This window comes from Salvelinus namaycush, chromosome 38 (assembly GCF_016432855.1).
Source record: "Salvelinus namaycush isolate Seneca chromosome 38, SaNama_1.0, whole genome shotgun sequence".
In the NCBI taxonomy this organism is placed as follows: domain Eukaryota; kingdom Metazoa; phylum Chordata; class Actinopteri; order Salmoniformes; family Salmonidae; genus Salvelinus; species Salvelinus namaycush.
Genome location: NC_052344.1, coordinates 19,398,445 through 19,470,533, shown reverse-complemented (window position 1 = coordinate 19,470,533; position 72,089 = coordinate 19,398,445). Strand labels below are relative to the sequence as shown.

At 42.8% G+C, this 72,089-nt stretch overlaps 1 protein-coding gene across 1 annotated transcript; it reads right to left on the bottom strand.

The window, feature by feature from the left end:
* Positions 1-39,829: 39,829 nt before the first annotated feature.
* Positions 39,830-55,415, bottom strand: LOC120032083 (chemokine-like protein TAFA-2). The gene is made up of 4 exons (XM_038978028.1): positions 55,313-55,415; positions 50,729-50,881; positions 45,948-46,072; positions 39,830-39,835 (listed from the first exon to the last, which is right to left on the bottom strand). Exons 1-4 carry the CDS (start codon positions 55,413-55,415, stop codon positions 39,830-39,832), a joined length of 387 nt encoding a protein of 128 aa, XP_038833956.1.
* Positions 55,416-72,089: the final 16,674 nt, after the last annotated feature.

Here is a 72,089-nt window from a genome sequence, read left to right as displayed (position 1 = left end):
AGTTAGCCTTGATCCACCTTGAAAATAGAAATGAACGATGGATTAAAAATACTTCATATGAATCAACATACAAGGCCCAAACGTTCAAGTGTTTACCTTGAATAGACTTACTTTGAAATGTTGCACTCCATTGTATTCCTAAAGCAGATAGTGCAAACAGAGCAGCAGTGGTGTTGTGCAGTCCTCACACACCTAAATCAGCCTCCCTGCTCTAAAAACAGGAGTAAATGTGATTTTAGAATGTCTCTGTGTCATCTACACCACAGCAGGATGTAAGACAGCTCTCAGACAAACACTAGTAAATAGTAAATCATCGCATAAAAGCGAATGTCTTTGGAGGAGGCGGGTGAGTTAAAACTCTGTTGGTGGAAGATAGAGGATGAGAGGCTTGAGGGTTGCTCATCTTTAAATAATCCCTTCCTTGTGTCCTCTTGTTTCATACAGCAGTGCATTTATTTTCTGTATGCAAATTACTTCAAGAGTTCAATCAATTATTAATATATGTGAATGTTTCATGAATCATAGTGTTGGCAAACTGCAGATGAATTAGAGTTGTCTGGGCTATTGTGTAGCATGTCCTTTATAACTCAGTATTTCAAGGTAATACACACACGAGGGGGATGTGACTGAGGTCGATTTTCACCTTCCCAGACATTGGGAAGACAGACACATGAGACAGCCCTGAGTCTCTGTGCTTGTAGGCAGAGAAAGCATTAAGTCACTTTTTTCCAGGTAAGACTGCCAAATATCAATCATCAATCAATATGACGCTCTCCAAACGGGAACAAGTGCTTTCTCCGCTCAGAACTAATCTATTTGTCACAAATGGTGGATGCAGATGTCTACCCAGAATATTGGGAACATATATGCGTCTGTAAATGAAGTTCCATTGTCATTATTTTACAGCAACACTGCCATTATTACTGTCATAAGTCGAAGTTATGGACTCATAAAAATCAATTTCTGTCTGGAAATAGCTGGGTTTAATTTATATGTAAATGTGCTCTGTGTACATTATTTGTCAGCAAATTATTTGTTGAATTGTGACATGGGGGGAAAAGAGCTGGATTGGAGGCCTGCTCTCAAAATAAAGGGGAAGGATAAAAAAAAATCCCAACATAAACATTTAGACTCAAACCCCAAAGGAATTCATCACTGCTTTGAAGTATAAAACCAATCTATCCAACCTATATTAAACAACCAAATTCTGCTGCTTTTCAATGGATGCAAAAATACAGATTACTCAAACTCTTTGCTTTGTGTGTTTTTAAGAGAAGACAATGAGATCATTATGGAAACTAATATAGGGGCACGGGATTGGAAACAAATTTAGTTAAGAAGAAAATAAACAATATTGCAGTAGAGCTCACTGCAGCGTTTAGTCAATTCTCCATTCTAGCTCTGGGAATAGGGATAAGCTCCACGTCAAGTATTACAATATTGCCCTGTGTTAGTCTGTAATGACCATCACCACTAGTCACAAACACACTCATAGTAGAGCTGTGGAAACATTGCAGTTAGAGGATCAGGGGGCCTTTGGCTTGTGGATCTATACTCTGTGGAATCACAAACGGAATAGTTTTATGGTTCAGATTGTGTTATCTTATTGTCTATCTAGTGCTCTGGAACAACAGTGTCAGGCTCGGCCTGTAACAGTCAAACTGAGTGTGTTTTGGGTGTAGGAACCATTTTAGATACTGAGGTGTAGGATGTTAGTCATGTGAAGGAGTGCAATTTGTTCAGTGAGCTGATCTAGCTGATTGACTATCGAGCACAAAGGAAATTGAACTCAGCTTGAACTAATGTTCTTTCAAGACTCTTAACAAGTCTCGGATGTTGTGTCCTACCTAGCAGACTGCAATCTAAGGAGGATATTCTTTGAGGATCCGACTATCTGTTCAACCAGAGAAATTTGTCTCTTGCACGGATCACTACATTTCCTTTCTTCTCTGCACATTTCAATCCGATCTAACCTGTAAACCGAATAAGGACACGCAGATTTAGAGTTAATGTAACGGAACTCTAATTCCTCCTCCTCCTCGGACGAGGAGAGGAGAGAGGGATCGGAAGACCAATTTGCAGCGAGGTAGGATGACATAATGATTTATTTACAAGACGAAACTAAACACACGAAGAACACTAGATAATTACAAAACAACAAACGAACGTAGACTGACCTAAAACATGTGAACTCACATATAACGAAGAACGCACGAAACAGGTACAGACTACAAACCAACGCTACAGTCCCGTGTGGCACGAACATACATACAGACACAGGAGACAACCACCCACAAACAAACAGTGAGAACAACCTACCTTAATATGACTCTCAATCAGAGGAAACGTCAACCACCTGCCTCTGATTGAGAGTCATACCAGGCAACCCAAAACCAACATAGAAACAGAAAACATAGACTGCCCACCCAAAACTCACGCCCTGACCAATAAACACATACAAAACAAGAGAAAACAGGTCAGGAACGTGACATAACCCCCCCCTTAAGGTGCGAACTCCGGGCGCACCAGCACAAAGTCTAGGGGAGGGTCTGGGTGGGCATCTGACCACGGTGGTGGCTCAGGCTCCGGACGCTGTCCCCACACCACCATAGTCACTCCCCGCTTCTGTATCCCCCTCCCAATGACCACCCTCCAACTAAACCCACCTAAATGAAGGGGCAGCATCGGGATAAGGGGCAGCACCGGGATAAGGGGCAGCACCGGGCTGAGGGACGGCAGCTCCGGGCTGAGGGACGGCAGCTCCGGGCTGAGGGACTCTGGCAGGTCCTGGCTGGACGGCTCTGGCAGGTCCTGGCTGGACGGCTCTGGCAGGTCCTGGCTGGACGGCTCTGGCAGGTCCTGGCTGGACGGCTCTGGCAGGTCCTGGCTGGACGGCTCTGGCAGGTCCTGGCTGGACGGCTCTGGCAGGTCCTGGCTGGACGGCTCTGGCAGGTCCTCGCTGGACGGCTCTGGCAGGTCCTCGCTGGACGGCTCTGGCAGGTCCTGGCTGGACGGCTCTGGCTGGTCCTGGCTGGACGGCTCTGGCTGGTCCTGGCTGGACGGCTCTGGCTGGTCCTGGCTGGACGGCTCTGGTTGGTCCTGGCTGGACGGCTCTGGCTGGTCCTGGCTGGACGGCTCTGGCTGGTCCTGGCTGGACGACGGCTCAGTCCAGACGAGCAGTTCATGCGGCGTTGGGCAGACGGGCAGTTCAGGCGCCGCTGGGCAGACTGGCAGACCTGTAGGGAGGAGACGGAGAGACAGCCTGGTGCGTGGTATAGGCACTGGCTGCGCTGGAGAGGAGGAAAGCTCTGACAGCGCTGGACAGGTGGGAGCAGCTGGAGAGAGAACCCGGAGAGACAGCCTGGTGCGGGGGGCTGCCACCGGTGGACTGGTACTTGGAGGTGGCACCGGGTATACCAGACCGTGAAGGAGGACACGTGCTCTTGAGCACCAAGCCTCCCCAACCTTACCAGGTTGAATGGTCCCCGTAGCCCTGCCAGTGTGGCGAGGTGGAATAACCCGCACTGGGCTATGCAGGCGAACCGGGGACACCACCTGTAAGGCTGGTGCCATGTACGCCGGCCCGAGGAGACGTACTGGAGGCCAGATACGTTGGGCCGGCTTCATGACATCCGGCTCGATGCCCAACCTAGCCCTCCCAGTGCGGCAAGGTGGAATAGCCCGCACTGGGCTAAGCACGCGTACTGGGGACACCGTGCGCTTTACCGCATAACACGGTGTCTGACCAGTACGACGCCCTCTCACTCCACGGTAAGCACGGGGAGTTGGCTCAGGTATCCTACCCGGCTTTGCCACACTCCTCGTGTGCCCCCCCCCCAAGAAATTTTTGGGTCTGACTCTCGGGCTCCCAACCGCGTCGCCGCGCTGCCTCCTCATACCAGCGCCTCTCAGCCTTCGCTGCCTCCAGCTCCGCCTTGGGACGGCGATATTCCCCTGGCTGAGCCCAGGGTCCTTTGCCGTCCAGGATCTCCTCCCATGTCCATGAATCCTGGGATTTCTGCGGTTGCTGTCGCTGCCCTTTTCCCCGCTGCTTGGTTCTGGTAATTTGGTGGGTGGTTCTGTAACGGAACTCTAATTCCTCCTCCTCCTCGGACGAGGAGAGGAGAGAGGGATCGGAAGACCAATTTGCAGCGAGGTAGGATGACATAATGATTTATTTACAAGACGAAACTAAACACACGAAGAACACTAGATAATTACAAAACAACAAACGAACGTAGACTGACCTAAAACATGTGAACTCACATATAACGAAGAACGCACGAAACAGGTACAGACTACAAACCAACGCTACAGTCCCGTGTGGCACGAACATACATACAGACACAGGAGACAACCACCCACAAACAAACAGTGAGAACAACCTACCTTAATATGACTCTCAATCAGAGGAAACGTCAACCACCTGCCTCTGATTGAGAGCCATACCAGGCAACCCAAAACCAACATAGAAACAGAAAACATAGACTGCCCACCCAAAACTCACGCCCTGACCAATAAACACATACAAAACAAGAGAAAACAGGTCAGGAACGTGACAGTTAAAACACCTTTTAGTGACAGTGTCAATGTCCTCAACCACTCAGATGAACTACAAAACAAACCATTATACACTTAGACATGACCTCCTGATTGGGCTCATGTTAATTGACTCTATGCATTTCACAAAGGACAAAGGATAAGTGTCTGTATTCAATCAAATCTATTGAGAGCCTGGAGGATGGTTGGGGTAGAATATGCAAGGTAAACATGGAATTATGAGGAGTTGATTCTATTTTCAGGCTTGGGGGTCGCCGGTGATGCTATCTCATATCTGGACTCAGTGATCTGCACAGCGCTCTGATTCCAGGGTTAATCAGATTAGTTTAGCGCCGAGACCCAGATTATTTGATTGAGATTAGTTTAAATGTCAGCTTCTATAAATGGTCTCAAATGTCAGTGCTCTCTGAGGTGAGATTCCATTTCATTTAAATATTTTTTTTAATTCACACAGACCTAAAACAATCTTTCAGCTTTAATTACATTAGGATCCTTTCATTGGTGTGTGTGTGTGTGTGTGTGTGTGTGTGTGTGTGTGTGTGTGTGTGTGTGTGTGAGAGAGAGAGAGAGAGAGAGAGAGAGAGAGAGAGAGAGAGAGAGAGAGAGAGAGAGAGAGAGAGAGAGAGAGAGAGAGAGAGAGAGAGAGAGAGAGAGAGAGAGAGAGAGAGAGAGAGAGAGAGAGAGAGAGAGAGAGAGAAAGAGAGAGAGAGAGAGAGAGAGAGAGAAAGAGAGAGAGAGAGAGAGAGAGAGAGAGAGAGAGAGAGAGAGAGAGAGAGAGAGAGAGAGAGAGAGAGAGAGAGAGAGAGAGAGAGGCACCTAAGAAAGGCAGTATGTACCTTGGGTTTATCATCCTCTTTGAAGTGTGTAATCACAGGGTTTCCGGTCAGACCTAATGAAATAACATCCCTTGGCCAAGACCAAAGCTACTTCTCGTCAGAACAGAGCAGTGGGTACATGAACTTAAAGGAGGATCATGCATGGGTGAAGATAATCTCGGCACCCATAACAAACACGAGAGACTAGGGCCAAGATAACTTGGAACAATCAAATTAAATAAAATTGTATTTGTCACATCCACGTGTTTAGCAGATGTTATTAAGGGTGGAGTGAAATGCTTGTGTTTCTAGATCCAACAGTGCAGTAATATCTAACAAGTAATATCTAACAATTTTCCAACACTACACACAATACACACAAATCAAAAGTAAAGGAATGGAATTAAGAATATATAAATATTTGGGCGAGCAATAGCAGAGCAGCATAGACTAAGATACAGAAAAAATGGATAGAATACAGTATATACATACAATGGGGAGAACAAGTATTTGATACACTGCCGATTTTGCCGGTTTTCCTACTTACAAAGCATGTAGAGGTCTATAATTTTTATCCTAGGTACACTTCAACTGTGAGAGACGGAAACTAAAACAAAAATCCAGAAAATCACATTGTATGATTTTTAAGTAATTCATTTGCATTTTATTGCATGACATAAGTATTTGATCACCTACCAACCAGTAAGAATTCCGGCTCTCACAGACCTGTTAGTTTTTCTTTAAGAAGCCCTCCTGTTCTCCACTCATTACCTGTATTAACTGCACCTGTTTGAACTCGTTACCTGTATAAAAGACACCTGTCCACACACTCAATCAAACAGACTCCAGCCTCTCCACAATGGCCAAGACCAGAGAGCTGTGTAAGGACATCAGGGATTGTAGACCTGCACAAGGCTGGGATGGGCTACAGGACAATAGGCAAGCAGCTTGGTGAGAAGGCAACAACTGTTGGCGCAATTATTAGAAGATGGAAGAAGTTCAAGATGACGGTCAACCACCCTCGGTCTGGGGCTCCATGCAAGATCTCACCTCGTGGGGCATCAATGATCATGAGGAAGGTGAGGGATCAGCCCAGAACTACACGGCAGGACCTGGTCAATGACCTGAAGAGAGCTGGGACCACAGTCTCAAAGAAAACCATTAGTAACACATTACGACGTCATGGATTAAAATCCTGCAGCACACGCAAGGTCCCCCTGCTCAAGCCAGCGCATGTCCAGGCCCGTCTGAAGTTTGCCAATGACCATCTGGATGATCCAGAGGAGGAATGGAAGAAGGTCATGTGGTCTGATGAGACAAAAATAGAGCTTTTTGGTCTAATCTCCACTCGCCGTGTTTGGAGGAAGAAGAAGGATGAGTACAACCCCAAGAACACCATCCCAACCGTGAAGCATGGAGGTGGAAACATCATTCTTTGGGGATGCTTTTCTGCAAAGGGGACAGGACGACTGCACCGTATTGAGGGGAGGATGGATGGGGCCATGTATCACGAGATCTTGGCCAACAACCTCCTTCCCTCAGTAAGAGCATTGAAGATGGGTCGTGGCTGGGTCTTCCAGCATGACAACGACCCGAAACACACAGCCAGGGCAACTAAGGAGTGGCTCCGTAAGAAGCATCTCAAGGTCCTGGAGTGGCCTAGCCAGTCTCCAGACCTGAACCCAATAGAAAATCTTTGGAGGGAGCTGAAAGTCCGTATTGCCCAGCGACAGCCCCGAAACCTGAAGGATCTGGAGAAGGTCTGTATGGAGGAGTGGGCCAAAATCCCTGCGGCAGTGTGTGCAAACCTGGTCAAGAACTACAGGAAACATATGATCTCTGTAATTGCAAACAAAGGTTTCTGTACCAAATATTAAGTTCTGCTTTTCTGATGTATCAAATACTTATGTCATGCAATACAATGCAAATTAATTACTTTAAAATCATACAATGTGATTTTCTGGATTATTGTTGAAGTGTACCTATGATACAAATTACAGACCTCTACATGCTTTGTAAGTAGGAAAACCTGCAAAATCAGCAGTGTATCAAATACTTGTTCTCCCCACTGTATATGAGATGAGTACTGCAAAATATGTAAACATTATTAAAGTTGTCAGTGATTTCAAGTCTATGTATATAGGGCAGCAGCCTCTAATGTGCTAGTGATGGCTGTTTAACAGTCTGATGGCCTTGAGATACAAGCTGTTTTTCAGTCTCTCGGTCTCACCTTTAATGCACCTGTACTGACCTCGCCTTCTGGATGATAGCAGGGTGCAAAGCAATGTGAAGGGTTGTGAAGAAAGGGCCAATATAACAAAAGATTTCCCCAAAAAGCACAGACATTTTTTTGGTGAAACGCCAGAAATGTTCTCATTGTTTCCATTGAGCATTAGTGCAATTATGCATTATACTAAAGCTCTGTAGGAAGTATAATTTGCATGATTTACGATAAGTGATAAGTGTTGCATTGTTTGAGTCTGGAAGCAGTCTCCAAAAAAGTATATATTGGAACTGAAATCAAATGAGGTCATGTGGGCTTGGCATGCAGACACACAATCACTCCACATGAATCCCTTTAGATAATGGCATTTACACAGTTGCTTTTTCTTTTTCATTGTTCTTACAGTTTGTTTTCTGTTCCATGAAGGACTTACAACCCTCTACCCCCGAGTAGCTTTTTACCTCTAAAGGACCACTTAAAGCTTCCCAGCAGTCCACAAGTGCTGATGTGGAAGTAGCTACAGCAAAGTGTACACAGGAAGAATAATTGAGGGGCAAAATGGAGGTAAAGGGCAGTTTGGCTGAAGACTAATGGGAATGATTATGAATATGGACTGGCTGTGATTTACCATAAGGGAAAGCACTCTACACTGTAGTCTGAAGGAACTCACTGTCACTGCAGTGGTACCACTATATGCACTCAAGTACTCTGCTGGCCAAGTCCCAAGGTTGGCAAGCCAGGGCAATCTCCAATATCTCTCGTATAGCACCTCAAATCCACATTGATCTTAGTCACGTCTTTCCCTCTGAGAAGTGCCTAATGCAAATGCTTTGGCTACGGTGGCTAGAATCAGTTATGGTAGCTAACTTTAAGGCAGTTGCACACTTACACTGATATGAGTCTAAATGTGTTACTAAGGTGTGGTGAAGTCTGTTTAATGTTATGTTGTTGGCATGCAGTGTTAACTCAACACTGCCTCATCACTGCCCTACGAGGTCCAATGTGAAGCGCTGGAGTGTAACCTCTTTAGCCGTCAATAAGTATTGATGGTGTAGAGTGGTCAGGTGAGGACAAAAACAGGAGTTGATCTGTTCACAACTCATTATGTCCTGTCAGCACTCTGGTTGTGTCAACTCCATCTGACAGACTGGGAACTGATCTGGTGCCATTTATGTTAACCTTTTATTGCAGTTGGCTAAATCAGGGTCAAACAGAGGGATTCTTGGTAGAATCAAATCTACTTTGAAACAGAAGTTTACACCTCACACACATGGTTATGGTCTTAAAAAAAGAAGACACCTGTACCATATCAGATATAGAGTTGAAATGTATACCATTTTGAGTTTGCATCCCAATATTACACTTTATATACATCACAGAAGACTGAAACATAACAAAACTGTTTGACAAAGAAACACCGGATTTTCATCAGTTTTTTTCTAAGAATCTTTATTAAGTTATGAAAATGATTAATAATAACATTCCACCCATGAGACCAAAGACGGCGCTTTTGGTCATTGACTGCAGGACAGGTCACACAAATGTCCAGTACCGTGTTAGTCACCATCGTTATTTTGTCTTATCACTATCTCAAACAGCGATTATTACAGTTTTTTTGATATGACGGTTAGCTATATCAAACAACATTTGGTACTTTATTACACTGTACCTATACTCTGAAATCAAATATATTCAGTGTCTTCAGAAAGTATTCATATCACTTGACTTTGTCCACATTTTGTTGTGTTACAGCCTGAATTCAAAATGTATTAAATAGATTTCCCCCACCCATCTACATACAATATCCCATAATGAAAAAGTGAAAACATGATTTTAGACATTTTAGCAAATTTATTGACAACGAAATACAGAAATATCTAATTTACGTAAATAACCACACACCTTTGCTATAACACTCCAAATTGAGCTCAGGTGCATCCAATTTCCTTTGACCATCCACCTGTGGCCAATTCAATTGTTTGGACATAATTTAGAAAGAAACACACCTGTCTATATAAGATCCCACAGCTGACAGTGCATGTCAGTCAGAAACTATACCATGAAGTCCAAGGAACTGTCCGTAGAGCACAGAGATTGTGATTGTGATTGTGATTGTGATTGTGATGAGGTATATATCTGGAGAAGGGTATAAAACAATTTCTAGTGTTGAATGTTTCCAAGGACACAGTGGTCTCCAGCATTGGGAAATTGAAAAAATATGGAACTACCCACACTCTGCCTAGAGCTGGTTGTCTGACCAACCTGAGCAACTGGGCAAGAAGGACCTTGGTCAGGGAGGTGACCAAGAACCACTCTGACAGAATTACAGAGTTCCTTGGCTGAGAAGGGATAACCTGCCAGAAGGACAACAGTCTCTACAGCACTTCACCAATCTGTGCTTTATGGGAGAGTGGCCAGACAGAAGCCACTCCAGAGAAAAAGGCAAGTGAAAAACCTAACAGCATAAGGCAAAATATTCTGTGGTCTGATGAGACAAAAATGTAACTGTTTGGCCTGAATGCAAATACGTAACTATGGTAAAGCGGCAGGGAATGGGAGACTGATAATGATAGAAGGAACAATGAATAGAGCCAAATACAGGAAAATCATTGATGAGAACCTGCTTTAGAGTGTATAATGACCTTAGACTGGGAGCGAAGATTTACGTTTTACATTCTTACAGGACAATGACAAGCATATATCCAAAGCAACGCTGGAATGGCTTCAGAACAAGAATGTGAAAGTCCTTGAGTGGCCCAGCAGAAGCCCAGACTTGAATCCCATTGAAAATCTCTGGAAAGATTGGAAGATTGCTGTTCACCACCGGTTTCCATCTAACTTAGCAGAGCTTGAGAAAATCAGCAAGGAAGAATGGGAGACAATCCCCACATCCAGATGTGCAAAGATGATACAGATATACCCAAGATGACTCCATGCTGTAATGTGTGAATACTTATGTTGTGTGAATACGTATGTAAATGAGATATTTCTGTATTTCATTTTCAATAAATTAGCAAAAAATTATAATAATGTCAATTTGACATTATGGGGTTTTCTGTGTATAAGGGTGAGAAATCAATTTTTAATTCAGACTTTAACACAACAAAATGTGGACTAAGTCAATGGGTATGAGTACTTTCTGCCATGAGATTACGGGTATGGTAATGTCAGTGTATGACACACAGAACCACATTGCTCATTATTTAATGATTAAAGGAGCTCTAAATGACATTTTGACCTAAAGGCTGACATCTGTCCATCTTAACATCCATATTTCATAACCCTTCTAACCAGGTCATTTTAAAAACCAAATTTGAGATTAGATGTGATCCTGCAAGCATTTATTCATACTTGACGCAAGCTCGCCCAGTTACCATGACATAATAAACGTTCACTGATCTTTGAGTCTATTTAAACTATAAAATGAGAAATACATGGGCACAACATGCTATTGACTTTTTAGTCCCTGGAGTTGAGATCCCCACTAACCTGTTCAGGACATGGTGGTTCATAGCACATCGCTTCCTCAGCCATATCTGACTGGGGCCAGACGGGCTGCCTGGACAGCTAGTCCCTGACTGTCCCTGACCTGCATAAGGCAGTTGTCACGTCTCTCTTTCTGCAGTGAGAAATTGAGTTTGACTCTGCCTGTTTGTGCCCTGAATCCTCTGGGGGCTGTATTAAAAACGCATCGCAGCAATGTTGACAGGAATACATTTATCGGAATTGTGTCGCCTTTCAAGAGCCGGCTGGGGGTAGCGGGTAGCACATGCTGCCGCGGGTCGGCTTGGCTGGCTGGTATGGTGTTTGATCTCCATATCGTCTGGATTGGACAGCCCTGTTCTTGCTGGTTTGGTGCCAATGTTGGAATTTCAGTCAATGAAGAATTTTGAGAAATACAGTATAAGGCTACTTTTTGTGTAATGCATGGAGACAAAACTTAGAAAAACATTGTGATCATTGTTCATGTACTGCATGTTCCCTGTATTGAATGTATGTCCTGGTTCAACCTAGTCCAGTAATCAACAGTTACTGTACAATTATTTCTCATAAATGTCTATCAATAACAAGAACTGAGGAACAGTAGCTGGTGATGAACGCCACACAATTCCTATTCATTTTGAACGCTAATGCAGGGTTGTCTTTGGTCTGAATAAATTCACATAAACAAACACACAACTGCATACACACTCAACACAGGACATGTACAGGTCATGGTAGGCCATGGTATGAATCATAAACGCAATAACGTTTGTTGTTGAAGGTAATATTTTCCTTTTACTTACACTTAACAGGGCATGAGCAATAGGTTCTAGTGTAGTTAGGTAAAATGACAAGTATGGCAGGGCAGAAGGCTCGAATAGTATTGAACCAAGGGCTTGACCTTGCTAGTATTTCCATGTAATGTATTCATTGATTTTAGCTTATCCAATATGTCTGTATGACGTCATGTGCTTCATCTTTAAAGAAATGAATCTGCACCACACTACGTACTGTATGTAGGATGTTAATTTGAGCCAGTTTGCTACAGAAGGAAAATAATCCTGGATACGTGAATTATTATTTGGATTACAATTAATGGACATCTTTGTAGGCGTTGATACATTTTTCATACAGGAAGATCAAGTCTGAAATTTCAAAGTGGAAATTACAAACTTCAGAAGCCTTTTTAATCCTCAAATAGACTACAATTTAAAAAGGTCCTGGATTGCAGTAAAGTACTCCTGCAACAGGGTGATCCAATTAAGATCCTACATCTGTACTAATTTATTTGAGGCATGGTGCCATGGAGAGGCTTGGGTTGCTTATTGCAGTCTCCTTGACGTCTCCTGTCAGGTAGCTGCACCGCAGCTGAAAAACTCATAAGCAGTGAAATCTGACAACATTGTGTGGGTTGACGATTTGGAACTTGTCACACAGTTAATGACTGTCACAGGAGGAGGCCCTTGGAGCTACGGTGAAATATGGGTGTCGGCTATGAGGAAAGTGTTTGTGTGTGTGTCTGTGTATGTCTCAGTCCCTGTGTGTGTGAGAGAGGCGACGAGAAAGATAAATAAAATATGCCTGTTTGTGCACCATGCATGTCATATCTGTCTGTGTGTGTGCCAAAGTCTACATGCATGGAAGAGTCTACCTGTGTGTGTGCCAAAGTCTACATGCATGGAAGAGTCTACCTGTGTGTGTGCCAAAGTCTACATGCATGGAAGAGTCTACCTGTGTGTGTAGGCTAATATGCCTGCAATTTGAGGACATAGGGAAATGAAACTGAAAGTCATTCCTTAAACGGTGTGATTTCATAATAGCCTTTATAGGTGGTTGTCATTTCCTCTTACCCGTAAGCCATCGCGTGGTACATAGGAACACCCCTCCAGGCTTTGATAGGATATCATCTGAACAAGGTACGGATTAAATCTGACTCTGACGCAATTCCTTTTTGACGGGAAAGTCATTACCAGGCGATTATGAATGAAACATTTAGTACAAAATCAGGTTTATGAGATGGATTGCTCGGGAACCCAGGCCTCTTTGCATTTAAATCACCTCTCGTGGCCCACTCAAACACTCTGTTTTATTCATGTTCACCGAGACTAATGATGTTGAACGCCCTATTAATTGCTGGAGATGCAGGCTCGGGAATGTCATGTCACTCTTTCTACCTTTGCTAGTGAGAGTGAGAGATGTATCTTTTGACACAATGACCCAAGCCTAGAGACGATAGCATGACTCTGCTACGAGCCAATGAGGAAGGTTCGGCTCACGAGGATAAAGAGCCTTATCAGGAAGTAAGCCGTCGGAATTCCAAGTAAGCAGGCCTGTACAATACATGCTTTAGCGCTACCTCTTGTCTATGCAGTCTAACCAGTGCTCTCCATCAAATAAAACGATTGCCTGTTTTTTGGCCAGGTTTTGCCTTGAAAACTACAGTACTGACAATCACTGGTGTACTACCGGAGGCCCCTGCAACCCCAATGAGGCGAGGGGGGCCCCAAGCAATTAAGGGCCTCCACCCAAACATTCACCTATAGCATTCACTAGAGTATTGCACATTTGGATATGTCGGTTGAGCATATGTCTCAATCGTTGATTACAGTGCACTTAACCCATTCATAGATGCTAATTACCTTTAGCGCCTATTGGTGATAGTATCTTCTGGCCTGGGGGATTTTTTAAGAGCCCTGACACTCATTCTGAATGTTAAAATGCAATTCTTGCGGTATGGTTTTGGAAACATAAGGAACATATCTTTCACAACAGCGAGAAATAATAAAAAAATGACTACATACCTTTAAAGGGTAGGCTTCACACACAGTCCTATTTGTTACAGCGCTCGTTTACGGAAACCGACAGAAGACATGAAAGTAGAGCACTTTATGTTTCTAGAACCGTACAACAATTGAGAAACTATTCTCGTTTAGATAGTATTTGGCTGTTTTGGATGCCTGAGTCAATTCACCTCTTAACAGAACATGTAAGGTCCTTGGACTATAAGGAGTAACATTAGGCTCCTTTAGTCTATTATTGGGCTAGGTCTTTGTAGAATGGAGGTGTTGCCCTGGTAACATAGTCCTTTGTAGCTTAGTTGGTAGAGCGTGGCGCTTGTATTTGCCAGGTTAGTTGTTTCAATTCCTGGGACCACCCAAATGTATGCATGAATGTAAGTTGCTTTGGATAAAAGTGTCTGCTAAATGGCATATATTATATTACTAGGGCTAGCTATCAAAATAAACATTTTGAAAGAAATGTTTTTATCATCACCGTGAACATTTTATTGTAAGCGTATGATAAACACATGCAGGCTAGATTGCATTGCCAGTGTTTGTTATTCCTGTTCTGTTCTGCCTTTGACAATCAATGTGACTGTAAAATAAAATGCTAGTGAGGTACTGCATGATCTCAGTCAGCCTGCATCCCAATCAATATTACATCCTCGTTAGAGAGACAAATTACCCCTTGTCTCAGTATACAGATGTCACCCCGTCCTCATCGCTGTAATCCTGGCTCTCCCATCTCCCCGTGTTGAGATCATTTCTAATTACACCTAAAAGGAGCATTTTGATAGAGATTAATTGCATCCCTTGACACCCCCTCTCCCATACCCATTGATCCCTTACCCTCCCGTTTCTCCCTGGGGTATCAATTTAACCCTGGTAAAACAGCCCATACTAAGACAGGGTACAGTATCTGCAAGGAAGCAATCTCATCCCTGGGATCAAACTGAGTCACCAGGGAGGTTTGAGGCAGTTATGGAGAGGTGGATGCGGATTTTTGATAGTGTGTGTGTGTGTGTGTGTGTGTGTGTGTGTGTGTGTGTGTGTGTGTGTGTGTGTGTGTGTGTGTGTGTGTGTGTGTGTGTGTGTGTGTGTGTGTGTGGAGCACTAGTTTCTACAGTGTGTGCGCTGGTCTTTTTCTCCCCCCGGTTCATACTCCACGCCTGAGTGGCTGCCAGATCTGACAGTTGAGCTTCCCAGAATTCCCGGGTGACCGACCTCTAGAGGTTAGAGGGTCCCGTTGCTATGTGAACCGCACAAAGCAAGATGCACCGCACCAAGGGCTATTTTTCCTCTCCCAGCGGCGTCTCAGGGCAGCGAATGGAATATGTAAACCACTGGAGCCTTAGACAGGGGGCAACGTCGGACTAAGCAAAACAAAAGGACTTGCTGATGCTCGATAAACACATGCATAGTCCCTCAGGCAAAGAGAAGGAATGCATCAGGAACATTACCTTCTGTCTGCTCATCTTTCTGTCTATTTATCTCTTTTGGAATCATCTGTCTTTGTGTCGGCCGATATCTCGGAATATCCAAAGTTCTACTTCTCCTCAATGCCAGCAGCACCCACTGTGTCTGTTTACCAGACGCAGCACGTATCTGACTATCTTTCCAACTGCAGGTCAGACCCCAGGGGGTTCGTCAGACAGGGAGATGGTCAGATGTGAGAGAACAGGTGTGAGACGACTGTTGTCACTACAGAGAATACCTCCTGAAGTCTTCATCATCTGCCTCATTTCATTACAGGAAATAAAATGTATCTCTCAGAGACACCAGAAAGGAATATTGAGCTCTGGGTATCAACAAATGTCCTACTTCTGACTTTATTACAAATCAACCATTTATTGTTGGATAGGATATTATTTTATACCTTTCTCTTACTTCATCTTTGTAAATGGTGATTTTACAGTTGTTTTTTTATATTGTTTGCAAGTAGAGGACTCCTGAATGAGCGTAGTCATTTTGGTAATACTGTATAGCTAGGCTATCCTTTAAAGACGATCATATCACTGGACTAGGTCTTGCTCAGGCTAGGAAATATGTAGTGTTTGGGAGGAAATGGGTTCTACAGAATTTCAAGAGAAGGTCAAATACAAAAGGCCAAATTCAAAAGAAACCATAGTACAACAACATGACTATAGTAATGTCTGCTGCATTGCATACTAGATTATTCCTTCCAGTATGTAACTTTTTTAAGAGATTTATTCAGCTACTCTGTGGGTTGTCCTTTGTCCATTTAATTATTGACTTGAGCAAACTTAACCAGACAGTCTTAGTGGTATCCTCAGTATATTGTATTGACTTACATACCCTGCATTTTGTTGGAAAACCCTGCATTTACCCACAGAAAGTAATTTGCACATATTTTCCGACTGTTGATGCTTCTATACCCTTCAGGTATGCAATCAAACCAACCAATGGGATTGTGGTGGCACTTAAAAATCTGGAATCACAAACCCAGAGGTATCACAGACAGAGATGAATGAAATTAGTGGCAAATTTAAATTCATGATTAATGCTTGGTCCACATTTCTGTCTGAGCTTCAGCGAGTGTCTATAAAAAGAGCAGTGTGTGACTCGCTGGCCACTCTCCCAGTTGTGGCCAGGTGCTTGGGCTTATACAGGCCAGGGGGAAAGGGGTGGAGGGGGTAGAGGGCAGGGAGGCTTAGGTGGAGACTTTGGATGTCGTGAGAGGGACATCCTGTCTCTGACATGGTCACTTTGCTTTCAAGTCATCTCCCAGGAAATGGGGGGCTTGAGGTCGCCCCTATCATTGGTTACCCACGCCTAGTCTCTGAAGGTATTTAATCCTGCCTCTTTGCTCCCTTAGTGAGCTGGGGTGAACGTGGTGTCAGTGTGCGTGGGCAGGGCAGAGAGATAGCTCTGTGAGGGATTGAGATGGGAAGCCTCAGTGGTAAAACTGACTCTGTAAAAAGTATATTTTTAGATTTAACAGGCTAGGTAAAGTCCAAGTCATCTGGTGGCTGTCATAGATATGGAGATGAGGAATAGATGTGGTAGAGTGGTATTCAAATCACTTTTGCATTCAGCCTGCGTCTATATTGTGCCATTCGATCACCATTTAATAACAAGGTGTATTTGTAGTGCTTATTGGATTTGAAATGAGAAACAGAATGGAACCAGTCCAGGTCTTTGGCAATCTGACTTGCTAATGTCTACACTACTCTACGTCTCATTACTGAAAAGCAAACAGTTAAATGTAACACTGCCTTGTACTTACTGCCATAGATGCTTCACACAGCTAAACAACACATCGGCAAAAAGTACATTTTATCAATAGGGCTGCTTTGCCAGGAAATCATTCCCCTATATAATTACAATTCGACAAAAGGTAATTTGCGCAGTATCTGATTGCAGGTGAGAAATGCATGTGTGCAGGGTAAATATTGTTTACCTCAAAAAGATCAATATCCACCTCAGTCCCTCTTGATGAATTCTGTACTCATGGGGATGTGTCTGTGTTTGGGTCCTAACACATAGGCCTAACCGTTTTCTCACCTCAGAGAATCAGCTCTCTTTCACCCGTATACTCAGCTGTTGCTCTCACTATCTTCTTCCCTTCAGTGTTTTCATATTTTATTTTCCTTCGCATTCCATCTCCCTCTTTAAATCTACCTGCCATTCTTTCTCCTTCCTTTCATTCTCCTTCCTCTCTCCTTCTTACATCGTCTTTCGTTACCCCAATCTCCCCAGCTGTACCATCTCTCCATTCTTCTCTCATCCTTTCTCTGCTTGATTCTACTGAACACCCGCCTATCTTTCACGTCCCCCCTCCCACTCCTCTACCTCTAACCCTCTCTTCCTTTGTCTCCCCCTCTTTCTCTCTTTCTGTCTTCCACCCGCCGTACCTGGGATGGAATGTGTGTCTCAGAATAATAACGTGTCTATCTGGCTCGCCGCTGCTCTTGATGATAAGAGTTATTGTGCTACCTGAGTCGGGCTGCGTCCAGCCTCCTGCCTGACAGGGCCACTGGGCGATACAGGCGTGGATGAAGGTGACTGGGTATGACAGCCAGCCAAATGCCTTTTTACCTGCGGCTGATTGCTAAACGCACACGTCCTGATTTAGACAAATGGGAGCGGGGGCCAGCCATAACGGCGTGGCCGACCTTCAGCCTGTGTCTGGGAGTCGGTGTTTGTCCCTCTTTGATGAAGCTGTCAGATGCTTCATACCCGACCCTTTGCCTTACTCTCTCCACAGACAAACGTACGCACACACACACAAACACACAAACACACACACACAAACACAAACGCAGATGCACATCGAATCACAGACATACTCAGACGCACACACTCCTCACCTTTTCACCTGGAAATACTTTTACTTCCCTGATTTCTTAGGTATTAGATGTGCTTGTATATTTAGAAATGTTTCAAATGAAATTGATTTGCCAGCTATTCAGACATTTTCTAATTTGATGGATTCAACATTTTCACAATAAGCACTTGGTTTTATGACTCATTTTCTTGATGAATCTTCTATTGTGTTCATTTATTATGTAACGACAGGTTCTTCATCACTCTCCAAAGTTTCTCAGGAAATGAGAAAGAGACAAGGGAAAAAATGCCCCTAAATTCACATTCACATTTAAATACAGAGGTCAAGAGCCCTCATTATTTGCACTGAAATATTAAAATACTGTTAATATTTAATTGGCCCAAATATGCAGCCAGGGGTGTAATGCACCTATTATTTTAGATGGGGCACGGAGTACAGGAAGATGGAGAGGAAAGTCAGAGAATGTAGTATTTTTCAAACACCTGAAACAGTTTTTTTCTGCAATCTAGAGCTATAATCATTATGCCTAATTCTATGTATAAAAAATATGTAAATTCTTCTGCATAGGCTATCTACGCATACCTCTTTACCTGTTCAATTGTTAATGAGGGTGTCATTCTGCCTGTTGGAAATCACACATCTCAATATACTGCACTAACATGTCTAGGATATTACATCATAGTGCAAAATTACAGCATAGTACATGGGTACATGGGATCATGACACACATCATTCATAAAGGCACATCATGGCATCATCATGAATACATATATATCATGATATTCTCATAGGGTGCCAGATTACATTTAAACCAAGTATTTGTCTGCATATCTAAGCATACCTCTTGAGCTGTCTGTATCCTCCTGACTGGTGAGTCTTTTTAAAATAAACTAGAATGCTTCTCTGTGTAACGGATGTGAAATGGCTAGCTAGTTAGCGGGTACGCGCTACTAGCGTTTCAATCAGTTACGTCACTTGCTCTGAAACCTAGAAGTAATGTTGCCCCTTGCTCTGCAAGGGCCGCGGCTTTTGTGGAGCGATGGGTAACGACGCTTCGTGGGTGACTGTTGTTGATGTGTGCAGAGGGTCCCTGGTTCGCGCCCGGGTCGGGGCGAGGGGACGGTTTAAAGTTATACTGTTACATTGATGCTGTTGACCCGGATCACTGGTTGCTGCGGAAAAGGAGGAGGTTGAAAGGGGGGTGAGTGTAACGGATGTGAAATGGCTAGCTAGTTAGCGGGTACGCGCTACTAGCGTTTCAATCAGTTACGTCACTTGCTCTGAAACCTAGAAGTAATGTTGCCCCTTGCTCTGCAAGGGCCGCGGCCTTTGTGGAGCGATGGGTAACGACGCTTCGTGGGTGTCAGTTGTTGATGTGTGCAGAGGGTCCCTGGTTTGCGCCCGTGTCGGGGCGAGGGGATGGTTTAAAGTTATACTGTTACATCTGCATCTCAGCTAAAATATGGGTAAAAGATTAAAAGGAATTTCTTCAGTACATTAAGTAATTGCTTGCTTTTCTAAAGTCTAGGAACCTTGCCAGTAGGCATGCCAGCTAAGATAGTTAGACAAGCTACTCTGACTTGATTTATAGTGTTTCGTATGGTATGTATTCATTTATGGATGTCCATCACACATTTCATATGATATGTTACGAATTACAATTTGTATTATATGCTACAAATTTGTAAAAGTACAATATGTTCAGAATTTTAGAAATGTACTATATGTTACGAATTCTAGCTAGGTGGCTAGGTGGCTAATGTTATCTAGCTGGCTAATGTTAGCTAGACTAGGGGTTAGGGTTAGGTTTAAGTTTAGGAGTTAGGTTAAGGCTAGGGTTATCTAAAAGGGTTAGGGTTAAGGGAAGTTTTGGCTAAAAGGGTTAGGGTTAGGGGAAGGGTTAGCTAACATGCTAAGTAGTTACAAAGTAGCTAAAAAGAAGTAAGTAGTTGAAAAGTTGCTAATTAGCTAAAATGCTAACATTATCCGTGATGAGATTTGAATTCGGAACCTTTAGGTTGCTAGAAGTTTGCATCCACCACGACCAACCGCCCTACTTTCTTTTTTCCCTAATTAACCATCGGTCTTATGTAACCACACCAAACGTAACATATCATACCAATTTTAGTGTCCCAAATCTACTTTTACTCTGTTACATCCAGTCTATAAGACCAGACTGAGGTTAGGGTTAGGTTTAAAATCCGATTTTATGACTTTTTGGCTTTGCTAGCTAGTGACCACTCTGCAGAGCTGCCTCCAGGTCAAGTTTCATGATAATGAATGCCAACCTGCCAAAAATGTAGCAGAGGAAGTTTTGCCCAATAATACAATATTGGGATTCTCAAGTGTTCAGAAGCACAGTGCATCGCAGGTGTCTCCTCCTGCATCAGCTGAAACCAGCATGACTCAACGAATCATGGGTAAAAACATCTGCTGCACCTGCAGATATGTTTACCTTCAGCTTGATCACCTTGTCTTGTTTCCGTGTTCAGACAGACTGAAATTATCCAGGGGTAGAAACACACCCAGGGAGTCATGAGTTTTCCAATTCTAGACATTCAATAAGAAGCATACTATTTCTATTACTTGGCTTTAAATGGTGATACCCAGAGTCACGGTAGAAAAAAATACTAAAAAGTATTAACAAAGATTTAATTCAGTTAAGCATTATCGCAACTTCCTGCTTCCAAAATATGCTTAGTGGTGCTTAAAAAATAAACAAAATTGCCATATTAAAAGTACTTACATACTAGCTAATAAGTAATACTTAAAATAAAGTGTAACCACTAAGACAAGCAAGTAAATGACTCAATCACAACATGCAGAAGTTACCCAGATACTCCAAAACAGAAAAAACAACAACACAATTCCAGAAGTTTCTGAATAGAACAAGCTAGTGTAATGGACAGGTTTAGAAAATGGTCACATCCAGCAGAAGCCTTTTTATATCCTCGCATACATTCGGTAGACACGTCGTGCATGGATAGTGAAGGAACTCTCTTCTTCAGCTTTAATTAGTTCTGCTCCAGAAACAGGGAAAGTGGCGAGCTGATTGTACTAACTGTGGCGGGAGAAAAGTTTCTCTGGGACACTGGTTCTCTGGTGGGGCAGAGGGTTATGTTGTGGCACAGTGGCATTAGCTGTGTTGTACAGAAAGAGGGACAATGTCACGCCCTGACCATAGTTTGCTTTGTATGTTTATATGTTTTGTTTGGTCAGGGTGTGATCTGAGTGGGCATTCTATGTTGTATGTCTAGTTTGTCTGTTTCTGTGTTTGGCCTGATATGGTTCTCAATCAGAGGCAGGTGTTAGTCGTTGTCTCTGATTGGGAACCATATTTAGGTAGCCTGTTTTGTCATTGTGGGTTGTGGGTGATTGTCTATGTTATATTGCATGTTAGCACAGTGTTTATATAGCGGTCACATTCGTCTTATTAGTTTTGTTGTTTTTTGTTTAAGTGTTCTTCATTAAATATAGAAGAATGTATTCAAACCACGCTGCGCTTTGGTCCGCTTCTTACGACGTTCGTGACAGACAACATAAAGCATAGGCTACATAAAGAATACAGTAAGGCCAATTTAATCAATGTACTGTACTGACTGCAGGACAGCTAGCCCACTGTAATTGTGTTGTGTTGAGTGTGTCACATCAAAGCCATGTGTTGTGTCTTTGAACGGCCAAGTTAAATTGCCTCGGTCAGTCACAATTGGTTATATTTACACCATACACCTGGTGTTTCATGTAAGTGCCTCTGTATGAATTACTTGACGTTGTACTGTATGATTTACATTTGTGGGAGAATCTCCACATTAGTTTAGTGAGATGCACCTAACAACACATTTGGACATGTCATCATTGTCTCAGATCGGTTTCGTTCCCCTAAAACCAGGCTTTTTCCTAGGTTTGAGGTTTATCTATTCTGCACACGTGCCATGGTAATGTTTCAGCTAGTAATGTGGAAAAATGGATCCCTCTCATTTTGACACACAGGTGTTAGGCAGACAGCACAGGGGACAGATTGCTATTATTTCCCTGTATTCTATCTCCCTCCCAGCACATTGTTTCACGCACAGTCACACACCCCCTGTGTACAGTAATAAGCTAGTGCTGTACGATGTGTTGAACGATCATTTAACAGGAAGAAAAATTACCAATCAATTGGGTTTGTAGCATTACGTATTCTTTATTATCATTATGGAAATAATTGCTTATCACTCCATACTGTGTATATATTTTGCTTCAGATGTATGTTTTAATGGGTTACATATAGCCGCACTGCTATTTTTTATGTTTTCCAGCCCACACAGAACAGTTTGTAAACCCATTCATGTCACATCACCACACAGCTTCTCAAAACCTGTTTAACCCAGAACGCATTGGCACTGCATTGTGTGCCACCAGGAGAGCATCCTACAGTATACCCAGAGGACATGGCAAAACACCCAGTGCAACTGTCACTGAGCTTTGTACCTCTGCCCAACTGTGCCAATCCCTTGTGTTGCGCTACATCCTTAGTCCCTCCAGTAACAGATCATAGCGCAGTCACAATTGTCTTCTTTTCACTGAAGTTATGATTGAATCACTCCAAACTATTCACCTTATGTAGTCCTGCTCACTTGACTCAGTTCCTGATCGAACACAAATGTTTTTCTACTTCCGGCTGGCTCATTGACAAACAAGCGAAACCATCGTTAAATATGAATTACATTTGTCAAACTATTAAATAATGTGCACAGAATTAGAAAGATATTTCAATTCTCTGTTGAGGACATTTTTTAAAAGTTTTTTTTTCACGTAGTATAAGCACTCAGCACTCGGGAAGCAAACGTTAGCATAATTAGCATTTCTGTCACGACTTCCACCGAAGGTGGCTCCTCTTCCTGTTCGGGCGGCACTCGGCGGTCGTCGTCACCGGTCTACTTGCTGCCACGGATCCTTTTTCCTTTTGGTTATGTCTGTTTTGTTTCACCTGGTTTAATTTTGATTAATTAGGGGGGGCATTTAATTCGACATTTCCTTTGGTGTTCTGTGCGGGATTGTTTTCGTTTGAACTGTCAGTGAGTTTGGGTTTCGTTTTTATTAGCTCATGTTTTACAGGTGTTTTTCCCTAGACTGTGAATGAGTGGGGTTTTCGTGGCTATTGCTGTAGTCCGGTGTTCCTGTTGTTTTTTGAGCTAGTTAAATAAAACGCCCTTTTCTTTGGAACTTGCTTCTCCTGCGCCTGACTCCACACCCACATCTCCTTGGGGAGATCTGACCATTTCCATAGATAACATGGCAGGTTAGCTCGTTAGCTTATTTGACTGTATCTAATGGTATCTTATTTGATTGTATCTAACCATACAGGCTATATTCCTTTTCAATCAAAGATCAATGCTTGAAAGGCAATGTTGTTAGACACAGAATGTCAATGACAAGACAGAAACTGTTCCAAAATGTTTTATGTCGATAACATTTGGATATTTGCAATCTAATGTGTGACAAAGCTAACTAGCTAACCCACCATGTTATCTCTATCTCTTATTACGCTAACGCCGGCTTCCGAGTGCTTATGCTAGTTGAAAACGATAATTTTCCTCACCAGAGAATTACCATATCTTTCAAATTCTGTGCACGTTATTTAATAGGTTTTACATGTCATTTATATTTAATCACCAACTGTGTGTCAACACGTCAGAAGTTGGAAAACAACCGCAACAAATTGCCTGCACCCTTGTTGCCAGGTTGCATAAGGTGGATAGGCCTATTGATTCAACTCACCTATTTTTCTTTCAAATATTGATTTGGAAGTCAGAGTATGCTGACTTCCAAATGCACCTTGTTCTTTGAGGAAATGTAGGCTAGTCAATCCCTGGCCTGGTTGTCATGGCAGTCTTGTATAAGACAACCCATTTGCTTCTAAACCTCCCATAGTACAGTAGGCTCAGAATGTAATCACAGCTACACTTGTCATCATGCAAATGATGACTTATATTGGGGTCTTAGTGTTACAAATTGTCTTTTGTCATATCCCATCCAATCTGCTTGTGGGTTAGAGGGGTTATTTCAATATAACACTGTTAGCAGTTTGAAAACAGTAAACATTCTCACCTGTCATGCCCTTTTGAACAGCAAACATTCTCACTTTCTCATCCAACAACCTCTACTCTCAAACTCTCAACTATCGACTTTTACTCTTCCTATCTCTTCACCGGCGCTTCCCCTACCTGTCCCTGTATTACCTGTCCCCTCCCTGCCTCCCCCTCGTTTAATCTCCTCCCTCGCTCCCTCTTTCCGCTGACTGACTCCTTGAGATGGACATAATGAGACGGGCCCATGCAGAGAGGGAGATTGAGCGAGGGAAGGAGCGCCGCGGAGGTGTGCAACCGTAAACAAGGTGAAAATTAATCAGGGATTGGGTCTCTCTGAGGGCCATGCCCAGCCCAGGGCTCAGCTGAACAGGGAGCGATGGGACAATACATCACATTCTCTTTTAGAAATGACTCTTTACCTTCAGTCAGGTATGGTTAGGTATCCCTGCAGTATATTCTGTTTGTGTTCCCCATCTTGTTTTCCTGTTTCAGAAGATATATGTTGAAAGATTCAAACTGATCTATGATTTCAAATTAGTCATGATAATATACCTTTGGCATATAAGTGTTTGTGCCTGCTGCACATATTATAGATGTTTTAGGAATACCCACACTTGATGTCGTATTCTTATTCCGTATAGCCAAATTGTTATGCTTTGTACATTTATTTTGCTTTGTTATTTATTTTTTACAAATTATTCATTGTTTAGTCTTCCCTCAAATCAACTCATTATTGTCTGCACAAACAAACACAATTTGGTTATTGTAGTCCCACATGTATTTGCTAGTTTATAGCACTGTTGAACTATAATGTTAAGTACATTTAAAGAAATTACTTTTTATTGGACAAAGTAAATGTAATAAAGTATGATTTTCTTTAAGGAAATGCAAAACAGATGACCCGTCAAAGAATATGCACAAAAAAAAATGGAAGAAGACTAAGGTCACAATCACAATGGGCACAATCACATACTGTTCAAAAACATAGACCTCCACAGTCCACATTCACTCTCTCTGTATTTGCCCAGGACAAAGCAGTAATTAAAATCTAACCACTTCTAATGGACTCTGTTCTCAATCTCTCCACCACAGTCTTGGCTAAGAACACACTACTCATTGGCATTACAGTATGTAACCGAGGGCCTCAAGTACTGTTCTATAAGAATACAAACAACCCAACACTTTTATAGGCCACCACCTCCCTTTCCCAGCCTAGATGATTCGCTTGAGTTCAAGCACCCACAAATGTTGCTGACGCGAGGGCAGGTATAATCAGATCTTACTGTGGATGCTGCCTCCCTCCCTTGGCCGCCAATCCAGATTGGATGAGTTGAGTGGGGCCAGGGTAGTCTGCATGGTCCCCGGGCCTAGTGTGGACTTGGAACGAGGTGTGCAGACACAGCACTAAGCCACCGTGACGAATGACCCAAGCTAACGGCCCCTGGAGGCAATTAAAAATAGCTGGCGGACAGCCTTTCGACCGGTTAACCCTGGAAAATGTTACACTTCAAAACCCTCTCCCAGAGGTACTGTAGGCTAGGTTACCCACCGGCTTGTCTGGGATACTTTGTTGGGGTTATTCTGCTGGTAAGAAGCTTGGCTTCTAAAGGGAATGAGTTGGAGTTCTCATCAGTTTTGGCTCTTATACTTTTTGCTGAGTTACTGTGTGCATCTCAAATAATAGGCTACCTCATCAATGGTAGTTAAAGAGGTCTTTGATTTGTAGCTGTTAGCTATTTGTTGATTGGTTTTATAAGTTCAACATAGTGCCATAGTGAATAAATAATGGCCATGGAAAAGCTATTAAAGACCCACGCATGATTCACTATTTTACGACTGTATACGGTACCTCTTTTTTCCAGTGTGTTGGTGTGTTGATTCTCACCCCACTTTCAAGTGATGAATTATTGACAGTGTAGCTACTAGCCTTGCATTGAAGAATCAGTGTGTTCTGCAAATGATCTCTCAGGGTTGAGTAGAGTGAATGCTTTGATTTCCTTCTACAGTGTACATGCACTTTCTTATTGTAGTTCCAAGGCAAAAATGATCCAACCAATCCAAGTTTAGTCATCTATATTTTCTTTTCCCTACTGATTTGGGATTTCTGCCCAAATGATTACTGCTGAGAATCAATTTAGCGGTTGGGTAATTGATTGGTAATTGATTGGACAAAAGGCCATTTCCACAACCAGCAGACCCAGTGGCTCCTGCAATGTATAATAAACAGTGATAGTGGCATTTGTCTTTTGTAAAATATTTTGGTCTTGTGCAATATCATGAGTACCAGATTATTCAGTGAGATATAAAAGTTTGAAACTGCAATAGATCTATTTTTGGTCCATTAATTTACCTTGAAAGTTATTCAATAATAACATTGGTTACATTGTATAACAGTTCAAACAAAAAGACTCAAATAGGTTGTTTCTAAGGTATGTGGGGATAAAATATGTTTATTACCCAGCGGACTCAAGGGTATCATAAGGCCCTTCACCCAGTAAAATGTCTTTGTGTTTTACGAGGCCTCTCATAATTAATTTAGTGGGCTTTATCGCACAAACACTGAAGAGGCTATGGTCAATGGCTCATGTTTAGCAACCCAGCCAGTCAACGAGTCCCCTTTAATCCTCCCGTTTGAATTGAAAAATAAAACGCTAACCGGCATTGATTGCTTCCCTGTGTAGACGATTAGAGGATGCAGACGGCCCTATTACGATACGTGATTCCCTGCGACATGAAGATGTAAAGGTCTGTGCAATTAAAGACAATTCGTCCTTATTGCCGTACATTTCATTAGTGCAGGTAGCAATCTGGGCTCTAGTCGAATTTGCAAGCCCGCGCTCAACATTAGCGGCCAATACCCTCAGAGGCCGTGGCCATTACAAGGGGAGAAGCCGGTTTTCCAGGAAAGCAATTATTCATTAAACAAGTGTGGAAACGAGGTAAGGGTGGTTGCGTACTGATGAATTACAGCCGCGAGTAATTTGCACGGTAATTAAAGATTGGGGGCCCATGCTGTGGCGGTGAGCATAAATCACATTTGCAAAGGTGTCGGCGGGAATCTGTGATGTACTTCACCTTACCGGCCACCGCCAACCTGTGTGTGTTTTCTCTATTTGACTTAATTGTTTAGCAGCATAGTAGAGTTATCTATAGATCAGGAACAAGGGAAGTACATAGCGCAGTCTTCATTCCATTTGATTAGCCCATTAAATTCAACAATTTGAACAGCAATATTCTATCACTGACAAGCTTGTAGCCTATGTGTTGATTCGTTTAGTGGGCAGCAGTACTGAATGAGATGTGTAGAAAAAATGCTGGCTTCAAGTCCCTCTGGAAAATTACAGTTTCTAAGAGATGCAAATGTGCAGCAGCCACACTCATTATGGTATGTAGGATTTGGCAGTTGTTGAAGATGGTAACCTGGTAAGTCATCATCGTCCATTTATTTCTAAGTTGCTTTGTTCAAGGCCATTTCACAAAGAACTTTAAGAATGAAATGTATCATCTACTCCATAATGGGGAAGCCTAAGGCAGCAGCGGCAATGCAATGTCTCCAATAAATAATGTTTGGTGGAGGAGGACATCCCAAAAACTCTCAATTAAATTCTCTCACATTCTCACATACTGTATACATTTGGTGATAGGTACCACTGGAATCTCTGTGACAAGGATTCAGTATGTTCCAGACCAGGATCATGTACCATATCTGCCAGAGATATAATTCTATATCTCTCTTCTTCCTAAAATATCTATTTTTTTCTCTAGCTTTACGTTCCAAATGAACTGGGGTCTCGTCTGATATGCTTACACTTTCTGACATTCTTCCTCTGCCAGACTACACAGCAGATACTTGCCATTGTTTAATTAAGAGGAGCTGCTTTGCCACAAAAGGACATACATATTCTGGGAAGATGAAGGAACTCCTCTGCTGGGATTTCATTCTTCTGTAAAAGAAAAGAGTGTGTGGGTGGAGGAGCAGAGATATGCACGCTGGAAAAACCGACTCCCTCCCCTACCGCACCAATTCCCCAGTCCCCCTCCACACTGACAGAGCCCCGGGGGAGTTTGTGCAGAGCAGAGTATTCCTCCCTCTGACTGAATTCCATTTCCCAGTAGCTTTTGCAATGAAAATGACTTGGGTGTTGCTAATTCAAATGGACCATTTAAGCTGTCTTCTTTAGCAGTGAAGGCTTTTGAATGAGAGGCAACCGTTTTCTAGAACCCTGCCCCTGGATCTGAAGGTGTGATTTAAGGGACTGTGGGAACCCTGGAGGTGTGCAGCTCTTCAGGACCATAGAGAATAGAATAATCATGATATAGCATTCCTATCCATCATAGCATATTTCATGCCATTGTAACAGTATAACTTTAAACCGTCCCCTCGCCCATACCCGGGCGCGAACCAGGGACCCTCTGCACACATCAACAACTGTCACCCACGAAGCATCGTTACCCATCGCTCCACAAAGGCCGCGGCTCTTGCAGAGCAAGGTGCAACCCTACTTCTAGGTTTCAGAGCAAGTGACGTAACTGATTGAAACGCTACTAGCGCGTACCCGCTAACTAGCTAGCCATTTCACATCCGTTACACCATCATATTCATCCTTATCTTTTGTTTATAGAGAAAAAAAAAGAAATACAATGGAACATGCGCCTACAGGCCATGCAGTGCCTCCATCATTGTTTCGTTAAAAGTTACTAGGCTATATGATAGGCCTACGTCATGTGTGTAATATTGTCTGGAATGACATCAATTGTTGAACACTCAACATCTATCTACTTTACTCCACACTAGAGGTAAAGTCTTCCAGGAGAATATTCCTCGAAGGCTTCCTGGAAGTGCACAAACCGAAATGGCTTAATATTGTCATGTCAAGCTGCCGGTGTCAACTCCCAGTTTTAATTACAACACAAGCACCGTTAGCACTGAAATCTAATGGAAGCTCTGAGACTATAAACTGCCAAAGGCACCGAACACCATCTGTGACCACGGCCAGACAGTTCCCTTGCCTAGCGCGATCAGCCAAGATCAGACGCAAGCTCCGCTGCATCAACACTTCCTGTTGAGATCTGACGCCGCTCTCAGCGGCGAGAAGGGCTTCTCTTTGCCCGAAGACAAGATCTGACTGCAGCACTTCCTCTCTCCAGCTCTCTCTCAAGCGTTGGGGAGGGGAAGACCAGGCATGCAGTTTTTGCAGAGGAGGATGCGGAGATGAGAGAGGCTGTCAAATTTGCTATGGCACCTGATCCTCAAGATGGGATCATTCAACTGCTGCATGCCTGCAAACCAGCACACAGTGTTCCAGTCTTTTCATCCTCTTGTCTTGGAGATGCCCAGAAAACTTTGAATAGACTTTAGGGGATTGTTGTAGTGTCATGTTTTCAAGCGAGTGGATTTGAAATAGTGGTTTCCTCTTACCACGTCTGCACATCTGAACAAGACTTGTTGTGTAGTTGCAAGGCTGAATGATTGGCAGGGAGTACATTCTGGAGGGAAAAAACAATACCCCCCAGTTTACAGTAGGAATGAAAATATATTTGTGAATCACTTTAGATTGTTGTGGACTGTTCAAACTAAAACAGCCATATACATTATATTTAGGCTAAACAATGTAATGGATTTGTTCTAAGCGAAGCCGGTTTGTATAGTTCCCTTTGACCTACAGTATCTTAGTCCTTCATCCTATATGGAAATAAGATGTTTTTGTTTGACCATGTAGGCTTACTGTAATTTGTGTACAAGGACTGATTTGCAATGCATGCGATGTCTATTCATAGTCTACGCCTTAAAGTTGAATCAAAAGAAGATTAGTAAAACACTGAACAACTAATTACAGTGTTACAAATGGAGATGTTGGATTCCCCATAAACGTGTCTTCACATCAACATGATTAAATAGCAGATGAGGGAAACAGTTGTGCCTTGAACACAAATAGTGTTTGGTTTACAGCCTCTTTGTGCGTCACAGGGTACATAAGGGAGGGGGAAGCTAGCTAGCCTGTCGTTTGGCTGATTACTTTTAGGCACTCACAGCGCCGGGCTCTTGGAGAAAGGGCCGGTGTGGCGCCCGGTACGGCATGGGGGCACCAGGTGGGAGCCATGGAAATGAGAGGGTCTAATGTATTCATACAGGTGTCCCAGTACCCACTTCAGCTCAGCCTCTCACTAAGGCTCCTGTCTGCAAAACAAACAGGGGCCTATACTGTAATGAGGTCATCTGTTATTGAGTAGCAGAGTTCACAATGAATCAGTAGGCTGCATCCACTCATCATGGAAAGTAGAGAAATTAGGAAGAGGAGGGCGAGATTCATTGTGTGTGTGTGTGTGTGTGGATCCCCCATTTGGTGATGAATGTCAGACAAGTAACATAGAGTAACACAGAGTCTGCAACTTCCCAAAGAATGATAATATACACAATAATGGAAGGAGAAAGAAGGGGATTCCTTCTAGGAGGTAGTCCTATACATCTACATTTAAGTAGCCTCTCTACCATCATTTTGTGGGTTTTGTTGTTTGTGGGTTTTTTCATTTTGTGGGTTCCCAATAAAGAGTCCTCCTTTCCTTTGGAACAACCACTGATCTGATCTAGATAGTTAAACATAGATAAGACTACGACATATTGCTGCCATGTTGCTTTTGCCTATCCACACTTTACAGATTGAGTGTAGCAAAGGAGACAAGGAAGCGAACCCATTAAACTTATTGAGACATAAAAGCGATCTGCCTGGTGGCAGTCCGCTGTAGATCAATACGAAACAGCTGATCAGTCTTCTCCTTTGAATTCTCTAAAGCCTCTGTGATAGGGTCACCTCAGCCAGCCAAGTTCATTTTTTTTACCTCAGTCAGACAGAATACATTTTACCAGCTCATCCCTCCAGAGGACGCTGAACCGAGTGCTCCAGCCATGACGCCGATTGCTGTTCCGCTTCCATGGTTCCTCCCTGTTCTCCCCCAGCCCCACCCTCCCATCGCCCTTCCTCGAACCAAGACCTGAGCGCAAATAGAGTTGTAGAAATGAGCGAAGGCCAGGCTTAAAGAACAAAAGGAGAGGTAGAGTTCAAGGGAGCCGGAGAGATTAGAGACGTCAATCCCAGTGTCTTTTGCACCATCCAAGGCCCCCTTGTGGGATCAACCAGAAAGTTGTAATGAAAGCACAGGAACTTTTCTCTCCCTCCCTCCCTCCCCACAACCTCCTTCCATCCCTATTCAATCTCACTGCATCGGTGTGGAGGTGAAGAGAGGTTTAGGCGGGGGTGAGTGGGTGGTGCGATTCAGATGCGGACCCGCAGAGAACTTTATCTGAACTTGTGTCGGCTTTGCGTCTCCTGCTTTCATCTCAGGTCACTGTTAGTGGAGGGTTTATCGCAATAAAGATGAGAGCCCTAAAAATGAGGTTATCAGAGGCCAGGCTTCCATCGCATTCTAAAGGATCATGCTTTTCTTCTTTCAGATTCCTTAGTGTAATGTCCAGGTCATGACCTGGGATGTTGTCAAGAGACTGACGTACACAGATGAGGGCAGGTAGTTCAGTATTGTCAAATAATTAATAAGTGTGTTGAAACATTCTTGAGAGGAAAAAGAGGTCAGTATGGTAGTTTACTAATTATACAGTATCATAAATTCAAATTCTCTCAAACACCCACCCATAAAAGTTTGAATTATAGTATTAGAGGTTATAAAAAAGAACTGAACGGATAAAAAAAAGGGCAGTCGTATAACAAATATTTGATTATGATTCACCATAATTCATTAGTGACAGACTCATCTAACAATACCACAAAACAACTTGGCCACCAGGCCTTGATCATAAATTTAACGGCATGCCTTCATACCATGCTTTCATCATGCAGATAAAGAAACAGGCCAGAAAACAAAGAACCTGACAAACCCAACAAAGACACTACCCGCTTTTCTGATGTTCCACCAGAAATGTGACAGTTATTGAAATGGCCTGCTTTCATTGAAAACCCTGCTATTTTACTCGTTTTAAATTGGTTATTGTCAATCTCTTTTCACCATTGTTGTTGCAAACTGGGTATTCAACGCAGGGTTCTCGCAATTGATAAATTCATAACACAACAATGGGCGATACAATAGCAGTGCAAATCACCGTGGCAGCCGTTGTGTCTGCTTCTCCTCCATTGGATGCGTTGTTAGACAGGTATATATTATGCTTGATGACAGTGATAGGGAGGGTCATCGGCTCATCCAAAACATCATTTGTTTGCTTTATATATTTACAATTGGTTGAACTGCGAGCCAACACCTAATTTACCACCCCTTCACAGGGAATGAATCCATTTTCAACACATTAATAAAGCGGGGAATGTCCGGCGCATGACAGACAATGCAGAGATGGCTTTGTTAAATTTATTTTCTCCCCAAAACATTATCCTATGCCAGATGGCCAGATTTCTATTGTATACATTTATTTTTTTGTTGATTTCTCGTGCTCACACCAGAAAAATGTGATGCTTTTTAATACATTTATTTTGGCTTAGTAAGTTAGTACCTATACAGGTGTCACGATCGTTTGTAGAAACGGACCAAGGCGCAGCGAATGTTGAGTTCCACATAATAATTTAATAGTGAAACTTAACGAAAACAATAAACGAACAACGAACCGTGACTACAGAGGTGCTATATACACTTACTCACAATACAATAACCCAGAAACACACGATTACCAGCTGCCTCTAATTGGGAATCATACAAATCACCAACATAGAAACATGAAAACTAGAACACCCACATAGAAATAATAAACTAGACTACCCCCCCAGTCACGCGCTGACCTACTCCACCATAGAAAATAAGGACTCTCTATGGTCAGGACGTGACAGTACCCCCCTCCAAAGGTGCGGACTCCGGTCGCAAAACCTGAAACCAAAAGGGAGGGTTAGGGGGGGGGTGTCCAGTGTCGGTGGCGGCTCTGGTGCAAGACGAAGAACCCTCTCATCCCGCGGATCCGCCAGCATCGGAGGCGGCTCTGGTGCGGGATGAAGAACCCGCTCATCCCGCCAGCATCGGAGGCGGCTCTGGTGCGGGATGAAGAACCCGCTCATCCCGCCAGCATCGGAGGCGGCTCTGGTGTGGGACGAAAAATCCGCTCATCCTGTGGATCCAGCCATGGACCCAGGCTGAACACTGTGCCCGGACCGGACCCAGATGCCGAGGAAGGCTCCTGACATGGAGCGGGACTGGACACCGGCCCTGGCCTGGATATCTGTGCAGAGGGCTTTTGCCATGGAGCCGTCTCAGGAGGTTCCGGACTGTGGATCGTCTCAGGAGGTTCCGGACTGTGGACCGTCTCAGGAGGTTCCGGATGCATGGGGCCGATACAGGTGGCACCGGACTGGTGACACGCACTTCAGGGCGAGTGCAGGAAGAAGGAACAGGACTTATTGGGCTGTGAAGGCGCACCGGAGACCTGGTGCGTATAGCCTGCATCAATGATACCGGAACGATGACACACTTCACATGGCTTGTGCGAGGAGCTAGCACAGGACGTACTGGGCTGTGGAGGCGTACATCTGGGCGAGTGCGAGGAGCTAGCACAGGACGTACCGGACTGGGGAGGCGCACTGGAGGCCTGATGCGTGGGACCGGCACAGATTGCACCGGACTGTTAACACCCTCCTCCAAACGCCTGCGTTGCCGCATACTCCTCGCCAACTCCATTCTCCGGTATCCCTCCTCGCACTGTTCCATTGACTCCCAGGCGGGCTCTGGCACTCTCCATGGGTCGACCGACCACCTCTCTACCTCCTCCCATGTTGTCACTGGTTCACACCTCGGCTCCGCCGACCACCCCATGGGTCCCCCCCCAAACAATTTGGGCTGTCTTTTGGGCTTTCCTTGTGGCCACGAATCCCGGCGTCGTCGCTGTTCTCCCTTCTCCTCTCCTTGCGTCTCCCGCCAAGGAAGGCGATCCTGTCCTGCCGGGATCCCTTCCCATCCAGAATCTCCTCCCAAGTCCAGGATACACTCTCCTCCTGGGCACGCAGCTTGGTCCTGTTGTGGTGGGATATTCTGTCACGATCGTTTGTAGAAACAGACCAAGGCGCAGCGAATGTTGAGTTCCACATAATAATTTAATAGTGAAACTTAACAATAAACAATAAACAAACAATGAACCGTGACTACAGCGGTGCTACATACACTTACTCACAATACAATATCCCACAAACACAGGTGGGAACAAACACTACTTAAATATGATCCCCAATTAGAGACAACGATTACCAGCTGCCTCTAATTGGGAATCATACAAATCACCAACATAGAATCATGAAAACTAGAACACCCACATAGAAATAATAAACTAGACTACCCCCCCAGTCACGCCCTGACCTACTCCACCATAGAAAATAAGGACTCTATGGTCAGGACGTGACAGTAGGTTTCTATTGATAATCAATTTTGGTGTTTTACCCCAAAATAATTGACTGACTGCTCCTCTAACTACAAGGTTCTGTGTCCAGAAAAATTATCATAAAATGAACTGCTATGAATAATAATTAGGGTGGATGTAATGCAACTCTGAAAGCGATAATTCTTGATTGCTGCCCTTCACATAGTGATACCATTGACCTGATTTGAATAGAAATTAAACTAGACTAAATAAAATCTATAGTTTTTATGGAATGTCAGTTGGACTCCCAACATCCCACTGGGAAAAAACGGGTTGAATCAATGTTGTGTCCACGTAATTCCAACCCCCAAAATATATGTAATGATTTGGAATAAATCTGGAAAACTGATTGGATTTGCAAAAAGTCATCAATTTAAGGCCATATCTATTTTTCAACCTAAATACATTTTTTTGTTGATTTCACATTGAATTCACATTAGTTGACAACTCAATCAAATGTAAACCAAAACTAGACGTTGAACTGACGTCTGTGCCCAGTGGGATCAAAATTCCAACATAGGCCTACAAATATCGCAAGGGCATCCTATCTTGCCATGACAACTGGAGAGAGAGCCTCCAATTTAACCATAACACGTTATGTTCACAAACCCTATCCACTTACGGTTATGGAAGTACAGTGGTATCAGCTGAGCGGATGATAATTTTGCAGACCTCCCTAGGCGTTTTATTAGAGAGTGCACTGATGAAATGGAGAGCACAGCCAAGCCTGTACTTTGACACAGAGGCAAGGCATATGAGAAAGGGGGGGGGGGGTATTTAATCTATCACTGGAATGAATCTCCTCAGCTTCCTGTGTTTTACCAGTGTGTTCCCTCACTGTGTTATATGAACAATGTTCCGGTGAGCTCGGGGGAATGAGCCGGCCCAGCATGATCCGTCATGGTCTTAATTAGTGTCTCTCGCTCTCACTGTTGAAATTGGGATGAGATTGACAGGACACATTTAACTATATTGTAACATTATCCAAAATTTCTGCTCAGTCATTTCCTGATCATCCCCCCATCCCAAAGTGGCCCGAGGAGGTGTGGTATATCACCAAAACACCACGGATAAGGGCTGTTCTTAGCACGACGCAACGCGGAGTGCCTGGATACAGCCCTTAGCCGGGGTATATTTGTCTCCCCCTCCTGTACAGCTCAGCTGCTGCTGAACCTGCAGCTGGCAAACGCCCTTCCCTCATCAACCTCGGACTTGTCCCGTCATCATTACACACACCTGATTCCAATCCCCAACTCTATCACTGTATATATACTCCCTCTGTCATTTGTCTTTGTCGGTCATTGTAAATGTTGCTTGTTTTCCTGAGAGGAATCGATCCCACTATTTCCCACTATACTTACAACCTCATAAATACAACAGTCCATTTTTTTTCTCTCTCTATCTCATACAAATACATGTACACACAAGCGTGTGGTATCTCACCCTTCTATGGAAACCACAGATGCATTTGGGAGTGCCGTTTGATGATGACGAATGCCTCATGTTGATCTTTGATCTCACCATCATCAGTAGAAAAGGAGCTTAGACAGAAAAATCATGGGTCCTCTGATAAAGGTTGTGTGTATATATTTTGTGTATGTGTGTGTACAGGATCTTAATTTGATCACTCTTTTGTTGCTGAGAATTTTCCTGTGCTGCAGGAAATGCAGATAAGCTTCACGATTTATCATAATTTCACTGAAAACCCGCACTAAAAAACAGTTAAATTAACATTATTGCACTTTTCATGTAGCCACATTTTGGCAAGCTAATAGCCTAACCACCGATCAAGCAACGTTATGGACTAAACGTTAAAATCCTTTCGCTGCAGGATTATTTAGCTGCAACAATACTGGTCAAATTAAGATCAAACATCTGTATGTGTTTGTGTGTGCGTGCCTATGCGTGATTAAGATTTAATGAGGGCTCTGGCTGCTGGCTGTGCACAAGAAAACTGGTACACCTTGGACTGATGTAGAGAACATGAAAACTATACAATTATCAGCCAATCTGACCACCAGTCCTACCGCAATGTGACTGCTTAGAGCTTTGCGTTCGGGCTTTAAATGTTTCCTATTGGAGGACACCATGTTGAAGTGTTATTTATGATTCCCATTACCTGTTAATATCAGCTCATTTTAAAGCATTTGAGAAAGAAAGTGGACTAAACAGGTGATCATCATTAGCAGCTGAGAAGCAGAATGAATCACAGGATGTGACTCGTTCAGTCCGTCAGGGAGCTGCTTCAATATAACAGGTCAGAGGAGGGCAATTTGAAGTTTGGCTTTGTAAAATGTCTTTGTGTATCTTGGTGGGCCCATGCTGAAACAGTGAAATTGATAAGTAGGACAAAATGTTCTACTGCCAGAATGTTGTCCAACATGCAGGTTGTAGGGACCATTAGCAATTAGTGTATTAGGACCTGGGTCTACAGAATGCATCAATATAAAAGCAGATTTTTGTGCTTAAAGTGCAGGTGCACTGCTGATCCTAGAGCTGTGCTTAGCTGGGAGCTGTTATTATTAGCCCTGGCGTAGCAGAAACCCCTGCAGCCCCGCAAGGCACTAACTCTGGGGGCCCATGCACCCGTCATCTCAAACCTATGTCTACATTTTATTTAAAAAAATACAAAAATTATTTGACAGTAACCCTGATTTTTTTATTTCCATATGTAGCAAGTGAATTGTTTGTGTTGTCCAATCTACATGGGGTAGTAGGTGAGGCAGTTGTCATGCATCTAACTTGCCTACTTCTCAGCGAAGACTACAAAACTTTGCGGGGGCGGGGGGGTCCAGAGAAACTGTACACGGCCAGTAATTATTAGGAACAGGAAATGGTGTCCTTTTGCTGGTTCTCCACACATGCTGTCGACTCGTCACTACACCTACTGTCAAATGAAATACTATGAATTGTCTAATGAAGGAAATAAGAAATTGTTTGGCTAAATGCATTATCCAAAAAGTTCATAATCGACCAAATAATCTACCCATATGTTGTCTCTTCTCCAAGCCTGAGGAAAGTTTAGGATTTTTTTTTATATGCTATAAACATTCCCTGTCTTAAAATGATTAGAACGATTCATTCCATATCTATACTTTTTCCAACATGTAAGCCTGACAAGTCCTTTTGTTATGCAAAACTATAAAATGAAATAAAAGTACAAAGCCGGCGATAGCATCACCAATGTTTTACACTGAGCTTCTTTAATGAAATGTTCCTTTCCCAGAGAATCGACAAGCTCCATTCCGCTGGCGGAGCATTTAATTACAAAACCCACATAAGATTATGAAACTATACAGCATATGGTGAGAGGAACGGGTTTCCTTTGATGTGCACTTATAATGGCAGCAGTGGGAAAAAAGAACGAGACAAATGCCTTTACCTCATCTGAATCAAGAAACATCAGAGAGAGAGAGAGAGAGAGAGCTTCTAAGTTCTGCTCACTGTTCTCTCTTTCATTGCTAACTCCACCACCTCCCTCACCTTTCCCATCACAGCATTGAGACGTGTCAAAAAGCGGCGGAGAATCTGTGAGGGTTGTTAAAATGTCAACCTGTTTTAACGCTCTGAGGCTTGCGGGGTGTCATGGCCTTCTGATGGTGGAGAACATGTGTTGTTCTGAATGGGGCGCCCTTTGTAATCGAAGGTGAAGCTCTGTGTTTAAAGGAAGCACTTGCTCGTCTAAGAGGACTCCGCAAAACATGCCAAACAGACGCTCGGTGCAGCAGAGTGGAAGCGTGTTAGCAGGCTAGGAAAGCCATGTCATTCAAGACGGTGGTGTTTGACATCGTTGCAAGCGGTGCGTTGCAAAGAAACCTCAGTGGTTCAGTAAGAGAGGGCATTGAGGCTGCTGGGAGATGACATGAGTCAATTGTACAAGGATTGTACAAGAATAAAACACGTGTCCACGAAAATCTGAAGAGGAGCCAAATGAACTATATAAACATGAGGGACCTCCTTGAACCTTACCGTACATCGTACCTTCGTCAAGTAGACTAGAGTACATTAATGAATCCATATTGCCATGACCTAAGAAAACAAAATAAGTAGCTTACTGTTTTGAGCCTAGTCCTTTCCATACAACTGACAATCTAAGTGAACATGCTGTTTTTCTATATTATATTGCCCCAAAGCAACTATACACTCATAGAATTACTGCACTGGAAATACACATTTTAAGAACTTCATGAAAAGCATTATTATAATGTTGACATTATGCCAGTACGCCATTCATTTACTGGTATTATTCTCGCAGTTCCATGCCTTTTCAGTTGTGATTTTATGAAGGTATTTTCTCTCCTGGCTGTCATGTTCTTAGAACTCAATAACCCCTAGATTTCATTAGCTCCTCTCTCGGTGTGATGTATTTACTCTGGTGACATCATTGTTTGTCTGCCCATGAAAGGCAAACAATGGTATTCTTTAGGGGGGAGCATTTGAAAAGGTAGGTTCTAGTTGAGTGGGGGTGACATTGACTTTGAGTTTGTGGGCTTTGCATTCATAATGGTTGAAAATGTCCCATACAGTACCAATTTAGGATTTGTAGTTTGCTACGTTTTTATCATGGCTCATAAAATCTTTAAATGTACATTTTCAAAGTGTGTGTGTGTGTGTGTGTGTACGTGTTTAACTATTCTAGTTGAGACCAGAAGTCCCCACAAAAATAGTAAACAAACAAAAATTTGACCAACTGGGGACATTTTGTTCATCCCCACAAGGTGAAATGCTATTTCTTGGGGGTTTAGGGTTAAGATTAGAATTAGGTTTAGGGTTAGGAACTAGGGTTAGTTTTAGGGTCAGGTTTAGGATTAAGGTTAGGTTTTTGGGTTAAAGCTAGAGTTAAGGGTAAGAGTACAGGTTCGGGTTAGAGTTAGGTTTAGGGGTTAGGGAAAGTAGGATTTTGAATGTGACTGAATTGGGTAGCTGTACAAGACTGTGTGTGTGTGTGTGTGTGTGTGTGTGTGTGTGTGTGTGTGTACACATAATTGTTTTTTGTACACTATGTGTTGTGGCATAGCACATAAAGAGGAATCTGAAAGGAATCAATGTTCCATTCCACAATAGAGATAATCTAAGGGCTGATGCATAATCATTATGAAGCCTTATAGCTTCATATCGTAGCCTACACTGTGTGAAGCACAGCTAAACAGAGTCAATCTCTGGTTTCTTCTTCCTACACCTGAGGAGGTTAAGGGTCACATGACAAGCGTTAAGTTAAGACACAACCACAGTTTATTATTCGAAGATGTTAGCACTTGCACAGACGAAGGAAGCATCAGAGATACCTGTTGAAAAGTTATCAGCGAATCAGAAATTAATTTTAAAAAGTATTTAACACTTAACCGGCCCCTACCAACCCCATGGACTATAGCCAGTATTGTAGAATGAATGCGTTTTAGCTTGCATACATTAACAAACTTTACATGGACATTCGAATCTGAGCCTCAGCATTGTGCAACATAAACAAACTGGATCCACTGGCAGTTGACAGGATGATTTTCAAAAGAACCTAAGCAAACGCTAAGCACACTAGGGGTAACTCATTTGCACACCACATTCATTAAATGTGTACATTTTCAAAAGTATGTACCTAGTGCCCCAAATGAAAGATAATACCCTTGGAATAAAACATGCAAATCAAACATGAACTTCAGTTTTCAGTTTTTGTGCTACATTGTAGTCTGCCCTATACATCAGTAGTCTACATGTATTTCTCCTTGGATACATCACATTCTCTCACTTGCCATTGGTTGGCCATTGGTTGCAACTCTCTTTTGAATAAGCCATGTTCCCTGCACGCAGCACTATCGAGAATGGCCACCCATAATAATGGCCACCCATTTAAAAAACATGGAGGTGTACATAGGCCAATTCCAGTACCTGTGCCTTTTTTGTATCTTTGAAAATCACCCTGCATGTTCAATGATTGGCTCAATACAATAAGGTTCACCAATTTTCAATTTCTTCTTCTTACCATTTTCTGACCATCATTTGATTGATAAAAACTGGATCGAATTTGACTCGTCCCTAATATTCAAGGGGGAAATTCTTGATATTGATGATACTCTGTTACAGTAATGATGCACAATGCATTATAAGGGGAAAACAACTATTTCCCAAAGAAAAACTATCACTTTACAAATAATGTTTAGGCAAAATTCACCATTGTAATCCACTATAAGCAGAACAATGTTAGAGAATAAAAAGGCATCCTGATGCCCAATGTAGTGATAGTCATGTCTGGGCTTTTCAAAATAAAGGTCCCCTCTACTGAGCAATCATTTAGTAGTGTCCACTCTTCTCTTCTCATCCAGATGTCCTTTGTTACCCTGTGCTTATAAGTCTTCCAGAAGATTCATAGTATAGTCTCCAATAGAGGGAGTCTCTATTTACAAAAAGGGTCGCTGCAATGTTCTTGAGTCCATGATGGTATTCCACAGGTAAAGACCCAGTAACATTTATTGATCCACCTGTAACACAAACACATTTCCATGAACATCAGGCCATCCTGATTCCATCTCACAATGAATACAGTATGTGCAATACAACCAACGCCACTGTTTCACCACCCAGTTGTTGAGTTATAAAAGGCTTCTAAAGAGTGTCTTTGAAGTGTAGACATAAAGGTTAATGAACAGATTAATTCAAAATGCATTGTTTCTTCAGGAAAAAAAACAGTGTTCTCACATTCAGTCCTTAGTGACTACAGAGTCAGCTTGAGGTAATTTGGTGCAAAGTAATCACAAGTCTATCACAAGGCCTTTTGCATCGAAAGTTTACGGTTCATCTGCCTGCATTATGAAATTACCTTTTTTGAAAAATTTACAATTCTTAATCTCATGACTTAATCTTATATGAATTAGGTGGTTGGTTTTCTTTACTAGTTTTAATGAGAAAAGGCAATAAAGTGAGCAAAGAAAAGCTATCAGGAGATATTAGCGTCTCCGCTCACAGTGGTCAACAAACAAAGCAAACTCATTAGCATTCACAGCCACTGAAATTACCTCTGTCACACTGACTGCACAAGTCACACATGATTTTGTCTACTTCTTTTTCCAGATAGGGGTAAAACAATAATGATAAGCATAATACTAAATCAAGATTGGAAGGCACAAGTGATTTCCCCTGGATAAAAATGTGCTTTTCCAACTAAATGCCTTTCCCCATCCGTGTTGGGAAATGATTTGTAGTGGTAGGCTACACTCAGGGGGAGGAAATTCCTTGAAGAAAATTGAAACAGAGAATATGTTTTGCAGCTTAGGCTAAGTTGTCATTCAAATTTTTCCTGTTCCACCTTTCATATCAGATTCTGGCCTATCCTGACAGGGATGGTGTTTTTATCTTGATAAAGGACTTGTGTGGATAGAATTTGCCTTACCGTACAGACAGAGATTTTCTCCCTCCCCTAGTTTAATGCTGTCAGATACTCTCAGCACTTCGGACCCTTCACAAGATTAAATTGCCAGTCATGAAGCTCCGGCTCTGACTGACAGCTCCTCGGCTCGAGCAAAAGTACATTCCGGAAAGGGCTTAAGAAACGTGCCTTGCGAGGAACACCCATAACACCTTCATAACAACGTTCCACTATCGATTCCAGCAGACTGTCTACCGACTAGGCCAGTCTGACTGCTGAGGGAAGCTGCCACGGGAGTTGTCAAGCTACATTTTTACTGCTGAACTTTGCAAAGAAAACAGGCACCTTTGACAGACTCATTTTGCTAATTCACCAATCAGCTATTTGACTGTGGACAGGCCCGTTTTAATTTGTCCGAATACACTGTATTCTCTGTTTATGAATAAATTAGCTTAAAATATAGTGGGAAAAAAAATTCTGTGACAACCCCCAGGCATCGCCTAACTTCATATTAAAAAATCTCTCATAATCATATCAAACACACTCTCAGTAAATTCCACAGATATTTAGGTTAGTACTATGCCACTTTGCATATGTGTAAGGAGAGAGCGCCTTCTTGTCGTTCATATTGCAATAAATTCTCCCCCTCAACGAGCCATTTACATTTCCGAGCTGTCACTGTGATTAATGTGGTACTAATTTGAGAATAATTCCATTCTACAAAGACAAAGAGCAGGCACAGGTTTTTGTCAGCAGAGAAAGGAGCCTACACGAGACAGATCTAACAGCATCTCAGTAGTCGCAGAAGGGGAAAATTAATGCATCGACTGAGATCATCATCAACAGAAGACAGGAGGAATTAAATAGGAATGTGGCACCTTCTGAAGGTTTTTCAGGCTGCCTTCAAAACATTTAACTCAATCTCTTTCTGAATCATATTCAATCACATACATTGTGTTAAACCTAAGGCTGAGTGAAAACAATGAGCGAAACAGGCCTATAGCTGCATGGATCAGAGGGTGACTCATGAAATCCGTAACAGAAAGATACCCAACCTGGCTCGGCTCATTATTCATTGTACAATTATCATTTTCCAATCTATAATGGCTAAATGGGGTATTTGGACATGTTATGCTAGATAATCATTCTCCTGTTCATTCTCCTGCATTCTCAATAGGTTTTGCCCGTGGCAGGGAAGCACATTAGCGAGTAGATGGAAATATGCTTCCATTTTAATGTAAGGCAATTTTATTGAGATGGCATAATCACATTATGGGGAAGCAATGTATTTTCCATCTTCCAAAAGATGTTGAAGTATCTTGGATGGCAGGTAAAGCAATTAGAACACTCTCCAGCTGTTTTGTTGAATTTATCCATTTAAACCATAAATGATCCATGAATAGTCATTACTTGCATCCTAATAAGTACAATTAAGGAGCATGGTGTAAATCTTATTTCCTCATTAAGCAAATGTTCAAACTAATAGAAATGGTTTGTTTGCTGTTTCTCACCAGCACTTGACACAGTAGGATACAGATAATGTTTAAACTGTAATATTCAATATTTGCATTAAAGGCTATAGTCTGAATTCAGAAAACAATGAAGATTAACGTTGATATTGGTCCAATTCAATCAAATTCATCTAACAAGATTGCATCACCTTGATTCGGTTCCGTGGCATCAAGGGTCTACTGATCCCTGTCCGATGAGATCTTTCCGGCGTTCCGTGTTAACAAAGACAGGGGAAAAAGAGGAAGTGAAGAGATGAGTTTTAAATTTCATCCCAAGCGAAATTAACATGTGGGTGAGGTTATTATGGTTGATCAATCCATCAATACTGCTGCAGCAACACTGTCCACCAAATAAACCCCATTCCATTTTGAGGTCCCGACTAATCCCCGGATCGATAATTACAGGCTCCAGACAGGTGTGGTGTGGTGTGGCCAGTTTAAATAATTAAGTACATGGAAGAGGCAGAACTCAAGTCTAGGGGTCGTCATAACCCAGGGAAGGATATGGGCATCGGGTTACTGCGTTAAAAGCAAGTAATTGGAGTGAGTAATTTGCACGTTTCGGTCCTCAAAATGGCTCTGATAGTGCTAAGGAGACATGTCGGCCCCTCAGATATAGGCCCCCAGGGTCCCAGTAGTGACTGCAAACATTAGACGGTTTTAGCAATGGCACGGCAGAGTGCTGTAATTTCAGACTAAACCATTTAACCTTGACCAATGATACAAATAGGCAAGGTCAATAGGTTGAGAAAAATATAGGTGTCTTTTTAAACTGAAGTTGACTGTACTTGGCTACTATGAGGACTACTATGACCCCTACTATGTTGGTACTCTGTACAGTCGTGGCCAAAAGTTTTGAGAATGACACATGTTAATTTCCACAAAGTTTGCTGCTTCAGTGTCTTTTGAAATTTTTGTCAGATGTTACTGTGGAATACTGAAGTATAATTACAAGCATTTCAATAGTGTCAAAGGCTTTTATTGACAATTACATGAAGTTGATGCAAAGAGTCAATATTTGCAGTGTTGACCCTTCTTTTTCAAGACCTCTGCAATCCGCCCTGGCATGCTGTCAATTAACTTATGGGCCACATCCTGACTGATGGCAGCCCATTCTTGCATAATCAATGATTGGAGTTTGTCAGAATTTGTGGGTTTTTGTTTGTCCACCTGCCTCTTGAGGATTGACCACAAGTTCTCAATGGGATTAATGTCTGGGGAGATTCCTGGCCATGGACCCAAAATATTGATGTTTTGTTCCCCGAGCCACTTAGTTATCACTTTTGCCTTATGGCAAGGTGCTCCATCATGCTGGAAAAGGCATTGTTCGTCACCAAACTGTTCCTGGATGGTTGGGAGAAGTTGCTCTCGGAGGATGTGTTGGTACCATTCTTTATTCATGGCTGTGTTCTTAGGCAAAATTGTGAGTGAGCCCACTCCCTTGGCTAAGAAGCAACCCCACACATGAATGGTCTCAGGACGCTTTACTGTTGGCATGACACAGGACTGATGGTAGTGCTCACCTTGTCTTTTCCGGACAAGCTTTTTTTTCTGGATGCCCCAAACAATCGAACGGGGATCAATCAGAGAAAATGACTTTACCCCAGTCCTCAGCAGTCCAATCCCTGTACCTTTTGCAGAATATCAGTCTGTCCCTGATGTTTTTCCTGGAGAGGAGTGGCTTCTTTGCTGCCCTTCTTGACACCAGGCCATCCTCCAAAAGTCTTTGCCTCACTCTGCGTGCAGATGCACTCACACCTGCCTGCTGCCATTCCTGAGCAAGCTCTGTACTGGTGGTGCCCCGATCCCGCAGCTGAATCAACTTTCTTCACAACAATTGAACCGCTCTCCTTGAAGTTCTTGATGATCCGATAAATGGTTGATTTAGGTGCAATCTTACTGGCAGCAATATCCTTGCCTGTGAAGCCCTTTTTGTGCAAAGCAATGATGATGGCACGTGTTTCCTTGCAGGTAACCATGGCTGACAGAGGAAGAACAATGATTCCAAGCACCACCCTCCTTTTGAAGCTTCCAGTCTGTTATTCAAACTCAATCAGCATGACAGAGTGATCTCCAGCCTTGTCCTCGTCAACACTCACACCTGTGTTAACGAGAGAATCACTGACATGATGTCAGCTGGTCCTTTTGTGGCAGGGCTGAAATGCAGTGGAAATGTTTTTTGGGGATTCAGTTCATTTGCATGGCAAAGAGGGACTTTGCAATTAATTGCAATTCATCTGATCACTCTTCATAACATTCTGGAGTATATGCAAATTGCCATCATACAAACTGAGGCAGCAGACTTTGTGAAAATTAATATTTGTGTCATTTTCAAAACTTTTGGCCATGACTGTACAGCTGAAATGAAATTCGATGGCTTGTTGCCACTGTCTAAAGTGCAATGTGTTGATTACGATGACCCTTACCTTGGTAGTCTTTATCTTGTTCCCCGTGGCGCAGCTCCATCCCTTTAGATCTGGGAGGACTTTACACTCCTCCCCATCCAGACATGGATGCATCTGACACCACCACTTCTGCTCCACTATAGAGGCTAGGGGAGAACAGAGGCGTCGTTATAATGAGCAGCTTTGAGAGATACTAGGGAGACATACAGGAACCGACATTTTCCTTGTTTTACAAAACAATAGGGCTGGGAATTGCCAGAGACCTCACGATACAATATTATCACGATACTTAGGTGCCGATACGATATGCATTGCAATTCTCACGATTCTATATGTATTGCGATTTGATGTTCCAAACATATTTCTCACTATATGTCTGCTGCAGAGGGACAAGAGAGAGCTAACGCTTACGTTACCTACCTACTTTTTTTACAAATCAATACTTGGAGTCAAATATTGATATAATATTGGCAAAAAAGAATATTGTGAAATGTAACTATCGATTTTTCCCCCCTCACTACAAAACACCATGAGGTAGTTGTATTGAATTTAATGAGAGCCAAACCATCATGCACAGAGAGTGGATACATTAAGATAAACTTATTTGTATCCCACAGGCATGATTATAACAGCAATATTGTGTAAAGCACCTTTAGAAGTGACAGTAATTGTACAACGTTGGCTGTATCATACGGTTTGATGTCCACCAAACTGTTGGAACAGGATACATTTCAAACACTTAACAATGCTTTGAGGAGGTGATCAGGCTCAAACTGAGATGAGAGCTCACGTAATCCCTGGACGTATAGAAAACATAATTAAAAGGTTAAGTGCTGATCATTTTTCAGAGATCACCCGTGGAGCACTTTAAACTGGGCGCCATTGGCACAGCACTTTAATTTGCTGAGAATGTCAATACTCAAATGTCATCGAATAGGTTAAACGCATCTGGTGCCAGACTTTAGGTGTGAACTGCTTTTCAATCCCAAATTGAGGCAGCTCTTTCTGCCTGGTTGGTGGTCTGACTGCCACAGTGTGGGTAAGTGATGTTCTGGGACTGACATGGCATAGATGTAAGTTAACTTCAAGTGCCTTTTTTGAAAATGTGAGGGTTTCAAATCGTCCCCTTCCCTTAGAAAGCATAGTGATTGCTGTGTACTTTCTATTGATTTCAAAGCATAAACGTGTGTTCCCTTCTCACCTCGCGGTGACCTAGTATCATGATACTGTACATGGATAGAAAGCTTTATGGGACAATGATACATCAGTCTTAACATTCTGATACACAGCACTGTTAATCACCTACATTCACTGTGCAATACAAGGGAACAGGTTTGGAGCCTTGCAAATTAATCTGTGAGCTTTTGAATCTGATACCAGGTGCACAAGGAATGCAGCAAATATAATGTGAGCTAAGCAAAACTGGGAGGGCTGTGAATTCACCGTTCTGTGGTCAAAACTTCAGCCTTGTTGAATTATAAAGCGGTTTTGTGGATGTCACGGATCCCTCCGGAACTGTCATTACGCACACCTGTCCCCTATTCCCACTGATTAGTACTTGTATAAGTGTGCCCTTTGGTTTCCATTGGGCTGTCGATTATTGTTACTATGTCCGTTGGTGCGTGTGAGTACCTGTGCTGTGTGTTTTGGGCTTTCGTGCCATTGTGGATTGCGTCTCGTCCCGTGTGTTAATCATTGTGTGCTTGTGTTATTTATTCGAGGTGCTCCTCGCTCTTTTGTTTTGAGTTTCTACCCTGTGTTTTGTTACGTGTTTGTTTGGTCTTTGTCCCCATGCCTTTACACGGCACGTCGTAATTTCAGTGAAATTAAAAACCCTATTACGCATTCCTGCGTCGGTCTCCCGACTCATTCATACCAACGTGACAGTGGATATGTAAAGCTGAGTTGACTTGCAGTGAGGCCTGTTGAAGTGTAACTAAACCTTGAATGTGGTTCAGAGAGGCTGTATGATTTAATGCAATGAAAGGAAACATGATGCAGCAGTCAGCTTTATGCTTCAGAAGAAGCACATTTACCATGAGGGCTCCTGAGTGACGCAGCGGTCTAAGGCACTGCATCTCAGTGGTAGAGGCGTCACTACAGACCCTGGTTCGATTCCAGTCTGTACCACAACCGGCCGTGATTGGGAGTCCCATAGGGCGGCGCACAATTGGGCCAGCATCGTCCAGGTTAGGGTTTGGCCGGGGTAGGCCATCATTGTAAATAAGAATTTGTTCTTAACTGACTTGCCTAGTTAAATAAAGGTTCAATTAAAAATAAAATCAAGATATGCAAATGAAGTACATTTCTTTCTACTGGCAACTTTGAAGCACTCAAATCTACAGTTCACAACGGTACATTGATTTCATCATTAATACAGCATTAGGCCTATATAATGGACAGTATTGAAATTCTTATCTTGTACATTGAAAACCTCTTATGAATCCAGAAAACAGTTAAGAGAATAGAAGACATTTGTTTTAAAAAGCCAAGAGCACTCCTGGCATACTTTGCTCACCACATATTTTATTTAAATAGGCAAGTCAGTTAATAACAAACTCTTATTTACAATGACATCCTAGGAACAGTGGGTTAACTGCCTTGTTCAGGGGCAGAACAACAGATTTTTACATTTTCAGCGCGGGGATTCAAACTAGCAACCTTTCGGTTACAGGCCCAACACTCTAACCACTAGGCTACCTGCCGCCCTGAAACAAATATATCTAATTTCACACTTATTTCACGGTAACACATTCCCTGCTTGCCACACATGAGATTTACTCCAAAACAAGGAGCAGTCACTTATACCCCTGATCTGTCAGTAATTTAAGGATTAAGTCGTACGGTATCAACGTGAGGTGAATCCGGCTTGGGCCAGACATTGCATTGAAGGCGTAAAATTGGGTTCTGATGGGAAAAGACAACACATTTCTGGGTGCCTGAAGATAACACTCATTGAAACGGCGCTGAGATTCACAACATCTACTTTCACATCCTATAGGTACAGTGCCTTCAGAAAGTATTCACACCAGTAGAGGCTGCTGAGGGCAGAACGGCTCATAATAATGGCCAGAACGGAGCGAATGGTACCAAACACCTGGAAACCATGTGTATTGATGTACTCCACTCCAGTCATTACCACGAGCCCCTCCTCCCCAATTAAGGTGCCACCAACCTCTTGTGACGCACACCCCTTGAGTCAATACACATTAGAATCACCTTTGGCAGCGATTACAGCTGTGAGTGTTTCTGGGTAAGTCTCTAAGAGCTTTGCACACCTGGATTATACAGTATTTACACATTCTTTAAAAAATGATTCACGCTCTGTCAAGTTGGCTGTTGATCATTGCTAGACAGCCATTTTCAAGTCTTGCCATAGATTTTCAAGCCAATTTAAGTCAAACCTGTAACTAGGCCACTCAGGAACATTCAATGTTGTCTTGGTAAGTAACTCCAGTGTATATTTGGCCTTGTGTTTTAGGTTATTATCCTGCTGAAAGTTGAATTTGTCTCCCAGTGTCTGTTGGAAAGCAGACTGAACCAGGTTTTCCTCTAAGATTTTGCTTGTGCTTAGCTCTAATCCGTTTATTTTTATCATAAAAAAAACTCCCTAGTCCTTGCCGGTGACAAGCATACCCGTAACATGATGCAGTAACCGGTACTCAGTGATGTATTGCGTTGGATTTGCCCCAAACATAACGCTTTGTATTCAGGACATAAAGTACATTTCTTTGCCACATTATTAGCAGTATTACTTTAGTGCCTTGTTGCAAACAGGATGCATGTTTTGTAATATTTTTATCCTGTGTCCGTTTACCAATAGGTGCCCTTTTTTGAGAGGCATTGGAAAATCTCCCTGGTCTTTGTGGTTGAATCTGTGTTTGAAATTCCCTGCTCGACTGAGGGACCTTACAGATAATTGAGTGTGTGTGTGGTACAGAGACGAGGTAGTCATTCAAAGATCACGTTAAACACTATTATTGCACACAGTCCTTGCAACTTATTATGTTACTTGTTAAGCACATCATTTAATCCTGAACTTATTTAGGCTTGCCATAACAAAGGGGTTGAATAATTATTGACTGAAGACATTTTAGCTTTTCATATTTTATTCATTTGTAAAAAAAAAAAAATTGAAAAACAAATCCGCTGTGACATTATGGGGTATTGTGTGTAGGCCAGTGACACAAAAAAATCTCAATTTAATTCATTTTAAATTCGGGCTGTAACACAACAAAAGTCAAGGGGTATGAATCCTTTCTGAAGGCAGTGTATTTGGCATGTTCAGCTCATTCTAATAGGATCACATGGTTCTACAGCACTATAGGGAGTTAAAGGAGGAGTACAATTCAGCAAGACCATTACTGTAAAAGGCAGAGACAGTACCGAGTTGTCGTAAAGCACCAGACTCCACTAAATGTAAGGAATTGCAGGTTGAAAAACAGGAGACCAAACTAATTTCCCCTGAGGATACGACTATATGGCACTGGAGCACTTCTGGTAAACACTTTAACACATTTAATTACAGTTTAACACTTGTGAAGTGTATTGTAAAGTTTAAGAATAAAACAAAGTATAAATGAGGCCTCTGTGGATGGCTATGACTAAGCACCTTGTGGTCTGAAGCGTTACAAAATTAACAACAATTCTTAAGAGCAGTTTCACTAAGGAAGACGGTGCAAGCTAACCATATAAAGATTTAATGATGATCTCAGTTTAACCTCCTCAGATTAGTCCGAGTGGAACAGACCATCAGCAAAAAATGACATCGATAGCACATTAAATATTCAGCTGGAACGTACCATCTACACAGGACGGGGCAGCTCTGGTCGTCCCGGCCACTTGTCCAGGGAAGCAGGAGCATTTAACCGTTTGGGAGCGTTCTTCTATTTTGTTCTTGTTGCAGCATCGATGCAAAGCCACAACCTCACAAGTGCCGGTTCTGACTTGATGCACTGTAGAAAACATAAAACAGATGGAAATCAGAATTAGACACTTGATAACTCAGTAAGTAAAATAACGCAGCAGTACTTCCACATAGCCTAAAACTCAGCTTAATGTCATAGCGCAGCACAAAAAAGAGCCATAACACAAATACTTTTGTATTACTTATGCTGTGTGACTGCAAAAAAAGTTAGATTCAAGGGTTAATTTTTAACAGGCAATGAAGTAGGCCTGCTATATGTCCATTGTAGAGTTAACTTTGTATTAGGTTGACTAACAGCCTGTTCACATATTCAGAACACTGGAGGCATATACCTGTTAAGGGAGGCTACCTAATACTTATGCGATACCCACAACCCTGAAGGTACAGAATAACTATGATTAAGCTTTAAAATAGTTTGCAACTGAATGCATCAGCCAATGAATTAGTAGCCTATTTTGCAATTCAAAAAACAATTGAAAAATCCCTTTCTCAGTAGTTTCGTACAAGTTCTCCAGAAAATAAGGTGCAGTTGCTGCAGTATTTTGAGCCAATTTCCAGCTCACGCTACATTGTCTGAATTATTTAGGGACTGTGCTGCTCCCTGCTCTTTTAATTACATGTGACATTTTCACGAGGAGTCCGTCCTTCTGCAGAGGCAGTTATTGCTCATTTGGTAAACAACAAATGAAAAGTGCTGTGGAACCTTCCCACTGATTGCTGTACTTTATACCAGTGAAGCCAGCCAAGCTTATTTAATTAAATTGCTTTTGCATGCCTTATGTTATTTTCTTTTTTTCAATTAAGCAGAAATGTCATAGGAGGTAGGGTATTGAGTTGACTGTATTGCAGCTGCATCAACACCTAAAGTAACACCCTCAACACCACCATCACTGGGACACAATGTGGAAGACTCACACATCAATCAATAACATTTGAATGTTTCCAATGGCTTCAATCTATCATTTGTACCCAAATGGTTTAAATCAAACTGAATGCAGTGGTTGATGAACTCACAGTAGCAGATAATAGTATTATTGCTACGGTGAGATTCCTCACACTAACTGTTAGGAGTTCAAGCAGATGAGTAGTCGTGCCATGTTATCGAGAGGTGTTAGGTATAGGCCTATAGATCAAAAGACAAGCAGGAAGTGGAAAGGAGGGAGGCGGGGCTCTTTTTTGATAATACACAAGTTTTGATAGCGCTTCTGCTATCGCCGTCCCCCCTGTCCCTGCTCATTCATCAAAATAACTGAGGAGCAATCGCTTGAACGTAGCGGGAGTCTGACTTGCACTCTACTCGTATAAAAAAAGATATGAAAGACAAATACGTTTCTGCCGGCGTTGCTTAGATCTATGTAAAAGTAGCGCCATGCTTCACACAGAGTGGAATAGTTTTTTGGAGTAGATTTGGAGCTCTAGCCATATGACCACTGTGCTGTCCTGCTATGAAACAGAGGTTTTTTATGTACTTGGGAATGAGTCTTTTCCCAGAATCCCAGAGAAGCGCCTTTCCCTGCTGGGCCGGTGCATGGGAAAGAAGTGAGTGAGTATATACACTGGTGGAAAGCATATTCCAAGGTGATAAAGAACTGGTGACCCATGTAATTGCTATGCACTGACTGACTACAAATTGATTCTCTCCGTGTTAGGAAAGTGGTACCAACACTACAGTTCATGATTATATTCACTTAAAAAATGTATATAGTCATTATTTCTCTCTGTTTGAGAGGCTTTTGGCTGAGTCGGTCTCAGATGCACAGTACAGAATGTCTAGATTTTTTTTAACCTTCAATCAATTCTGAATATGTAATTATAGCAATAGTGCAAGTGAAGACAGCCAGTGGCACAAATAGCTTTTCAAATCATTGATCCTTATGGTGTTCTGCATCTGACGTCCGTAACGCTTGGGCCATAGATAGAAGACTGTTTGGTCATCATTTTGATCATGTAAATTGGAAGTGAACACATCCTCTCTCTCTCATAAGATACCTTTTATTGCAGGGCTCCACTGAAGCGGACAGTCTATGAAGTGAAATCCTCAAGGCACACTACAAATCAGATTAAGAAGTGAAATAAAATGTATTTTCCCGAGGGTAATGCAATTGCTGATCTATTCCTGACCAAGAAGTATAGATTGTGCTGTTTCAGAAAAAAAGAAAGATAGGACTCCCAAATGGTCGGGAACAGTGCTCTTGAGGAAAAGAACAATGTTTATTTTTGGGGAATCCATTTGCACTGTTACCAGCCAACTGATTTCACAACAAACACTGGAAATCTACAAAGAACATAAAATGCACTTACAGACATAATAGGATACTCGCTCTGGGTTGCCTATAATTCAAATAGAATTGCTCCCGTATAATGGGGGGGATAAGGACATTCTCACAATGTTTTTAAGTAGGCTGAATAGGTCGTAAACCTTTGGAGTGAGACCATGCTTCATTGTACATTTTATTGCAATGTGCTAATGGTCTATGACAGTAATTGGACAAACCATTGGACAAACTAAAGCTATATATTTAGTCTCAGTGCTAATTGTATGTGTCCAGTGTTTTCCCATTGAACCAATACTTGCAATACAAGGAAAAAGACAGATGATCAGAAACATTCCTCCACTGACTTTACAAGGACAGTGGGTCATTGTAGTGATAAGGATTGTAAAGGTCCTTGGATATCATATTCCAAGGATGTGTATCCGGTAGGAGTGCCCATAGGGTCAAGTGCTCTTGTTGTGCCTCTCCAGTATTGCACCTTGGCCGTGTAAACAACTCAATATAGTGGCAAATACAAGGTGAACCAGAGAGAGCAACTCGGAAGGCGAGGTAGATCACTCTTCCTGCACACCTCAGCAAATTAAAGCCAGCACGTCAAAGCGAAAAGAGGGAAGAGTTTTTGAAGATATACAAATTTATGCAGCTTTTTGCTGACAGAAGCCACTAATATAAAAAAGTATTGCGAGCACTCAAATAGGACACAAAGTGCATTAGAAAATCAATTTCTTTGCTTGCCGAAACCAACAATATTTACTTAGGGTGGTTATTTTTTTCAATGGTATAATAAAAAAAAATCTTGTGTTCTCTGGGAAGATTTTTTATTTTTTTGACTTTTAACGTGTTCTGGATTGATTTCATCCCTGGAATGATAACAGGTTTACAGCAACAGAAATAACACCCGAGGGAAATTAGAGGGCTGCTGAAGCTATCAGATAGAAATTGAATGTGTGCGAGATTATTCTGATCCAATTCCGGCAGAAATGATGAGCGCCTTGAGTAAGGATCGCTGCCAATCAAAAGCCACATGCTGTAGGCCCATGCCCTACTTTAATTGGTCGACAGACAGAAGGAAGCTAAATACTTTCTGTCATGTCCACGAATGGCCATCCTGCATGTCTACGGAATCACCATGCCAATTATCTGCGACAGTGGATTGTCAGTGAGGCTCCCAGTGTTGAAACCAATGATGTTGAAACATTTGAGTTGCCCCACACTTGTAATGTTACTGAGATGCCATAATTGATCTCACTGAGTTCTAGTGGTGTCCCAGCTTGTCAACAGCCTTAACAAGACAAGGGAATTATTTTGAATTACATCTCTTTCACACATTTAAACCCTATCACACAATCCTTTACTGATGGAACATCAGGTGCATTTAATCATCTATGACCTAAGATAAAACATCTAGGCATACTATAGGCTATAAAAAGTTATTATAATGTGAAGGCTCAGAGATCAGACATCACCTAAACTAGCAGGATGAATGTACAAAACATTAGGAACACCTTGCTAATATTGAGTTGCATCCCCCTTTGCCCGCAGAACAGCCTAAATTCTTTGGGGCATGGACTCTACAAGGTGTCGAAAGCATTCCATCGGTCCGCTTGGCACCGGGGCGGCAGGTAGCCTAGTGGTTAGAGCATTGGACCAGTAACTGAAAGGTTGCTAGATCGAATCCCCGAGCTGACAAGGTACAAATCTGTAGTTCTGTCCCTGAACAAGGCAGTTAACCCACTGTTCCTAGGTCATCATTGTAAATAAGAATGTGTTCTTAACTGACTTGCCTAGTTAAACAAATGTTAAATAAAATAAAAAGACTACCATACCCCGTTCAAAGGCACTTAAATATTCTGTCTTGCCCATTCACCCTCTAAATGGCACACATACACAATCCATGTCTCAATTGTCTCAAGGCATAAAAATCCTTCTTTAACCTGTCTTCTCCCCTTCATCTACACTGATTGAAGTGGATTAAACAAATGACATCAATAAGGGATCATAGCTTTCATATGGATTCACCTGGTCAGTCTGTTCATAATGTTTTGTACACTCAGTACCCGTACGGTAGGCATCTGCCAAAATGAACATTAAAAAAAGGCAACGAGCATGCTCCACTTTGTCCATGACAGCCAACAGACGCTCATCAGAACACGCCCCTTCTTACAGGTGTACTGTACTGTCCTTACCTCTGTGCCCTTCTGTTGGTCTAGCCATCTCCAGCAGAGTCACCATGCAGACCATTAGAAGTAGAACCCCTTTACTTCCTTGCTGTGTGTGTCTCTCACTCATCCTGCGAGAGAAAAACAGAGAGGGTGAAGAGAGATGCACGGCTACACTTAGTTTGTTTTAACAATGGTTATACACTTATACACAAGCATCTCATTGTCTACTTCAGCATCTCGCATGTTAGGCATTTAGGTCATCCAAAACATGGCAGTTGCATCTCAGTGGTCTTATGAGACTTCCTCTCTCCACATAGCTATTATTCATCAACGTTGATCTGTAACAACTGGACAGGTGAAAGAAAATCATCCCGTTGGTTTCTGCCATATTACTTTCACCAATCGTGTCTATTTGGATCAGTGCGAAAAGAGGAAGACATTTGACTATTGAGGTCCCGTGGTTCACATTCATTCTGCTCCTGCCTTTTCAAATCCACTTCCAAGAAAGGCACAACAAGCGTCCATCTAGTAGTGTCTTCTCCAGTGTTGTAGGAGATGTGCTTTAAATTGCATCAGGCATCAGGCCAACCTCTGCACACCGGAAGCCTACACACTAGCCAACTACTCATCTCTGACTTCTCCTTCATTATCTCCCTCTCTATCTTTTTCTACCCATCCCCTCATCCCCAGTATCTCTATTCTCTACTTGTACATCATCATCTGCACATAATCACTCCAGTGTTAATGCTAAATTGGAATTATTTCGCCTCCATGGCCTATTTATTGCCTTACCTCCCTACTCCTCTACATTTGCACACACTGTACATACATTTTTCTATTGTGTTGACTGTACATTTGTTTATGTGTAACTCTGTGTTGTTGTTGTTTTGTCGCACTGCTTTGCTTTATCTTGGCCAGGTTGCAGTTGTAAATGAGAACTTGTTCTCAACTGGCCTACCTGGTAAAATAAAGGTGAATTATATATATATATTTTTAAATCTCCAGTTTCATTCACTTGCTTTACCTCTGTCTCTACCACATTTCCTAATTACCTCTCTCTCTATGACAGGAGCCAAAGGGCCACTCAGAGCAGGTGAGGCCCTTTACCACCCCCACACAGGCCCTCACCATGTCAGCAGGGCAGAGGCCTTGACAGGCCCGTGGGCTGTGGCTCCACACAGGGATGAGACGAGAGAGGAGCCTGGGTTCTTCAACTCAGAATGAATCCATTCCTTCTGCCTTACCCTGGGCCTTGCACTCTTTTCTCCCTAATGAAGTGTGGTTGAGATGGGGCCGGAATACATAAACCATTTGGCATTGCTTGCTATCCTTGACAGGAAATGATCAAATTTCAAAACACAAGACACAAGTGGTGCAGTAATTACTGGAAGAGGCGAGGTATCAGATGCCATGAGGCAGAGACAGTGACATGCTTCGTTTACACCTTTTCTTTCACCATCCCCTGTCTTTCTCCACCTCGATCATTGACATATAGATTCCGTATCTCTCACAGGGATTATCAGATTATTCATGTAGTTCATTTTATTTTTGCAATCATGAAACGGGAGTTGGCCTTTGAGTGCGGAAATAGTGATTAAAAGATGTCTGATCGATAAAACAGATACAAGACTGACCATTCTAATATAGCACTGAGCTGCCATGGTGGCCTTGCACAAGATTCCATTTTTCAATACAAGATTTGTAAAATGTACTGTTCATTCCACGTCTCCCATAATAAGTGGATGTTACTATGACGCCGCATAGCTGTGCCAGTATCACACACAGTCAGCCATGCACAGTACAAACAATCACATTATTAGCCTCTTTCTAGTCAACCCAATTTTCACCTTCTTCACTGAATGTTAAAAATTATTGTGGGATCAGTGAAAGTGTTGATTTAGCAAACTATTCATCCCCTTCCTAAGTTTTTGCTCCTCCTTGAACACTCACATAGACCATTACCTCACATGAGGGGTTTCTCTGAGAAAGCACAAGTCTGAAGTAAAGAACCATTTTGTGCATTGTTAGTATTCTTGCAAAGCCTTTTCATTTCATGGGAAACTATGAAAGTAAGGGTGCAGATAAAAAAATAATAATTGTGCGCTGGGCTTCAAGCAGCGGGATTTGAGTTACCTAAATATTCCACATCGCCACTGTGTGAAATTACTACACTGCTCAAAAAAATAAAGGGAACACTTAAACAACACAATGTAACTCCAAGTCAATCACACTTCTGTGAAATCAAACTGTCCACTTAGGAAGCAACACTGATTGACAATAAATTTCACATGCTGTTGTGCAAATGGAATAGACAAAAGGTGGAAATGAAAGGCAATTAGCAAGACACCCTCAATAAAGGAGTGATTCTGCAGGTGGTGACCACAGACCACTTCTCAGTTCCTATGCTTCCTGGCTGATGTTTTGGTCACTTTTGAATGCTGGCGGTGCTCTCACTCTAGTGGTAGCATGAGACGGAGTCTACAACCCACACAAGTGGCTCAGGTAGTGCAGCTCATCCAGGATGGCACATCAATGCGAGCTGTGGCAAGAAGGTTTGCTGTGTCTGTCAGCGTAGTGTCCAGAGCATGGAGGCGCTACCAGGAGACAGGCCAGTACATCAGGAGACGTGGAGGAGGCCGTAGGAGGGCAACAACCCAGCAGCAGGACCGCTACCTCCGCCTTTGAGCAGGAGGAGCACTGCCAGTGCCTTGCAAAATGACCTCCAGCAGGCCACAAATGTGCATGTGTCTGCTCAAACGGTCAGAAACAGACTCCATGAGGGTGGTATGAGGGCCCGACGTCCACAGGTGGGGGTTGTGCTTACAGCCCAAAACCGTGCAGGACGTTTGGCATTTGCCAGAGAACACCAAGATTGGCAAATTCGCCACTGGCGCCCTGTGCTCTTCACAGATGAAAGCAGGTTCACACTGAGCACATGAGCACATGTGACAGACGTGACAGAGTCTGGAGACGCCGTGGAGAACGTTCTGCTGCCTGCAACATCCTCCAGCATGACCGGTTTGGCGGTGGGTCAGTCATGGTGTGGGGTGGCATTTCTTTGTGGGGCCGCACAGCCCTCCATGTGCTCGCCAGAGGTAGCCTGACTGCCATTAGGTACCGAGATGAGATCCTCAGAGCCCTTGTGAGACCATATGCTGACACATGCACATTTGTGGCCTGCTGGAGGTCATTTTGCAAGGCACTGGCAGTGCTCCTCCTGCTCAAAGGCGGAGGTAGCGGTCCTGCTGCTGGGTTGTTGCCCTCCTACGGCCTCCTCCACGTCTCCTGATGTACTGGCCTGTCTCCTGGTAGCGCCTCCATGCTCTGGACACTACGCTGACAGACACAGCAAACCTTCTTGCCACAGCTCGCATTGATGTGCCATCCTGGATGAGCTGCACTACCTGAGCCACTTGTGTGGGTTGTAGACTCCGTCTCATGCTACCACTAGAGTGAGAGCACCGCCAGCATTCAAAAGTGACCAAAACATCAGCCAGGAAGCATAGGAACTGAGAAGTGGTCTGTGGTCACCACCTGCAGAATCACTCCTTTATTGAGGGTGTCTTGCTAATTGCCTTTCATTTCCACCTTTTGTCTATTCCATTTGCACAACAGCATGTGAAATTTATTGTCAATCAGTGTTGCTTCCTAAGTGGACAGTTTGATTTCACAGAAGTGTGATTGACTTGGAGTTACATTGTGTTGTTTAAGTGTTCCCTTTATTTTTTTGAGCAGTGTATTTTTAATTGTACTGTAGTTTTAGACAGAAAGGAGGAGACTCACACTTATTTTCGAGTTAAGATAGTGTCAAAGTGCAAGCGTCAAGTTCTAATTTGTGTGTTTTATTCAAATACAACTTCATATTTAATGCATGGATTTTTGTCACAGAATAGACCCAGAGGAAATATGCATAATGTATGCCGCTGATTGCTGCAGGCACAAAACACGAATATCACACAAAAGTTTAGAGGAGAGCAAAAACAAACCAAACAGTAATAAACCACAGAGAAATGTACTGTATAATTAAAATATGGTTTGTGAGGATGAGTTTCTTCTTCTTTAGCCTCTACTCTATGGATATCTGCTGATATTAACGATAGAATACCTCTATTAAAATTGTTAATTTGAAGAGCATAGTATTGTTCACTTGTGCCACCTCAGTGGTTTCCCTTAATTGAAATCTGTGTTCAAATTCATCTGGAATGGGACTTTTCTCCCTTTATATCTCTGTTGCAGTAAGGTCTGTTGTTTGATGTATGGCCTATGGAGTATAGATTTGATTTTCTTTCAAGAGTACAAAGTGCATTAGTTTAAAACTGAATGGAGCAAGAAATATTTTTCCTTTCCTGTGAACTCTGTTCGTATGCCCCTTCCTATTCTATTAACTTCTTCTCTCTCTGAAACAAATTGAATAGTTACAGACCAATGAGCAGGCTTTCAAAAGACTCAACTTGACCTTGCAGAGTGGAGCGGTTGCATTGGCTATGGAAGGACCACTTCACAAAGAGTTTTCCCGCCCAGAAGAAATGTGCATGCACAGCTGATCTATATGTAAAATTAGCTGAAGTGAATGCAATGAAAAATAAGGGAATTGACTGTAGTATTTTGATTTCATTAAATGATGATATAAAGGTATAAAAAACTATATTATGTTGCATGAATAAATGTAAATACGCATTATTACCTTTTAATGTAATAATATCTATATTTAGCAGGTTTTTATAAAGTCAGGTATTGAATGTTAAATGCTGTTACTGTTTAATGACCAGCAATTACACTTGTCTTCATTGAGCACCAACAATTACCAATGCAAATATGACATAATTATGTAATTATGCTGTTTTTGCACATATTCATGTTAATCACTATATTCTACATAAATATATGAAACTGTGTCATAATGCATGGTTTTGATATGAGAACATTGCCACTGGTAGCAGTGAACTGAGTATTTGCCTCATAACTGTTCTTGAACACCAAATACTCTGGAGTACAATTATTGGCTAGACTGAATAGTATTACTAAATAGGCCAACTGTGATTGGATGAAGACCATGTGATTTATTCCCATCCACAAGCTATGATGGACTGCTTACGAGGCTGGTCCTCACTGTGGTTCCAACAGGTCATTAGGTCAGCATGTGGTTATGGTCAGCCTTCCACTGAAAGTTAGCCTATTCCCCAAAATCATTACTAGATTCTGCCGAGCTCCTTGGCTGATCTGTGGAGAGTAAGGTCGTGTTCACAGACTTTGATAAGTTCCCCCTGTGCCGTTGTGGTGAGGAGAAGGTCGTAGGTCAGCCTTCCCCATGGACAGACAATGATGGATTCTGACCTGAGGTAAAAGCGAGATGCTGGCACTCTACAGACAGGGCAACATACCAAGATCTCTTTCAACCCAGAGTGAGTGTTTGCATCAGTAAGTCTATTCAGGCTGATATAAGAACAAAGACGAGCGATGGAGTGTTCTCACAGCGAACGGGTCAAGCTGCTGCAAGTTTTATAACTTTTGTCAGGGATGGATAGCATAACTAGGTTACTTTTTAAGACACTTGAGATTCAATAATTTAAGAGTGGGGCTAAAATCTAAGACCATGTTTGCCAAGGGGAACAGATAGCGGAAAAGCTGTATTCCCTTGTGAAGACAGACTGTATCAACGGGATACATGTCAAATCATTCTGTCCTATTTGTTAAACCTAAAAATATTTTGCCGCGTAACACATGTCACTCATATCCCAGCCTAGAAGGACCAATCTATAATAGTTTTCATAATGTGGACAAAAGACTCCGTCGACCTTGGCCTACATACATACTGTAAAGAGGAAAGAACTCAGGAAGGGAAGACATTTATTTATCAAGACTTACAGACGTAGGATCTTAATTTGAGCCAGTTTGCTACAGCAGGAAAATAATCCTGCAACAACAGGAAATGTGAATTATTATGTGGATTATAATTAACACACATTTTTGTGGGGCTTGAAACATTTCAAAGTAGAAATTACAAACTTCAGAAGTCTTTGTATACCTTTCCTGTAATCCAGGACAGTTCCCCTGCAACAGGGAGATCAAATTAAGATCCTACATCTGTATTTACATAGTGGAAAAAAATAAGGGCCCTATTATCAAAGACAGAGGCCATACAGGAGAGGAGACTGATGGTACTGTAATGGTGGAGCCATTATAGTAAGTAAGATCTGCTGAAGTTGCAAAGCTATTACACAGTTAAGCCACGCATGATGAGAGCTGTTCCTACGCCACTGTACTGTGCAAACCTCTTTGAGATGACACACAGTAGCCTACAGTGCGATTTGTGAGGCCATAACAACAAAGAGCCCTGACACATTCGGCGAACAAACATAGGTTTTTATTCCTATAGACATGGCCCAACATATGATAAAAGCCTCAGCGTAATAAAGTGAGGGAGAGGGTGGCGTGGGAGACAGACAAAGCTGTGGATGGAGAGATTGGCAGGCAAGCGAGTGAAATCGTTAAACTGCAAAAACCTGGACTTTCCACTCTCTGGAGCTGGATTTGATACAGGGATTATATATCTCTCTCTCTCTCTCTCTCTCTCTCTCTCTCTCTCTCTCTCTCTCTCTCTCTCTCTCTCTCTCTCTCTCTCTCTCTCTCTCTCTCTCTCTCTCTCTCTCTCTCTCTCTCTCTCTCTCTCTCTCTCTCTCTCTCTCTCTCTCTCTCTCTCTCTCTCTCTCTCTCTCTCTCTCTCTCTCTCTCTCTCTCTCTCTCTCTCTCTCTCTCTCTCTCTCTCTCTCTCTCTCTCTCTCTCTCTCTCTCTCTCTCTCTCTCTCTCTCTCTCTCTCTCTCTCTCTCTCTCTCTCTCTCTCTCTCTCTTCTTTGACCGTGACAGCGACTGTCACCTCGGACAGCTGCAGTGGGCCGATTGCACGGTCACAGAACAAGCATCTCTGCTACACAGATGTTCTCCACTGACGGTATGAAGCGAAAGCTTTTCCCCCTCTGCCACACCAAACACTTTTGATGAACCTTCTGTCACAGATCCTGCTTTAATGTGAATGTAAACGAGACGTGACACCAGTCATAACAGTCTGATTTTTAGGTCGAAACTATCAACAAAACCAAACCCTGTCACAAAATATTATCTGGTTCAATGTCTATCTTGAACTAACCGGGTCACACTGGCTAATGGCAATTGCGATGCATGTCCAGCAGAGATGAAAAACACAAACAACATGTCGAAGCCTCCCAATATACTGTAAGTAACTGACATGAAAATGCAGGGACCCCTAAATGCATGATCTGACTTCAGTTTGAACCCTTTCAAAAAGTTTTCACTTTCAAAAAGTGTTCACCCGTTACCCGACACCAACGCTGAGTGCCCTTTCCGAACCGTCATAATGACCTTCCGTAATGACACTCGGAGATGTGAAGCCATTTGAGAGGGCAAGCTCATAAACGTAGCAGGCTGCAACATTCAACCCCGTCCATCTCAGACAGGCGTACGGGGGCCAGTGTGATATTTCAATCCATTTCCCATCAAGTTCACTCTGGCACTATTACCAATCAGGAGAAACCAGTGCATTCACACCAATGGATTGGATGGCTGCCTCTCTCGTTCTCCTTTTCCCACTTCCTCCTCTTATGAGTTATGAGGTCATAGTACAATGGTCTATTTTGGAATGGACGGTAAATTGCTCTCATAGCCGAGGCTTTATGAATTATGAATGAATGTGGTCTAAACATTTTAGTAGTAAGGCATTGCATATCTTTTGAGTGTTTACTTTAATGAAGGGTAGTACAGGAAGTAGTCATACAGGATGGGCTCCTTTACTGCTACCCAATAATGACTTCCACATGAAAAGATTGATCAGAGAGAGATGAATATAGGGGGGAACTATGAAATAATGTCTTTGAGTTCTGCCGTTTACATTCAATAGTTATGCCCTTTTGTTCGCTTTATTAAGTTTGTCTTCTTGATTGATGCAACTGAATTAACTGTAAAGAACCCAGCAAGAGCTATTTTTCTTCAATGCATATTGTTCTTGTCTAACTTGATAACAATGGTAATATTACTTACTTTTTTTCCTCACCCATCTACACACAATACCACATAATGACAAAGGGAAAACATGTTTTTAGAAACATTTGTATGTGTAGCTGTGTGTGTAGTTGGAGGTGACACTTATTGTTCTCATGAGTTTCAGTTTAGGCCTACCTCCTCGAGGCATTTCTCATGTGCACAGCTGATATTGATGATGAAGTGGTGATTATTGTTGTGGGTGACCGTTGTCGCATCCTCAGAGGAAGTGTGCATCATCTGCCTGTACTAGTAATGACCTGTTGAGTTTTGTGTTATTTATATGCAGCATTCACACTGCCACCCAGGCTGGCGCTGTCTGCGCAAACAGACATGTTAGAATACAATCAAATTGTGGAGATAGATTATCACGCCAGATAGTCACTTCCTGTGCAATTCAGACACTGGTCTCCACCAGTCTCAAAGAGTTAGATCCTTGAAATATTTGTGTCCTTTTATCTAGCCACATATCACCACTGTCTTCAGTGTCTGTCATAAAATCTATTGGTTTGATTTGGCATTTTTCTCATCTTATATTATCCTTTATGTTTAATCATATTGCTTTATTATGCTTTTGTCATTGATTTATGGTAAGGCCTTTGGGCTGCACCGCTGTATGAATTACACTATTACAACAACATGTATCATGAATGTCAATAGATGAGGGTATAATGTGGGATGTCTTCCCTAAGTGTATGCAGCATATTTCCTCTCTCTTTACCATTCTCTCTTCAGAAGTGCAACACTCTTTATGACTATTGACATGCTTTGGCAGCCGTTTGAAATATTCATGTGCAATATTTTTTAAAGCAATGTTTCCATCCCCTTACAACCTAACCCCAGAAGACGATGCTACAGAAAGAAAGCAGTGTATTGGGTAGGGAACATAGGTTACGTCCCAAATGGCACCCTATCCCCTATAGGCCTATATTACATAGGGCTCTTGTCAAAAGTAGTGCACTATGTAGGGACTAGGGTGCCATTTGGCACGAAACCATTGAGAAATGGCACCACATTATGCCTTAGTGCTGCAGGGTGAATAGGTCCTAGCTGTTCAGCAGGGAGCAAATGACTTCAAAGATCTGGCACTTGACAACATGTCGAAAACGGAGAGCCACTTGAATTATCCAATCATGGTGAATGATGCAGATTGTTACGGAAGGTGTGTGTGCGGGAGTGTACACGTGGGCATGCCTGTAGTGTGTGAGGCCGTTGGTGTGTACATGTGTGTGTTCGGGCGTGAATGCGTGTATGTAGGCTGTGTGTACACATGCTGTGTGCTAGCATTAGACACTGTCATTTATCCTTGTATAGAACCACCTAGGCTTCCGAGTGTTTTTCCCCAGTATTTGCTTGAGGTGCAGTAGCAACATATAAAACAAACCGAGGGTGCCAAGTGGTCTGACCTTTTAAAGGTAGGCCGCTTTTCACAAACACTTAACCACCGTATGGGAATCAACGCAGCCCAACAGAATCACCACAAGACAGGGGTTACATTGATTATTCTTAGAACAAAAGACAATGAAATGTGACTTATTATCTGCAATTACAAGATGGGGCTCATAAAGGACACAGGAAAGAGTACCGTTCCTGATCCACCACCATTGTTGTGTAGAATCCACGTCGGTGATGCAACTAGGACGGTAATTTGGCACAAATTAGAGACCTGAACACCCCTCTTGTTCAAGTGCCCAGCCGGCAATGACTGTTTCCAATCATGACATCATTACAACCAAAAACTGTCATTATGACATCATTGCAACCAGGAACTGTCATGAGGACGTCACATCCAACTTTGCCCACTAGGGAAAGTGACCTTCAATCGAGACACTTGGGAGAGCTGGTGGGTACACAGATGCTGAGGCACATTCACACCTGTAGCAGTAATATGGTTTAAACAAGCCTCATATTACACGTCATTTAAGGAGCTGTTGATGCGGTCGTACAGGAGAGCTGAGAACTAATTTAGTTCCAGACACCTCAGGATGACATGTTAATGCACTGACTTTGTTTATATGTCACAGTAGAGTTGTGTTCATGGGCTTGGCTGTTTAACAACCCTCCAAACCGTTGTTACCTCAGACTCCATCTGGTGTGACTAAAACGACATTCCCTTTAAAAGGTCCAGTACAGCCGTTTTTTATCTCAATATCAAATAATTTCTGGGTAATAATTAAGAACCTTACTGTGATTGTTTTCATTTAAAATTGTTAAAAAGAAATACAAATTGCTTAGCAAAGAGCAGTTTCTCAAGCAAGAATTTTGCTAGGACTGTCTGGGAATAGTCTGAGTGGGGAGGGGAAAAACTGAAAACTAAACTCAGCAAAAAAAGAAACGTCCTCTCACGGTCAACTGCGTTATTTTCAGCAAACTTAACATGTGTAAATATTTGTATGAACATAACATGATTAAACAACTGAGACAAATTGAACAAGTTCCACAGACATGTGACTAACAGAAATGGAACAATGCGTCCCTGAACAAAGGGGGGGGGGGGGGGGGGGGGGGTCAAATCAAAAGTAATAGTCAGTATCTGATGTGGCCACCAGCTCCATTATGTACTGCAGTACATCTCCTCCTCATGGACTGCACCAGATTTGCCAGTTCTTGCTGTGAGATGCTACCCCACTCTTCCACCAAGGCACCTGCAGGTTCCCGGACATTTCTGGGGGTAATGGCCCTAGCCCTCACTCTCTGATCCAACAGGTCCCAGATGCGCTCAATGAGATTGAGATCCGGGCTCTTCGCTGGCCATGGCAGAACACTGACATTCCTGTCTTGCAGGAAATCACGCACAGAATGAGCAGTATGGCTGGTGGCATTGTCATGCTGGAGGGTCATGTCAGGATGAGCCTGCAGGAAGGGTACCACATGAGGGAGGGGATGTCTTCCCTGTAACGCACAGCGTTGAGATTGCCTGCAATGACAACAAGCTCAGTCCGATGATGCTGTGACACATCGCCCCAGACCTTGACGGACCCTCCACCTCCAAATCGATCCCGCTCCAGAGTACAGTCCTCGGTGTAACGCTCATTCCTTCGACGATAAACGCAAATCCGACCATCACCCTTGGTGAGACAAAACCGCGACTCGTCAGTGAAGAGCACTTTTTGCCAGTCCTGTCTGGTCCAACAACGGTGGGTTTGTGCCCATAGGCAATGTTGTTGCCGGTGATGTCTGGTGAGGACCTGCCTTACAACAGGCCCACAAGCCCTCAGTCCAGCCTCTCTCAGCCTATTGCGGACAGTCTGAGCACTGATGGAGGGATTGTGCGTTCCTGGTGTAACTCGGGCAATTGTTGTTGCCATCCTGTACCTGTCCCGCAGGTGTGATGTTCTGATCCTGTGCAGGTGTTGTTACACGTGGTCTGCCACTGCGAGGATGATCAGCTGTCTGTCCTGTCTCAGGCGTCTCACAGTAAGGACATTGCAATTTATTGCCCTGGCCACATCTGCAGTCCTCATGCCTCCTTGCAGCATGCCTAAGGCACGTTCACGCAGATGAGCAGGGACCCTGGGCATCTTTCTTTTGGTGTTTTTCAAAGTCAGTAGAAAGGCCTCTTTAGTGTCCTAAGTTTTCATAACTGTGACCTTAATTGCCTACTGTCTGTAAGCTGTTAGTGTCTTAACGACCGTTCCACAGGTGCATGTTCATTAATTGTTTATGGTTCATTGAACAAGCATGGGAAACAGTGTTTAAACCCTTTACAATAAAGATCTGTGAAGTTATTTGGACAGGGTCCTGAAAGACAGGGTCCTGAAAAAGGGACGTTTCTTTTTTTGCTGAGTTTAGCTCTTATTGACAGAATGGGTTGGAACACTCTTTCTTATTGGTCTATTAACTAATTTGATGACAGCAGGCAGGCAGACAGAAATTTCAGCCACTCTTTCCAAACAGCTATTACACTAAAAAGGTCCTTAATCATAATTTTCACAATCTCACAGCATTATTTCAACCTCATTGTGTGGAAATATATATAAAACACAGGATAATCACATTTTTGACTGCACTGGGCCTTTAAAGTGAAGATATTGTACCGGTAAATAACGACACAATGTATCCCCCCGGGGGGGCCGCATCCCGCATTCAAAGTCACAGGCTCAATTTTCTTAGCCTAACTTGGTGTGATCGGAAACCAAAAATTCCCACCTCGGATTAACGGAAGCCAATAAGCGAGAGGAAACATGAATAGAGTGTCTAAGCCGTGCTCGGGCGCGCTGAGCTCCTCTTTGATGAGAAAGAGAAGGTGAAAAGTGAGGAGTCAGAGCGAGGGAGCGCTCTATTTTTAGGAGGCTTGATAAAACTTCATTTCTGTACCAAGGATAGGCGAGAAGTGACAGGTGATTATTTAATGCCTTTAATTAGCCACAGAGACTGACTTCTACCTGTTAGCCAATTATCGTCTGAGCACTCTGCACCCGACTCTTAATAACTTTGTAACTGAAGCTGTAATATATCACTTCCTAGAAAACATGGAAATTAATATGTTGCTTTATTGTGCAGTAAACCGTAGCTAGGGTTGGGAAATTGATGCACAGCATATAAATGGGTAGTACTGTATGTTGTTTGGTACTGAAGTTTTCATTTCAAGTAGTCAAGATGTAAGAATTTCTAAGACAACGGTAGGGCTTTATTATGCTATCTGTACCAACTACCTTGGTGATGGATTAACCTTATAAAAAAAAGGTGTTGTAAAGCACCCTGCCTGCCACATTGTCAAGCTGTCGAAGAACCGTTAGGTGTGATTTTATAGTACCTCAGTTGGAATAGAAACACCTTGCAGCAAATGTCATCATATCATTATCATTCATCAAGATCATGTGCATAATCAAGCCGGTGATTAGCCTGACATGATTCTATAGAAGAGTTGCTGTCTTCATCTGAGGTTATATACAGTAGCGTAATTGTAACTGTAGCTATTGGAGATGCTATTCAAAAGAGTGACTGGAGATTTCTGTTCTGCTGTCCTTGCCTGCCTGCAAGTGGAGAGACCTTGTGGAGCAATGTTTCAAAGGCTCCTTCTTTCCCCCATTGAAGCCGGGGCACCATTTGTTCAGAGGTTAAGTTAAGACTGATAGGGGAGAGAGCCAAGGTGAGCAGCCCTTCCCCAGTGTGTGTGTGTGTGTGTTTTCTCTGTGTGTTTGTGTGTAAACTCAAGCCCATCTACCATAAGAATGGCTGACAAATTCAGCCAATGTCACCCTTAATGCTTTTCTGTTCATTCCCTCACACATGTGCGTGTGTGCATGTGAGTGTGTGTGACCCTGATAGCTAATCAAACCCAGGCTTCAAAACCTTTCTTCAGTGATAATTTGTAGGTCAGTGCCATTGACCATTCCGAATGCACAGCCTATGACAAGCTTTGCCAGAGCAGGCCAAGAATCAACAACACCTCATTCTCTTTCTCTTACTTGTGTCAACCTCCCTCACATGTCAGCACAGCTACATAGGCATAGGGGTGGAGTGGGTGGCTGGGGCCAACCAGGCATTGATTTAGATTAGCGAGGCAGGCACCTCGAAGTCCAGAAGGGAATCAGGGTGTGTTCAAATGGAACAAGCAGGCCTTATTTTATTGGGGGGGGGGGTCTATTTAATTACACAGAGAGCGATTGAGCAGATTAAAATGAAATGGTACACTTTTTTCTTCCTTCTCCTCTCTCCCCTTCCCTCCCTCTCTCCCCCCTCCCTCCGTCTCCTCTCCCTCTCCCCCTCCCTCCGTCACCTCTCTCCCCTCCCTCCGTCTCCTCTCCTCTCCCCCCCTCATCTCCCCCTCCCTCTCCTCTCTCCCCCTCCATCTCGCCTCTCTCCCCCCTCCATCTCGCCTCTCTCCCTCTCCTCTCACTCGACCCCCTCCCTCACCCTCCTCTCTTCTCTATCTCCTCCCTCTCTCCCCTTCCCTCCCTCTTTCTTCCATTTACATCCAGGAACAACGAAGCAGAAGTTATTTGAGCTCGTGCTCTCGCAGGGGTTATAATCCGGCCTAAGTGACAGGCTAATTTGTGGTATAAGATTACTTTCATCAGCGCGTTTCGTTGGGGCCTCTTTGAACGCAAAGGGGCATAAACGGCTGCTCTGCTTGGATGGCCACAGTGACTAGTGTGCTGTTCATGATGGCTGTCAAGGGGGCTATCACAACACTGTGGTGGCTCAGAGGAGTCACACACACCTGCCCATCGCCTTGTTCCAACGCCTTGATGACTCACTTTAAAAAATGTATACATGGATTCTACACAGATGATGTGGCACATTATAATTTTGTCCTTTTAGCATGTGTCTGACATTGCATTGCAGTACTATGCAAGTGGCTCCCACCAGTTATGTTAGACATTGACAGAAGACTCTTACAGAGCTTGAGTGTAACATTTAGGGATTATTAAGTAGACCACTTGGATAAGCATCCGTTCACAGTCTACATCAGCTGTCTAAAATCTTTATGAAAATGGTCCAGAAATGAAAAATGACCTGCCTAGCTAGTCATCTCAAATGAGGATCCACCAGAACAAGGTGTCACTCATTACCAAACTATAGGAGACCACACATACACAAACAGAAAGAGAGAGAGAGAGAGAGCGAGCGAGCGAGCGCCAGAGACAGAGAGACAGACAGAGAGAGAGACAGACAGACAGACGACAGACACAAACAGAGAGACAGAGAGAAGCAAAAAAATAAGCAAACATTTCTTAAAGTCACAATGGGAAATGTGTCTAAGTCAAGTTATTGCAGGAGACCATTCAGAATGTCAGAGGCCAGAACAAGTCATTAAAGGCAATAGAAAAATTAAGGATTAGTTGGAATTAATCCCCAACTTTTCCCATTTTCTAGGCTGAAAACACTGAAATGGAACGATATGGAAATGTAGCCGAGCATGGCAGAACTAATGGGGCTGCAGCTTCTCCCTGAAATGAGAAGTAGCTAATGGATGGCCAGGCCTGGATAAGATGGCTGAGCGAGATTGCATGTGGATTTAAATGATTAGGAACATGGTGGCCGGGGCTCTCTTTGTGCAGAGAAAAGTAATATGTGACAATAAATGCTAAAATATGAAATCCGCCATTTAAGGAATACATTTTATTTTCTCTTATTCAAAATACAGGCCATGTGACCCAGAGACACAATCCATATCCGCCATTCTGGAAATGCATGTCATTTAAATGTATTATTTATAAAGGGGGGGTGATAATGGACCTTTGCGTGGCGTGTAACAGCGAGCGTCTGCAAACAATTCCTTGCAACGTTAAATACATTTATCGACATGATACTTAGATGTTAACAGGTTGTAGTTTATTTTTATTTTTTCTCAGCCAGCTGTAGCTTCTATTGTGTGCACAGTATTTAAGACTCACACACACAGCTTGTTGAAAGCAAAAGCAGCTTACTCTAGTCTGAGTCGACATCAGAGACAAAGACTAACAATAACCTCAGTAGATGGGTGGTTGGGTGGGTAGAAAGACAAGATGGGGAATGTGATGGGCTCTGACACTCAAATGGAGAGCTGATCGCTGATGGCTGTGGATCAGAACAGGCTCCACCTTCATTACAACCAGGAATAGGAAATTGGAAGCAGTGCTCGATGCTCGCTGCTCTGTCGGGAGGGACTGGAGCATGCAGCCTGACTGCTTCACTGTTCCGTACAGCTGCGACCAAGTTGGACAGGTGCGGGCCGATAATTGGTTGCCGTGTCGACGGGAAGCACGCCGAGCCTGTCTCCAGGAGCTCATTACTATCACTCAGAACACGTCTAACTCCCCCCCCCCCCCCTCCCCCAAACTGGAGCAAACCTCCAAATGACTAAACTTATTTCTGTGTGGGACATCACTTATTAAATATTGTGAGGTGCCACTGTTTAAGGAGAGCATCAAATACAGAGCAGCGGCAGCCATCTTTGATGGGTGATCAATGACCAGGCTGTTAATCGGTTTGTGGCCTGTTTCTAGAATGTTCTAATAGGACTAATTTAAAACATGATTTACAGTAAATTAACCTGAAAGTGATTTAGACATGCTGTTTGGAGCATATATGTCCTACAGGTTCCACCACCCTATAGTGCCATTGTTCTCTGAACCATTCTAGACCAGTGGTCACCAACCGGTCCATCTTCAAGCCATTCCTAGTCGATCACCAAACATTTCTGTTGAAAAGCCAACGATAAAGCCCTGTGCTCATATTTAAAAAAGTTTGTCTTGCGCTGTTGACAGTAGGTGCACTTGATTCAGAAGCCCTGCTGTGCACCAAGTAGGCAAAGTGTTCCCATTTTGAACCATTTCATTGGTCTGAAAGGACAAACTCCGCCTACCCGGCAGACAAGCTGTGGCTAAATCAAGTGCACTTACTGTGCTGGCCAACCGGATAGCTCAAATCAACGTGCCTACCTACAATTTCCACAACCCCACAGAAAAGTTTGATACAAGCCTACGTGTGATTTCATAACTTTGAAAACCCATGACCAGAGAGAGACTGTCAAAGAATACAGCAAAGAGCTGATGTTTTTATCAGGGAGTTCAAGTTTTTATTCAACACTGTTTTTATTCAACACATTAACAAAACATAAAACGCTCTCTTGCCTACTTCCACTCGCGTTGCAGCTGAAATGAATGAGTATGTATATATAGCACTGCGTTTTTATTATCAGCAGCTCGTAGGGTCTATTTTAATATCAAGGAATATTGAACTTTCCCTGGTCATAGGAACAACATGAATTTGTGCATGAGGCAGAAATAATGCAGTGCGACTCGAGTTTCGCCGTCAGGT

Excerpts from the sequence above, each read along its gene's own strand:
- LOC120032083 (XM_038978028.1), bottom strand. The coding sequence starts at position 55,415 with ATGAGTGAGAGACACACACAGCAAGGAAGTAAAGGGGTTCTACTTCTA. Across the intron at positions 50,882-55,312 it reads ACCAACAGAAGGGCACAGAG|TGCATCAAGTCAGAACCGGC; the intron begins GTAAGGACAGTA and ends TGTTTTCTACAG. Across the intron at positions 46,073-50,728 it reads TGCCCCGTCCTGTGTAGATG|CCTCTATAGTGGAGCAGAAG; the intron begins GTACGTTCCAGC and ends GTTCTCCCCTAG.